The 61,300-nt window shown below is 42.4% G+C and overlaps 1 protein-coding gene across 1 annotated transcript; it reads right to left on the bottom strand.

The window, feature by feature from the left end:
* Positions 1–1,441: 1,441 nt before the first annotated feature.
* LOC135536059 (CD9 antigen-like) lies at positions 1,442–29,035 on the bottom strand. Its single transcript, XM_064962452.1, has 8 exons — positions 28,509–29,035; positions 7,938–8,040; positions 5,015–5,112; positions 4,757–4,831; positions 3,913–4,014; positions 3,655–3,744; positions 2,517–2,600; positions 1,442–2,069 (listed from the first exon to the last, which is right to left on the bottom strand). Exons 1-8 carry the CDS (start codon positions 28,572–28,574, stop codon positions 2,004–2,006), a joined length of 684 nt encoding a protein of 227 aa, XP_064818524.1. The 5' UTR covers positions 28,575–29,035; the 3' UTR covers positions 1,442–2,003.
* Positions 29,036–61,300: the final 32,265 nt, after the last annotated feature.

Genomic DNA, 61,300 nt, shown 5'->3' with positions numbered 1-61,300 from the left:
TTCACCAGGGGTATATTACTAAGGACTAGTTCACCAGGGGTATATTACTAACTAAGGACTAGTTCACCAGGGGTATATTACTAAGGACTAGTTCACCATGGGTATATTACTAAGGACTAGTTCACCAGGGGTATGTTACTAATGACTAGTTCACCAGGGATATATTACTTATGACTAGTTCACCAGTGGTATATTACTAACTAAGGACTAGTTCACCAGGGGTATATTACTAATGACTATTTCACCAGTGGTGTATTACTAACTAAGGACTAGTTCACCAGGGATATATTACTAATGACTAGTTCACCAGTGGTGTATTACTAACTAAGGACTAGTTCACCAGTGGTATATTACTAACTAAGGACTAGTTCACCAGGGGTATATTACTAATGACTAGTTCACCAGTGGTGTATTACTAACTAAGGACTAGTTCACCAGGGGTATATTACTAACTAAGGACTATTTCACCAGGGGTATATTACTAACTAAGGACTAGTTCACCAGGGGTATATTACTAAGGACTAGTTCACCAGGGGTATATTACTAACTAAGGACTAGTTCACCAGGGGTATGTTACTAAGGACTAGTTCACCAGGGGTATATTACTAACTAAGGACTAGTTCACTATGGTATATTACTAACTAATGACTAGTTCACCAGGGGTATATTACTAAGGACTAGTTCACCAAGGGTATATTACTAACTAAGGACTAGTTCACCAGGGGTATATTACTAAGGACTAGTTCACCAGGGGTATATTACTAACTAAGGACTAGTTCACCAGGGGTATATTACTAACTAATGACTAGTTCACCAGGGGTATATTACTAAGGACTAGTTCACCAGGGGTATATTACTAAGGACTAGTTCACCAGGGGTATATTACTAACTAAGGACTAGTTCACCAGGGGTATGTTACTAAGGACTAGTTCACCAGGGGTATATTACTAAGGACTAGTTCACCAGGGGTATATTACTAAGGACTAGTTCACCAGGGGTATATTACTAACTAAGGACTAGTTCACCAGGGATATATTTCTAAGGACTAGTTAACCAGGGATATCGTAGCTGGTTGGCCATTTATTGGGATGAATATTGTCCTGGAGGCAGCTCTACTAGCAGGCTCAGCCACACATTCTGATTTTAATCACACTGCTAACACTATGCTTAATCTTAAATAAGCTCATTTTAGTTTTCATACATTTTTTTACAGTTTAGCCGTTTTTTCCTTTGCGGCTGGCCCATCTAGTGGAAAGCCCTCCTCTCTTTCTCCAGGACAAAATGAATCCCAATAAACATCTTTTGTTCTGGGGTGTTTCTGAAGTGAATGACCTGACCCTATGTTTGGTATGTTGAGTTGAACATAAACCATTGAAGAGAGTTGTTCTGTTCCCTAGATCTCAGCCCCACATCCAACTCCACAGTCACTCACAGTCTAACATCCATATTAATTCATTTTATTTGGCAATTCAAAGAAATACACATCTTTGTTCATCAAAATAGTTGCAATAAAAATGTTTATAAAATCTTTACTCTGTCATAAAGTTGTTACAGTCCATGTAGCTGAACAAACAGGCAATATGAGGAGAAACCTAGTCAGGTTTTTAAAGCACATACAACAGATTAAATTCTGGCAGATTTGAAGGCGTTTTGCTTCTACAGTGATGAAACGATAGACTGATTACATTGTTACACAGCCAGAAACGTCAGCACAGCTCCACACATTCACAGGAGACTGAGGTTCCATCCAGGGTAGAGCCTGACTGGCTGGCTGGCTGGCTGGCTGGCTGGCTGGCTGGCTGGCTGGCTGGCTGGCTGGCTGGCTGGCTGGCTGGCTGGCTGGCTGGCTGGCTGGTTGGCTGGCTGGCTGGCTGGCTGGCTGGCTGGCTGGCTGCCAGCCTAAAACTGACAACTAACTCGAAAGGCAGTACAAACCTAGTGAGCATTTAACATCTATTGAGGACAGACACACAGATAAGTGCACGGAATGGCAGAGTCTGAGTCTACATGATGTCACGGGACCTCCTGATGGCACAGCACAGCAGCATGCTGAAGATCATCCCAAAGATCTGGACAGAAGAGAAATGACATATCATTAGAGGACAAGAGGAAGGAGAGGACAGAGGAGTGGAGGAGAGGAGAGAGAGGGAGAGTGGTGGAGGAGAGGAGAGAGAGGGAGAGGAGAGGAGAGTGAGGGAGAGAGGAGTGGAGGAGAGGAGAGAGAGGGAGAGGAGAGGAGAGTGAGGGAGAGAGGAGTGGAGGAGAGGAGAGAGAGGGAGAGGGGTGGAGGAGAGCAGAGAGAGAGGGAGAGGAGAGTGAGGAAGGAGAGGAGAGAGGAGTGGAGGAGAGGAAGATGAGAGAGAGGGAGAGGGGTGGAGGAGAGAGAGGAAGGAGAGGAGAGGAGAGGAGAGAGAGGAAGGAGAGGTGTGAAGGAGAGGAGTGGAGGACAGATAGAAAAGAGAGGAGTGAAGGAGAGAGAGAGACAGGAGAGGAGAGAGTTGATTGGCTGCTCTCACCATGAGGACTCCAATTCCGATGCCCACTCCTCCAATGATATGGAGTTTAGAGTTGAACATCTCGTCAATGGCCGCTGGGCAACTCTGACAGAACAACACACTGAGATTACACACTACTACAACTCTTTCACCCTGTAATATACACTTCTACCCTATAATATACACCTCTGCCCTATAATATACACTTCTACCCTATAATATACACCTCTACCCTGTAATATACACCTCTACCCTATAATATACACCTCTACCCTATAATATACACCTCTACCCTGTAATATACACCTCTACCCTGTAATATACACCTCTACCCTATAATATACACCTCTAACCTATAATATACACCTCTACCCTATAATATACACCTCTACCCTATAATACACACCTTTACCCTGTAATATACACCTCTACCCTATAATATACACACCTCTACCCTATAATATACACCTCTACCCTATAATATACACCTCTACCCTATAATATACACCTCTACCCTATAATATACACCTCTACCCTATAATATACACTTCTACCCTATAATATACACCTCTACCCTATAATATACACCTCTACCCTATAATATACACCTCTACCCTATAATATACACCTCTACCCTATAATATACACCTCTGCCCTCTAATATACACCTCTACCCTATAATATACACCTCTACCCTATAATATACACCTCTACCCTATAATACACACCTTTACCCTGTAATATACACCTCTACCCTATAATATACACACCTCTACCCTATAATATACACTTCTACCCTATAATATACACCTCTACCCTGTAATATACACTTCTACCCTGTAATACACACCTCTACCCTGTAATATACACCTCTACCCTATAATATACACACTCCTACCCTGTAATATACACCTCTACCCTATAATATACACTTCTACCCTGTAATATACACCTCTACCCTATAATATACACTTCTACCCTGTAATATACACCTCTACCCTATAATACACACCTCTACCCTATAATATACACACCTCTACCCTATAATATACACTTCTACCCTATAATATACATCTCTACCCTGTAATATACACTTCTACCCTATAATATAATAGCTTGTCACTCAAATAGTTGTTGCGGCAGGGGTTATGTTTGTTACCGTGGTAATCAGAGCCTCCAGTCCTTCCTTCTTTGGGCAGGTCTCCCTGGCGCTGTCAATTATCGTGCCTGTCAGGCCGCAGCAGTTCAGCTGCCCCAGGGAAACACAGACAACACAATTTTAGTTCCGCTGTACACTTGACAGACAGACAGACAGACAGACAGACACTGGACTGTTATGTTGGAGTTGTGTGTGTGTGTGTGTGTGTGTGTGTGTGTGTGTGTGTGTGTGTGTGTGTGTGTGTGTGTGTGTACTCACTCCAAAGTGTATGAGGCGTAATGTCTCCTTCAGGGCCTCCTGCTTGGTGTTCATGTAGTTATTGTAAGTCTGCTTGTAGAACTCTGTGATGTCTTCCACCACCTAGACAGAGACAGACGGGGGAGACAAGGGACGCCGGAGGGGAGAGACAGACATGGGGTGGGGAGAGACAGACAGGGAAGGAGGAGACAGACATGGGGTGGGGAGAGACAGACAGGGAAGGGGGAGACAGACATGGGGTGGGGAGAGACAGACAGGGAAGGGGGAGACAGACATGAGGTGGGGAGAGACAGAGAGGGAAGGGGCAGACAGACAGGAGGAGAGAAGAGAGACAGGCAGGGGGAGAGAAGAGAGATAGAGAGGGGAGGGGGAGACAGACAGGAGGAGAGAAGAGAGACAGACAGGGGGAGAGAAGAGAGACAGACAGGAGGAGAGAAGAGAGACAGAGAGGAGGGGGGAGACAGACAGGAGGAGAGAAGAGAGACAGAGAGGAGAGGGGGAGACAGACAGGGGGAGAGAAGAGAGACAGACGGGGAGAGAAGAGAGACTGAGAGGGAAGGGGGAGACAGACAGGGGGCATGGAGAGAGACAGAGAGGGGAGGGGGAGACAGACAGGAGGAGAGAAGAGAGACAGACAGGGGGAGAGAAGAGAGACAGAGAGAGGAGGTGGAGACAGACAGGAGGAGAGAAGAGAGACAGAGAGGAGAGGGGGAGACAGACAGGAGGAGAGGAGAGACATGAGAATGGAGAGATGCTAAGGTTTTGTATTGATCTGTAATAGATGGTCTGATGGTCTGTCCACAGTAAGAACAACAAACAGTGAAACAGCCTCTGAGTGTGTTACCGTATCTTTATTGGAGAGCCCCCAGATCCCTGCTGCTACCTCCACCCCAAAGATCAACAACAGGAAGAAGAAGAACTGGAGAGAGGGAGAACGAGAGACAGAAACCAGGGGGCGGGGAGAGAGACAGACAGGGGGGAGAAACCAGGGGGCGGGGAGAGAGACAGACAGGGGGTGGGGAGAGAGACAGACAGGGTGTGAGGCCTTGCAATGAAAAGTGTGTTATCATTGTATTCTATGATCACCATCATTGATCCTCACCAGTCCGAGCATACAGGGGGATTCCTTAATGGCTCCACAGCAGCCCAGGAACCCAACAACCATCATCAACGCCCCCGCAGCGATCAGAATATACACACCTGTGGACCACACACACCATACACACACACCATACACACACACCATGCACACACACCATGCACACACACACACCATGCACACACACCATGAATACACACCATACACACACACCATACACAAACACCATGCACACACACCATGCACACACCATACACACACACAATACACACACCATACACACACACCATACACACATCGCAGCCCTCTGTAACCCTGGTGACATAGCAGCCCTCTGTAACCCTGGTGACCTAGCAGCCCTCTGTAACCCTGGTGACCTAGCAGCCCTCTGTAACCCTAGGGACATAGCAGCCCTCTGTAACCCTGGTGACATAGCAGCCCTCTGTAACCCTGGTGACATAGCAGCCCTCTGTAACCCTGGTGACCTAGCAGCCCTCTGTAACCCTGGCGACCTAGCAGCCCTCTCTATCCCTGGGGACATAGCAGCCCTCTGTAACCCTGGGGACATAGCAGCCCTCTGTAACCCTGGTGACATAGCAGCCCTCTGTAACCCTGGTGATATAGCAGCCCTCTGTAACCCTAGGGGCATAGCAGCCCTCTGTAACCCTGGTGACATAGCAGCCCTCTGTAACCCTGGTGACATAGCAGCCCTCTCTAACCCTGGGGACATAGCAGCCCTCTGTAACCCTAGGGGCATAGCAGCTCTCTGTAACCCTGGTGACATAGCAGCCCTCTCTAACCCTGGTGACATAGCAGCCCTCTCTAACCCTGGTGACATAGCAGCACTCTGTAACCCTGGTGACATAGCAGCACTCTGTAACCCTGGCGACATAGCAGCCCTCTGTAACCCTGGTAACCTAGCAGCCCTCTGTAACCCTGGTGACCTAGCAGCCCTCTGTAACCCTAGGGACATAGCAGCCCTCTGTAACCCTGGTGACATAGCAGCCCTCTGTAACCCTGGTGACATAGCAGCCCTCTGTAACCCTGGTGACCTAGCAGCCCTCTGTAACCCTGGCGACCTAGCAGCCCTCTCTAACCCTGGGGACATAGCAGCCCTCTGTAACCCTGGGGACATAGCAGCCCTCTGTAACCCTGGTGATATAGCAGCCCTCTGTAACCCTGGTGACCTAGCAGCCCTCTGTAACCCTGGTGACCTAGCAGCCCTCTGTAACCCTAGGGGCATAGCAGCCCTCTGTAACCCTGATGACATAGCAGCCCTCTGTAACCCTGGTGACATAGCAGCCCTCTGTAACCCTGGTGACATAGCAGCCCTCTGTAACCCTGGTGACATAGCAGCCGTCTGTAACCCTAGGGGCATAGCAGCCCTCTGTAACCCTGATGACATAGCAGCACTCTGTAACCCTGGCGACATAGCAGCCCTCTGTAACTCTGGTGACCTAGCAGCCCTCTGTAACCCTGGTGACCTAGCAGCCCTCTGTAACCCTAGGGACATAGCAGCCCTCTGTAACCCTAGGGACATAGCAGCCCTCTGTAACCCTGGTGACATAGCAGCCCTCTGTAACCCTGGTGACCTAGCAGCCCTCTGTAACCCTGGCGACCTAGCAGCCCTCTCTAACCCTGGGGACATAGCAGCCCTCTGTAACCCTGGGGACATAATATATATATAATATATCCCATTTAGCAGACGCTTTTGTCCAAAGCGACTTACAAGTCGGCTGGGGCCACTACTTTTACATATGGGTGGCCCCAGCGGGAATCGAACCCACGACGCTTGGCGTTGCAAGCGCCATGCTCTACCGACTGAGCCACACAGGACCACATAGCAGCCCTCTGTAACCCTGGTGACATAGCAGCCCTCTGTAACCCTGGTGATATAGCAGCCCTCTGTAACCCTAGGGGCATAGCAGCCCTCTGTAACCCTGATGACATAGCAGCCCTCTGTAACCCTGGTGACATAGCAGCCCTCTGTAACCCTGGTGACATAGCAGCCCTCTGTAACCCTGGTGACATAGCAGCCGTCTGTAACCCTAGGGGCATAGCAGCCCTCTGTAACCCTGGTCCCTGACCCCTTACCCTGCCCCTGACTCTGTCCCTGACCCCTTACCCTGTCCCTGACTCTGTCCCTGACTCTGTCCCTGACCCCTTACCCTGTCCCTGACCCCTTACCCTGTCCCTGACTCTGTCCCTGCCTCTGTCCCTGACCCCTTACCCTGTCCCTAACCCCTGTCCCTGACTCTGTCCCTGACCCCTTACCCTGTCCCTGACTCTGTCCCTGACTCTGTCCCTGACCCCTTACCCTGTCCCTGACTCTGTCCCTGACCCCTGTCCCTGACTCTGTCCCTGACCCCTTACCCTGTCCCTAACCCCTGTCCCTGACTCTGTCCCTGACCCCTTACCCTGTCCCTGACTCTGTCCCTGTCCCTGACTCTGTCCCTGACCCCTGACTCTGTCCCTGACCCCTGACTCTGTCCCTGACTCTGTCCCTGACCCCTGACTCTGTCCCTGACCCCTTACCCTGTCCCTGACCCCTTACCCTGTCCCTAACCCCTGTCCCTGACTCTGTCCCTGACCCCTGACTCTGTCCTTGACCCCTGACTCTGTCCCTGACCCCTTACCCTGTCCCTGACCTCTGTCCCTGACCCCTGACTCTGTCCCTGACTCCTGACTCTGTCCCTGACCTCTTTTCCTGACCCCTGTCCCTTTGTCCCTGATTCCTGACCTTGTGTAGAGAATTAAGTGTGTGTGTGTGTGTGTGTGTGTGTGTTAGAAACCGAAAACAGCCATGATGATACCACTAGCTGAGAGGAGATATTTTATGCTGTAGGGTTTAGGGTGTAGGGGTTATGGTTAGGGGTGAGAAGTTGGATTTAAGGTATAGGGGTTAGGGGTGAGAGCTCAGTCTTACCGGTGAAGAAGACAGAAGGAGAGTCCTCTCCACTGAACAGTCCCTCAGTCCGAGAGTCAAAACGCAGCCACAGCCCTATGGCCAACACTCCTGTTCCTGCCAACTGACACATGCACACCCACACACACATACGTTAGAAACAGTGTAAAGAACAGTTCAGATTTTGGGAATGATACCCAGCAGGCACTTATCCTCGACTACCCTACCCCTCCCCCCACACTTTCTAGAAAACTGGTTTCAGGCTGCTACATCCATTATAATATAATGGTAATATAATAATATAATAGTAATATAATAGTAATATAATATAATAATATAATAGTAATATAATATAATAATATAATAGTAATATAATATAATAATATAACAGTAATATAATAGTAATATAATGTAATAATATAATAGTAATATAATATAATAATATAATAGTAATATAATATAATAATATAACAGTAATATAATAGTAATATAATGTAATAATATAACAGTAATATAATAATATAACAGTAATATAATATAATAGTAATATAATAATATAATAGTAATATAAAATAATAATATAATAGTAATATAATATATTAATAGTAATATAATATAATAATATAACAGTAATATAATAATATAACAGTAATATAATAATATAATAGTAATATAATATAATAATATAATAGTAATATAATATATTAATAGTAATATAATATAACAATATAACAGTAATATAATAAGGTATAGGTCCCTGACCCCTTATAATAATATAATAATATAACAGTAATATAATAATATAACAGTAATATAATGTAATAATATAAAGTAATATAATAATATAATAATATAATAGTAATATAATAATATAATAATATAATAGTATTAGAATAATATAATAATATAATAGTAATATAATGATATAATAATATAATATAATAATATAATAGTAATATAATAATATAATAGTAATATAATAATATAACAGTAATATAATAATAATATAATAGTAATATAATAATATAAAGTAATATAATAATATAATAATATAACAGTAATATAATAATATAGTAATATAATATAATAATATAAAGTAATATAATATTATAATAATATAATAGTACTATAATAATATAAAGTAATATAATAATATAGTAATAGCATATAATAATATAAAGTAATATAATAATATAATAATATAAAAGTAATATAATAATATAATAATATAATATAATAATATAATACTATAATAGTAATATAATAATATAATAATATAATATAATAATATAACAGTAATATAATAATATAATAGTAATATAATAATATAATAATATAATAATATAATATAATATAATATAATAATATAACAGTAATATAATAATATAACAGTAATATAATAATATAATAATATAACACTAATATAATAATATAGTAATATAATATAATAAAATAAAGTAATATAATAATATAATAATATACTATAATAATATAAAGTAATATAATAATATAATAGTAATATAATAATATAATAATATAATAGTAATATAATAATATAGTAATATAATATAATAATATAAAGTAATATAATAATATAATAATATTATAGTAATATAGTAATATAATAATATAACACTAATATAATAATATAATAGTAATATAATAATATAACACTAATATAATAATATAGTAATATAATAAAATAAAGTAATATAATAATATAAGACATATATTAATATAATAGTAATATAGTTACATAGTAATATAATAATATACTAATATAATATAATAAAATACAGTAATATAATAATATAATATAAGACATATAATAGTATAATAGTAATATAGTTACATAGTAATGTAATAATATAAGACATATAGTATATAGTTACATAGTTATATAATAATATAATAGTAATATAATACTATAATAATATAGAAGTATAATGATATAATAGTATTGTAGTAATATAGGAATATAATAGTAATATAGTAATATAAAGTAATATAATAATATAATAATATAACAGTAATATAATAATATAGTAATATAATATAATAATATAAAGTAATATAATATTATAATAATATAATAGTACTATAATAATATAAAGTAATATAATAATATAATAATATAAAAGTAATATAATAATATAATAATATAATATAATAATATAATACTATAATAGTAATATAATAATATAATAATATAATATAATAATATAAAGTAATATAATAATATAATAGTAATATAATAATATAATAATATAATATAATATAATATAATAATATAACAGTAATATAATAATATAACAGTAATATAATAATATAATAATATAACACTAATATAATAATATAGTAATATAATATAATAAAATAAAGTAATATAATAATATAATAATATACTATAATAATATAAAGTAATATAATAATATAATAGTAATATAATAATATAATAATATAATAGTAATATAATAATATAGTATAATATAATATAATAATATAAAGTAATATAATAATATAATAATATTATAGTAATATAGTAATATAATAATATAACACTAATATAATAATATAATAGTAATATAATAATATAACACTAATATAATAATATAGTAATATAATAAAATAAAGTAATATAATAATATAAGACATATAATAATATAATAGTAATATAGTTACATAGTAATATAATAATATAATAATATAATAGTAATATAATAATATACTAATATAATATAATAAAATACAGTAATATAATAATATAATATAAGACATATAATAGTATAATAGTAATATAGTTACATAGTAATGTAATAATATAATAGTAATATAGTTACATAGTAATGTAATAATATAAGACATATAGTATATAGTTACATAGTTATATAATAATATAATAGTAATATAATACTATAATAATATAGAAGTATAATGATATAATAGTATTGTAGTAATATAGGAATATAATAGTAATATAGTAATATAATAATATAATATTATAGACATACTTATATAGAAATATAATAATATAAAAGTAATTAATAATATGGAAATAATATAATATAATACTAATATAATATAGTAATATAATAATAATATAATAATATAATAGTAATATAATAATATAGCAATATAATAATATAATAGTAATATAATAATATAGCAATATAATAATATAATAGTAATATAATATAATAATATAATAGTAATATAATAATATAGAAATATAATAATGTAATAGTAATATAATATGGTAATATAATAATACAAAAGTCATATTTTAATATGGAAATATAATTATATAATAATATAGACATATATTATTATAGAAATATAATCATAATATAATAATATGGAAATATAATAATATAACAGTAATATAATAATGTAATATTATAGACATATAATAATATAGAAATATAATAATAATATAATAATAATATAGACATATAATAATATAATAGTCATATTTTCATATGGAAATATAATAATATTGCAAAATAATGTAATAGTAATATAATAATATAATACTATAGACATAATATTATGGAAATATAATAATTTACTATTATAGTAATATAATAATACAAAAGTAATATTTTAATATGGAAATATAATAATATAATAGTAATATAATAATATAATGTAGACATATGATAATACAATAATAATATAATAATGTAGATATGATAAAATAATAGTAATATAATAATATAATAGTAATATAATAATATAATAAATGGGGATATTTTGGACCCTCCTCCTGGAGCCTTATGGAAGGTTATGGCAGATAAATGGGGATATTCTGGACCCTCCTACTGGAGCCTTATGGAAGGTTATTCTGGACCCTCTATGGCATAGAGAGGGTGCTTTTAGTGAAACAGTCAAAGCTGTAGGTGCTTCAGGCCTCTCATTCAGAGAGCAGGTAACTATGCCTCTGCCCGTCTCCTTTTTTGAGGAGAAGTGTCAACATCAATTTCTCTTCTCTGACCACTGTCCTGTCAATCTGATGGGCAGGACCTCCTGTGTAAACTGGGCATCAACATAACATGTGGCCGAACCGGTTTAACCGTTATTCATGAGGAAGAGGGGGAGCAATTGATGTTAATGTCTGAGTGCTGTGACTGGTATTATGCATGGGATGTTGATGATGAAGTGCCCAATATTGCTCATGTTTTCTCAATGGCCAAAACCCATTGGGGCCACGAGGGCAGTTTCATGTCTGAAGCAGGGTTACATTGCACCTCCCATTTTTCACCATTGACAAGAGATCTCCATTATGAGAAACAATGGCTGTGTGCTAAATCACAGGATGAGTCAGTGCAGTGTGAGGGTTTATACTGTAGCAGTGATTTCTGTGCTTCAGGGGTTAATCTAACCCCTGCACGAAAAGACCTCTACCTGTTTGAGGATAACTCACCACGTGTCCCTGTCAAAATCAGATAGAGTAGAATAGCCGGATGCTGGAATTTGGATGAAATGCTTGGTTGATGCTACAGACTGCGAGATGCGGGGGACCAACTGAGAGGGGTCCCTTTCTACCAGGCGCCCATTTAGACCCTGATGGGTCAACATATTTACCCAGCACACTGACAAGTTGTTACCCACTCAGTTGGGGAACACAAACTGAGAGGGGTCCCTTTCTACCAGGCGCCCATTTAGACCCTGATGGGTCAACATATTCACCAGCACACTGACAAGTTGTTACCCACTCAGTTGGGGAACACCAACTGAGAGGGGTCCCTTTCTACCAGGCGCCCATTTAGACCCTGATGGGACAACATATTCACCAGCACACTGACAAGTTGTTACCCACTCAGTTGGGAAACACCAACTGAGAGGGGTGTGCATGGTGTTGATCAGGTTTCTTTTTCTACAAATATCATGTTGGTGAGTGAAGACTCACCCCTCCTGAGAGGGTCCCTGAATGCCTATGGGCAAGGGACAAGTATGATTTGGGAGAATGAAGGGAGCTGAGCCAATGGTAGTCACTCCTAAAGATACCAGGCGCCCATCTAGAGCACAGTATCCACTCAGTAGGGAGGCAATAGCAGGTATTACACCTGTTCATGCATCCCTGTTAGCTAATGGTGCTTTAATTCCCTGTCCAAAATCACCCTGTAACACCCCTATCTTGCATGTTAGAAAACCTTCAGGTGATTGGAGATTGGTCCAGGACTTAAGGCCTGTGAACGATGCAGTTTTTGCCCGTGCCCCGGTGGTTCCTAATGTTACCTCTCTGTTGGGGGCGGTACCACCCAGAGTGGTTCTCTGTGATTGATTTGACTAATGCATTTTTCAGTATTCCTGTGGCAACAGAATCTCAGTTCTGGTTTGCCTTCACGTTTCTCAGTGAGAGATTTACCTGGACTGTGGCTCCTATGGGTTACGTGTTATTTGTATTTATTTAACCTGGACTGTGGCTCCTATGGGTTACGTGTTATTTGTATTTATTTAACCTGGACTGTGGCTCCTATGGGTTACGTGTTATTTGTATTTATTTAACCTGGACTGTGGCTCCTATGGGTTACGTGTTATTTGTATTTATTTAACCTTTATTTAACTAGGCAAGTCAGTTCAGAACAAATTCTTATTTTCAATGACGGCCTAGGAACAGTGGGTTAACTGCCTGTTCAGGGGCAGAACGACAGATTTGTACCTTGTCAGCTCGGGGATTTGAACTTGCAACCTTCCGGTCACTAGGCTATCCTACGTGGAATCCTCCGTGATGTTTTCGGCAGCCTTAGCGCAAAATGGGGCGGCAGGGTAGCCTAGTGGTTAGAGCGTTGGACTAGTAACCAGCAGGGTAGCCTAGTGGTTAGAGCGTTGGACTAGTAACCAGCAGGGTAGCCTAGTGGTTAGTGTTGGACTAGTAACCAGCAGGGTAGCCTAGTGGTTAGAGTGTTGGACTAGTAACCAGCAGGGTAGCCTAGTGGTTAGAGCGTTGGACTAGTAACCAGCAGGGTAGCCTAGTGGTTAGAGCGTTGGACTAGTAACCAGCAGGGTAGTCTAGTGGTTAGAGCGTTGGACTAGTAACCGGAAGCCTTAGCGCAAAATTTGTAGGGTTTTATACCCCCTGAGGACAGAACTCTGATTCAGGATGTAGATGAATCAGCATTCTGGTTCAGTATGTGGATGAATCAGCACTCTGATTCAGGATGTGGATGAATCAGCACTGTGATTCAGGATGTGGATGAATCAGCACTGTGATTCAGTATGTGGATGAATCAGCACTGTGATTCAGGATGTGGATGAATCAGCACTGTGATTCAGTATGTGGATGAATCAGCACTGTGATTCAGGATGTGGATGAATCAGCACTCTGATTCAGGATGTGGATGAATCAGCACTGTGATTCAGGATGTGGATGAATCAGCACTGTGATTCAGTATGTGGATGAATCAGCACTGTGATTCAGTATGTGGATGAATCAGCACTCTGATTCAGTATGTGGATGAATCAGCACTGTGATTCAGTATGTGGATGAATCAGCACTGTGATTCAGGATGTGGATGAATCAGCATTCTGGTTCAGTATGTGGATGAATCAGCACTCTGATTCAGTATGTGGATGAATCAGCACTGTGATTCAGGATGTGGATGAATCAGCACTGTGATTCAGTATGTGCATGAATCAGCATTCTGGTTCAGTATGTGGATGAATCAGCACTCTGATTCAGTATGTGGATGAATCAGCATTCTGGTTCAGTATGTGGATGAATCAGCACTCTGATTCAGCATGTGGATGAATCAGCACTCTGATTCAGTATGTGGATGAATCAGCACTCTGATTCAGCATGTGGATGAATCAGCACTGTGATTCAGGATGTGGATGAATCAGCACTGTGATTCAGTATGTGGATGAATCAGCACTCTGATTCAGGATGTGGATGAATCAGCACTGTGATTCAGGATGTGGATGAATCAGCACTCTGATTCAGTATGTGGATGAATCAGCATTCTGGTTCAGTATGTGGATGATTTGTTGTTGTGCTCCAGCTCAATGGAATCTTGTCAAACTGATACTGCGGCTCTGTTGATATTTCTGTCCACAAAGTTTCAAAGAAGAAGTTACAGTTGGTTTCACAGACAGTGAAGTATTTATTTATTTATTTATTTATCCATTGTTTTACCAGGTAAATTGACTGAGAACACGTTCTCATTTACAGCAACGACCTGGGGAATAGTTACAGGGGAGAGGAGGGGGATGGATTAGCCAATTGTTAACTGGGGATTATTAGGTGACCGTGATGGTTTGAGGGCCAGATTGGGAATTTAGCCAGGACACCGGGGTTAACACCCCTACTCTTACAATAAGTGCCATGGGATATTTAATGACCTCAGAGAGTCAGGGGTCATGACATCTGGGTCATGACATCACTCCCAATGGCAGGCAGCTGGGTACAGAGAGGATACAGGCTATTCTCTCCGTCCCACAGCCGGTTACTCAACAACACATGATGTCATTGACTGGTATGGCAGGGTATTGTAGGGCGTGGTTACCTGACTATGCTGAGGTGGTGCAGCCGCTTGCTGACCTTATTTATTATGGCCACAAAATGGCTATGAGGGACAAAATGAAGTGGACACTAGAGGGACTGACTGCTCTGACCAGACTGGAACAACTCATGACTACTTCTCCCTGTGTGGGGCTCCCTGACCAGTCTAAACCTTTTAACTGCTTTGTTTGTGAGAAAAATGCTTTTATGTCATCTGTTTTAACACAGGAACATGGGGGAAAGCAGCGCCCAGTTGGGTATAATTCCAAACAGCTGGACAGTGTGGCCAGAAGTCTGGTTTGTTGTTTGAGAGCTGTGGCTGCAGCTACTGCAGCTGTGATGGCTTGTGCAGACATTGTTGTTATGTGTGAACTCACTGTACACGTGCCTCATGCAGTTCATGCTCTTATTTCACAGGCAAAGACGGCCCATCTAACTCCAGCTCTACTGCTGCATTATCAGAATGACGGCCCATCTAACTCCAGCTCCATTCCTCCATTATCAGAATGACGGCCCATCCATTATCAGAATGACGGCCCATCTAACTCCAGCTCCATTCCTCCATTATCAGAATGACGGCCCATCTAACACCAGCTCCACTCCTCCATTATCAGAATGACAGCCCATCTAACTCCAGCTCCACTCCTCCATTATCAGAATGACGGCCCATCTAACACCAGCTCCACTCCTCCATTATCAGAATGACGGCCCATCTAACTCCAGCTCCACTCCTCCATTATCAGAATGACGGCCCATCTAACACCAGCTCCATTATCAGAATGACAGCCCATCTAACACCAGCTCCACTCCTCCATTATCAGAATGACGGCCCATCTAACACCAGCTCCATTATCAGAATGACGGCCCATCTAACACCAACTCCACTCCTCCATTATCAGAATGACGGCCCATCTAACTCCAGCTCCATTCCTCCATTATCAGAATGACGGCCCATCTAACTCCAGCTCTACTGCTGCATTATCAGAATGACGGCCCATCTAACTCCAGCTCCATTCCTCCATTATCAGAATGACGGCCCATCTAACTCCAGCTCCATTCCTCCATTATCAGAATGACGGCCCATCTAACTCCAGCTCCATTCCTCCATTATCAGAATGACAGCCCATCTCTAACTCCAGCTCCACTCCTCCATTATCAGAATGACGGCCCATCTAACACCAGCTCCATTATCAGAATGACAGCCCATCTAACACCAGCTCCACTCCTCCATTATCAGAATGACGGCCCATCTAACACCAGCTCCACTATCAGAATGACGGCCCATCTAACACCAGCTCCATTATCAGAATGACGGCCCATCTAACACCAGCTCTACTGCTACATTATCAGAATGACGGCCCATCTAACACCAGCTCCATTATCAGAATGACGGCCCATCTAACACCAACTCCACTCCTCCATTATCAGAATGACGGCCCATCTAACACCAGCTCCATTATCAGAATGACGGCCCATCTAACACCAGCTCCATTATCAGAATGACAGCCCATCTAACACCAGCTCCATTATCAGAATGACAGCCCATCTAACACCAGCTCTACTGCTACATTATCAGAATGACAGCCCATCTAACACCAACTCCACTCCTCCATTATCAGAATGACGGCCCATCTAACACCAGCTCCATTATCAGAATGACGGCCCATCTAACACCAGCTCCATTATCAGAATGACAGCCCATCTAACACCAGCTCCATTATCAGAATGACGGCCCATCTAACTCCAGCTCCACTCCTCCATTATCAGAATGACAGCCCATCTAACTCCAGCTCCACTCCTCCATTATCAGAATGACGGCCCATCTAACACCAGCTCCATTATCAGAATGACGGCCCATCTAACACCAGCTCCATTATCAGAATGACAGCCCATCTAACCCCAGCTCCATTATCAGAATGACGGCTCATCTAACACCAGCTCCATTATCAGAATGACGGCCCATCTAACACCAGCTCCATTATCAGAATGACGGCCCATCTAACACCAGCTCCATTATCAGAATGACAGCCCATCTAATACCAGCTCCACTACTCCATTATCAGAATGACGGCCCATCTAACACCAGCTCCATTATCAGAATGACAGCCCATCTAACACCAGCTCCATTATCAGAATGACGGCCCATCTAACACCAGCTCCATTATCAGAATGACAGCCCATCTAACACCAGCTCCATTATCAGAATGACGGCTCATCTAACACCAGCTCCACTCCTCCATTATCAGAATGATGGCCCATCTAACACCAGCTCCATTATCAGAATGACGGCTCATCTAACACCAGCTCCACTCCTCCATTATCAGAATGACGGCCCATCTAACACCAGCTCCACTGCTGCATTATCAGAATGACAGCCCATCTAATACCAGCTCCACTACTCCATTATCAGAATGACGGCCCATCTAACACCAGCTCCATTATCAGAATGACAGCCCATCTAACACCAGCTCTACTGCTGCATTATCCGAATGACAGCCCATCTAATACCAGCTCCACTACTCCATTATCAGAATGACGGCCCATCTAACACCAGCTCCATTATCAGAATGACGGCCCATCTAACACCAGCTCCATTATCAGAATGACGGCCCATCTAACACCAGCTCCATTATCAGAATGACAGCCCATCTAACACCAGCTACATTATCAGAATGATGGCCCATCTAACACCAGCTCCAATACTCCATTATCAGAATGATGGCCCATCTAACACCAGCTCCATTATCAGAATGACGGCTCATCTAACACCAGCTCCACTACTCCATTATCAGAATGACGGCCCATCTAACACCAGCTCCATTATCAGAATGACGGCCCATCTAACACCAGCTCCATTATCAGAATGACGGCCCATCTAACACTAGCTACATTATCAGAATGACAGCCCATCTAATACCAGCTCCACTCCTCCATTATCAGAATGACGGCCCATCTAACACCAGCTCCATTATCAGAATGACAGCCCATCTAACACCAGTTCCACTACTCCATTATCAGAATGATGGCCCATCTAACACCAGCTCCATTATCAGAATGACAGCCCATCTAACACCAGCTCCACTCTCCATTATCAGAATGATGGCCCATCTAACACCAGCTCCACTCCTCCATTATCAGAATGACAGCCCATCTAACACCTGGCTCTACTGCTGCATTATCAGAATGACGGCCCATCTAACACAAGCTCCATATTCAGAATGGCGGCCCATCTAAATCCAGCTCCACTGCTGCATTATCAGAATGACGGCCCATCTATCAGCAGCTCTACTGCTGCATTATCAGAATGACGGCCCATCTATCAGCAGCTCTACTACTCCATTATCAGAATGACGGCCCATCTAACACCAGCTCTACTTCTGCATTATCAGAATGACAGCCCATCTAACACCAGCTCTACTTATGCATTATCAGAATGACGGCCCAACTAACACCAGCTCCACTCCTCCATTATCAGAATGACGGCCCATCTAACACAGGCCCCACTCCTCCATTATCAGAATGACGGCCCATCTAACACCAGCTCCATTATCAGAATGACGGCCCATCTAACACCAGCTCCACTGCTCCATTATCAGAATGATGGCCCATCTAATATCAGCTCCATTATCAGAATGATGGCCCATCTAACACCAGCTCCACTGCTCCATTATCAGAATGATGGCCCATCTGACACCAGCTCCACTCCTCCATTATCGGAATGACGGCCCATCTAACACCAGCTCCATTATCAGAATGACAGCCCATCTACCACCAGCTCCATTCCTCCATTATCAGAATGATGGCCCATCTAACACCAGCTCCACTGCTCCATTATCAGAATGATGGCCCATCTGACACCAGCTCCACTCCTCCATTATCAGAATGACGGCCCATCTAACACCAGCTCCATTATCAGAATGACGGCCCATCTAACACCAGCTCCATTATCAGAATGACAGCCCATCTAACACCAGCTACATTATCAGAATGATGGCCCATCTAACACCAGCTCCATTATCAGAATGACGGCTCATCTAACACCAGCTCCACTACTCCATTATCAGAATGATGGCCCATCTAACACCAGCTCCATTATCAGAATGACGGCTCATCTAACACCAGCTCCACTACTCCATTATCAGAATGACGGCCCATCTAACACCAGCTCCATTATCAGAATGACAGCCCATCTAACACCAGCTCCACTCTCCATTATCAGAATGACGGCCCATCTAACACCAGCTCTACTGCTGCATTATCAGAATGACGGCCCATCTAACACAAGCTCCATATTCAGAATGGCGGCCCATCTAAATCCAGCTCCACTGCTGCATTATCAGAATGACGGCCCATCTAACACCAGCTCCACTCCTCCATTATCAGAATGACGGCCCATCTAACACCAGCTACATTATCAGAATGACGGCCCATCTAACACCAGCTGCATTATCAGAATGACAGCCCATCTAACACCAGCTCCATTATCAGAATGACGGCCCAACTAACACCAGCTCCACTGCTCCATTATCAGAATGACGACCCATCTAATACCAGCCCCACTCCTCCATTATCAGAATGACGACCCATCTAACACCAGCTACATTATCAGAATGACGGCCCATCTAACACCAGCTCTACTGCTGCATTATCATAATGATGGCCCATCTAACACCAGCTCTACTGCTGCATTATCATAATGATGGCCCATCTAACACCAGCTCTACTGCTGCATTACCCCTTAAATGATTTAGATGCACTATTGTAAAGTGGCTGTTCCACTGATGTCAGAAGGTGAATTCACCAATTTGTAAGTCGCTCTGGATAAGCGCGTCTGCTAAATGACTTAAATGTAAATGTAAATGATCAGAATGACAGCCCATCTAACACCAGCTCCATTATCAGAATGACGGCCCATCTAACACCAGCTCCATTATCAGAATGACGGCCCATCTAACACCAGCTCCATTATCAGAATGACGGCCCATCTAACACCAGCTCCATTATCAGAATGACGGCCCATCTAACACCAGCTCCATTATCAGAATGATGGCCCATCTAACACCAGCTCCATTATCAGAATGATGGCCCATCTAACACCAGCTCCATTATCAGAATGATGGCCCATCTAACACCAGCTCCATTATCAGAATGATGGCCCATCTAACACCAGCTCCACTGCTCCATTATCAGAATGACGGCCCATCTAACACCAGCTTCACTCCTCCATTATCAGAATGACGGCCCATCTAACACCAGCTCCATTATCAGAATGACGGCCCATCTAACACCAGCTCCACTGCTCCATTATCAGAATGATGGCCCATCTAATACCAGCTCCATTATCAGAATGACGGCCCATCTAACACCAGCTCCACTGCTGCATTATCAGAATGACAGCCCATCTAACACCAGCTCCATTATCAGAATGACGGCCCAACTAACACCAGCTCCACTCCTCCATTATCAGAATGACGGCCCATCTAACACAGGCCCCACTCCTCCATTATCAGAATGACGGCCCATCTAACACCAGCTCTACTGCTGCATTATCAGAATGTTCTTCTGACAATGTGTCATGTGACCCTGAAGAGGTGCACTGTGGACGATGGAGAGCCGCACGACTGTGCTGCCCTGGTGGAGCTTGTCTCTAAACCAAGGTCGGATTTAACTGATGTCCCTTTGCTGAACGCACATGTGGAACTGTTTGTAGATGGCTGAGAAAGGAGAACCATTGGTGGCGTATGCGGTTACTACTGCCTCAACCACACTGGAAAGTGCTAAATTACCCTCCCACCTTTCTGCCCAAGCAGCAGAACTCTTTGCACTCACTAGAGCTGTCATATTAGCTAAAGGCCAGTCTGCTACCATCTATACAGATAGCAGATATGCCTTTGGTGTGGTACATGATTTGGGTACTCTGTGGAAACAGCGTGGCTTCCTGACCTCCTCTGGTCAGACCATCTCTCATTCAAAACTTGTTGATAACTTACTAGAGGCTATTTGGCTCCCTTCTGAAGTTGCTGTTTGTAAGTGCATCGCTCATGCTAACTCTTCCGACCCTGTCTCCAAAGGTAACGCTATGGCTGAGTTGGCAGCTAAGGCAGCAGCTGTCTCCGTGGAGGCCCCTGTGTTACAGATGGTTTAACTTCCTGATCATAACCTCTTCTCTCTCACTGATATCTCTGACTTGCAATCATCTGTGGTTCCTGTTGAGTTGAGGAAGTGGAAACGACTATGTACATACTGTATGACCAGGTGCAGAAAATCTGGCTGGGCCCCCCTGCTGGGCTACCAGTCTTACCGCGTTCATGTTTCCCCTACTTAGCTAAGTTGTCACATGGAAGGGATCATGTGTCAAAGGGGGGAGTTGTGATTTTGTAAATATATTTTGGTTTGCACCTTGGTTTTCTTGGTTTGCTGAACAATTTTGTGCAAAACATGTGATGTGTATGACTAACAACATGGGAAGAGGGATTCCCATGCCACTGTAGACTCATCTGACCCCTCAAGGACCATTTGAACAAATAATTAGAGAGGGGAGAGGGGAGAGGGGAGAGGTCAAGCTTGTCGTCATGTGTAAACGTATATTTTCAACCATGTGAAGGGATGATTGAGGGGGAACCAATTATCTCTTGGCTCCACAATGTCTGTGTGCCAGTCACTCCCTACTTTTCCCATCGGGGAGAGGAGGATGGCAGTTTCTGGAACCATTCTATGTTCCCTCTCTCGTTGCCCCTATCTTGACCTAGAGGCTCACTTTCCTCTCCGTGAGCATGTCCAGAATTGGTTGTATTTGGGATGGGAGTGTCTAAAATGACAATTGATGTATATATTTGGGTGGGGGTAATGTCTTGGTACCATTTTGTACCAAGAACAAGATAAGAGCTTTGTTTAGGAGACCAAACTGAACGATAATTTATAGACAATGCTGTCTGGCTAGGGGGTACTCCTCTCTGAAGTAAAGTCTTTCTTTGTGTAAGTTCCTAAGACCTGTGGTTTGTCATGTCGTCTAGGGGGGGGTGGATCTTTGATATAAAAGATCCCAGTTGCCATTATGTTGAGGACTCTCAACTTTTCATTAGAGATACTGAACTGTTGAAAGTCAAAATGCTTTGCAAAAGCTTAATTATTTTTAAAGGTGAAGATTAAGCATAACTCTGACTGGTGTGTGATTTGCTCTCTCATCATTTGGTAATTAAGGAAATATCCACGACAGGGCGGCCCCACAGAACCACTGGATTGGCTCCTCATGAGGTTCTGACAGGTAGACCAATGAGGATGATCAATTCCCTTCCCACAGAACAAGTTGACACTGATGGGCTGTGACAATGAAGTTATTGTACTGCTCTAAACAATGTTCTGAAGGCTGTTTTCCCCAGGGTGAAAGCGGCTCTACCCAGCCACTGGTGGGGATCCTGCACTACTGCAACCAGGTGACTGGTGGTGAAAGACCTGAGACCAAAGCATTGGAACCAGCAGAGGTGGACTGGACCAGGTGATGCTGATTACCCCCACCGCTGTTCGTGGAGCTGAGAGGTCTACTTGGATCCACGCCATGACCGTTCAGTCAGGAAGAAGCAGAAGGTCAATGCATCCACTGGATGAGCATCACAGTAGGAATCCCGAGGGAAACACTTGGTGGTCACTGCTTAACTGTACAGTAAAGACTGAACCGATATTAGGAAATACCTCCTGTTATGTATGTAGCTTGTTTCCACATTCAGCGATCTCCCCATTCTCACAGTATTCAGTAGAGGTCAGCATTAATGACACTATGTGCACTAGAAGGGCTCTTATCCAATGAGAACACAGGGGGTCAACCTTCACTAGGTAGAACACTGTGGGATAAATGCATTAATGACTCTATGTGCACTAGAAGGGCTCTTATCCAATGAGAACACAGGGGGTCAACCTTCACTAGGTAGAACACTGAGGGATAAATGCATTAATGACACTATGTGCACTAGAAGGGCTCTTATCCAATGAGAACACAGGGGGTCAACCTTCACTAGGTAGAACACTGAGGGATAAATGCATTAATGACACTATGTGCACTAGAAGTGTTCTTATCCAATGAGAACACAGGGGGTCAACCTTCACTAGGTAGAACACTGAGGGATAAATGCATTAATGACACTATGTGCACTAGAAGTGTTCTTATCCAATGAGAACACAGGGGGTCAACCTTCACTAGGTAGAACACTGTGGGATAAATGCATTAATGACACTATGTGCACTAGAAGGGCTCTTATCCAATGAGAACACAGGGGGTCAACCTTCACTAGGTAGAACACTGAGGGATAAATGCATTAATGACACTATGTGCACTAGAAGGGCTCTTATCCAATGAGAACACAGGGGGTCAACCCTCACTAGGTAGAACACTGTGGGATAAATGCATTAATGACACTATGTGCACTAGAAGTGTTCTTATCCAATGAGAACACAGGGGGGTCAACCCTCACTAGGTAGAACACTGGAGGGATAAATGCATTAATGACACTATGTGCACTAGAAGGGCTCTTATCCAATGAGAACACAGGGGGTCAACCCTCACTAGGTAGAACACTGGAGGGATAAAAACAAAATAACAAAATCTTTACGAGTGGGATTTTATTGTTCACATTGGTGCAGTAGAATCATCTTAGAACCTAGATCCCGTGTATCAGAACCCATTCAAATCCAACCCTGGCGAATCCCATTCAGGACCTGTCATTGTCACAACCCAAGCAATATTTCCATACTACAATTTAATGAATCCTATCTGGGAATGTCAACATCTGTCAATTATAGTGTTTTCCCAATAGGATGTAGCTGGAAGATGGGAACATGCAGCTCTGGATACCCCATTAGACTGAGGGTGGAACACACCGTTATTGATGCGGAAACTGACGATCGTTCTCCTCATCAATTTGGCTCGGCAACATTTCCTGATCATTATTGGATCTGTGGTGATCAAGCCCGTCTCTACCTACCAACACATTGGACAGGGTGCTGTATTTTAGGTAAACTAAACATATCCCTTGTGGTAATGCATGAAACCAATTCCTCTATTCCAAGCAGGTTACACAGTGCCATCCGTTTTGTCACCAAAGCCCCATACACTACCCATCACTGCGACCTGTATGCTCTCGTTGGATGGCCCTCGCTTCATACTCGTCACCAAACCCACTGGCTACAGGTTATCTACAAGTCTCTGCTAGGTAAAGCCCCGCCTTATCTCAGCTCACTGTTCACCATAGCAGCACCCACTCGTAGTACGCGCTCCAGCAGATATATCTCACTGGTCATCCCCAAAGCCAATTCGTCCTTTGGTCGCCTTTCCTTCCAGTTCTCTGCTGCCAATGACTGGAACGAACTGCAAAAATGACTGAAGCTGGAGACTCATATGTCCCTCACTAGCTTTAAGCACCAGCTGTCAGAGTAGCTCACAGATCACTGCACCTGTACATAGCCCATCTGTAAACAGCCCATATATCTACCTACCTCATCCCCATACTGTATTTATTTATTTATCTTGCTCCTTTGCACCCCAGTATCTCTACTTGCACATTCATCTTCTGCACATCTACCATTCCAATGTTTAATTGCTATATTGCAATTACTTCGCCACCATGGCCTATTTATTGCCTTACCTCCCTTATCCTACCTCATTTGCACACACACTCTATAGACTTGTTCTACTGTATTATTGATTGTATGTCTGTTTATTCCATGTGTAACTCTGTGTTGTTGTATGTGTCAAATTGCTATGCGTTATCTTGGCCAGGTCACAGTTGCAAATTAGGACATGTTCTCAACTAGCCTACGTGGTTAAATAAAGGTGAAATAAAAATAAATAAAATAAAATAAATCACTTCAAGAAGCTCATCAAACGCTCGGCTCAGGCCAAGCTACGGCTGGATCGGTCAGATGTACCAGTCTAACTTTGATGCAAAGCGAGAGGGGTAGCAATCCTGATAAGGAAAAACATTCCTTTTGTTTACTCATCCTCCATTTCAGATCCTAATGGTCGGTATGTTATTGTGGCTTGTATACTGAATTCGAAACCAATAACCTTGGTCAATTTATACGGTATATAACAAGGCAGCCAGAATTTCAAAGAAGCATTTATGCAAGTACAAGATAGAGGGGGGGCTTTGGCCTTCCTCACTTCAAACTGTATTATTGGGTTGCGAATCTGAACATTGTCTTTCTGGAGGGAAAGTTTACCTGGGGTCCGTCAGAATGAAATGCCTTCATGGCTTTTGATTGAGCCTCCTGTCAACGTTCCTCACTCCCTGCACTGGTTAGTAGTCCAGAATATGTGGGAAAAGACACTTATGACTCTAACCCAGTCATTTGTCATACTCTTATGATCTGGAAACAGATGAGGTATTTTCTTAATATACCTTACTGTTTACATTGACAACACCATTTGTCTGAATCATGCTTTCCACCCTGCATTGGATGGTGTGGTGTTTTCACAGTGGAGGGAGAAGGGGCTCACAACAATTGGTAATCTATACATAGATGGCCAGTTAGCTTCATTTCAACAATTACAGGGAAAGTTCAACATGCCAACAACACATTATTTCAGATACCTCCAAATCAGGAATTTCTTAAGGACACAAAACCCACAGTATGGCATTAAGCCAAATAGTCCTACATTAGATAGCTTGATCCTTATTGAACCCCATTCAAAAGGGTCGGTCTCTAGACTGTATGATGTGCTATAGGCCCTCATAGAGGTATCCACAGACACTATTAAAAAGGTCTGTCTCTAGACTATATGATGTACTACATGCCCCCATAGAGGTATCCACAGACACTATTAAAAGGGTCGGTCTCTAGACTGTATGATGTGCTACATGCCCCCATAGAGGTATCCACCGACACTATTAAAAGGGTCGGTCTCTAGACTGTATGATGTACTACATGCCCCCATAGAGGTATCCACCGACACTATTAAAAGGGTCGGTCTCTAGACTGTATGATGTACTACATGCCCCCATAGAGGTATCCACCGACACTATTAAAAGGGTCGGTCTCTAGACTGTATGATGTACTACATGCCCCCATAGAGGTATCCACCGACACTATTAAAAGGGTCGGTCTCTAGACTGTAAGATGTGCTACAGGCCCACATAGAGGTATCCACCGACACTATTAAAAGGGTCGGTCTCTAGACTGTAAGATGTGCTACAGACCTACATAGAGGTATCCACAGACACTATTAAAAGGGTCGGTCTCTAGACTGTATGATGTGCTACAGGCCCACATAGAGGTATCCACAGACACTAATAAAAGGGTCAGTCTCTAGACTGTATGATGTGCTACAGGCCCACATAGAGGTATCCACAGACACTATTAAAAGGGCTTGGGAACAAGAACTTGGTTCAGAAATCTCAGATGAGGACTGGGTAGAAGCTCTGAGATGAGGACTGGGTAGAAGCTCTGAGATGAGGACTGGGTAGAAGCTCTGAGATGAGGACTGGGTAGAAGCTCTCAGATGAGGACTGGGTAGAAGCTCTGAGATGAGGACTGGGTAGAAGCTCTGAGATGAGGACTGGGTAGAAGCTCTGAGATGAGGACTGGGTAAAAGCTGTCAGATGAGGACTGGGTAGAAGCTCTCAGATGAGGACTGGGTAGAAGCTCTCAGATGAGGACTGGGTAGAAGCTCTCAGATGAGGACTGGGTAGAAGCTCTGAGATGAGGACTGGGTAGAAGCTCTGAGATGAGGACTGGGTAGAAGCTCTCAGATGAGGACTGGGTAGAAGCTCTCAGATGAGGACTGGGTAGAAGCTCTCAGATGAGGACTGGGTAGAAGCTCTCAGATGAGGACTGGGTAGAAGCTCTCAGAGGAGGACTGGGTAGAAGCTCTCAGATGAGGACTGGGTAGAAGCACTCAGGAATATAAACCACAGCTCAGTGAATGCCAGACTCAACCATGCACAGTTTAAGGTGAAACACTGGTTACGTTACTCAAAAGTAAAACTGCATGAAATATTCCTGGACACCTCACCACTGTGTGAGAGGTGCAAGCAGGATGAGGAGACGTTGACCCACTTATTTTGGACATGTCCTAAGTTACAGGCTTACTGGGCTCTCATTTTTGATGACTTATCTAAAGCCTTTGATAGAGTTCTAGCCCCAGACCCATTGACCGCTCTGTTTGGTGCAGGTGATGGGAATAACCAGGAAGGGAAGGCTGTCTCTCTTTGTACTCTATGAGCCAAGAGGCTCATATTGCAATTTTGGAAATTGGAGACTGTACCTACCTTTGAAATGTCGTTACGGGATTTAGGGAATGTAATACATATGAAAAGATACGATACAATACCTCCAATAGAAGTCCAATGTTTTAAAAAATATAGCAGCCGATACTGGATAAATGGTCTAGTCCCGCTTCATAACTGGGTTGACGATCTGCTGCTACTCTGTGCTGTACTCCACTCAATATTTATTTTGGGTTTAACTACACTGCTTGTAATGACTATATGCTGTCTTCTTATACATGTACCACCTAATAGGATTTAGTTTTATTTTGTGTATGTGTGAGTTCAGTTTAGTTCTGTCCTCTAAATTGGCCATCCCATTCAACAGTACAATGAATGTCAATGTTTGTTTTGCTGTCTTTATAAAAAAATATATAATAACATAAGAGCTGAGTGATATATCACACAGTCAGACAGAGTGTATCTCAGGGATACCTTACCAACCAAGGGAAACAACCAGACACTCGTCCAGTATGATTTAGCTTCTCAGTGTTAATCATTCTCTTTTCTCACTATGGCCAACAAACAGCTGACCACCAAAATGCTGATAACATTGTAAAAGAGAAGAGAGAATGTGACAAAAGAGAGAGGGTCATTTTTTTAACTAGGCAAGGAAGTTGTGACGAAATTCTGATTTACAATGACAGCCGACCGAGGAACAGTGGGTTAACTGCCTTGTTCAGGTGCAGAACAACAGATGGGGATTCGAGCCAGCAACCTTTCAGTTACTGGCTCAATACTCTAACCAGTAGGCTACCTGCCACCCAGGCTCAGGTAAGAGTGGACTCAGTAGAGAGAATATGAGACAGAAGTTCGATACCTCAGAGCACTTACCCAGAAGAGGAAGTTGAACATGAACATCAGGTATTTGATGCATTTGATTCCTCCTACGACTCCCATGGTAAAATACAGCACAGGTTTGGTGGTGGAGAGAAATATCCCAGACAAGTCTAGTCAGAGTTAAACCTGCTGTTCCCAGAGAAGTCTAGTCAGAGTTAAACCTGCTGTTCCCAGAGAAGTCTAGTCAGAGTTAAACCTGCTGTTCCCAGAGAAGTCTAGTCAGAGTTAAACCTGCTGTTCCCAGAGAAGTCTAGTCAGAGTTAAACCTGCTGTTCCCAGACAAGTCTAGTCAGAGTTAAACCGACGGTTCCCAGAGAAGTCTAGTCAGAGTTAAACCTGCTGTTCCCAGAGAAGTCTAGTCAGAGTTAAACCGACGGTTCCCAGAGAGGTCTAGTCAGAGTTAAACCTGCTGTTCCCAGAGAGGTCTAGTCAGAGTTAAACCGACGGAAAGAAACCTGTGAAAGAACGCGAAGGAGAGAGGTCTGTGGAGGATTCCTGAGCCACACCCTCCAACCTCACTTGTTCTTTGTTAGTCAGTCAGTCAAGCAGGAAGGGAGGGGCTCGACTAAAGCTTACAACAAGCTCTACGCAGACGCAAGATTCTGAGTGTTGCAATGTTGTTTTTCCTCGTACCTGCATTCAACATACCTTTTTTACTACCTGAAAATGGAGACATATCATTCCTTCCTCAGCCATGGGGGCAGGATTTTGCTTGGTTCCTTGATCTGATCTATAGACTATACACAGTGCCTCCGGAAAGTATTCAGACCCCTTGACTTTGCTTGGTTCCTTGATCTGATCTATAGACTATACACAGTGCCTCCGGAAAGTATTCAGACCCCTTGACCTTTTCCACATTTTGTTACGGTACAGCCTTATTGTCATGGATCCTTCCAGAATGTTCATCACACACACCTGTCCCCTATTCCCACTGATTAGTACTTGTATAAGTGGTGCCCTTTGGTTTCCACTGGGCTGTTGATTATGTTACTATGTCCGTTGGTGCGTGTGAGGACCTGTGCTGTGTTTTGCCTTCGTGCCCTTGTGGATTGCGCAGATGATTATGGGTGGCGTCCCGTGTGTTAGTCATTGTGCGCTTGTGTTATTTATTCAAGGTATTCCTCACTCTTTTGTTTTGGGTTTCTACCCTGTGTTTTGTTACGTGTTTGTTTGGGCTTCGACTTAATCAATTTTAGAATAAGGCTGGAACGTACCAAAATGTGGAAAAAGTTAAGGAGTCTGAGTCTGGCTCTAACCAACTGTGCAATTTTTAAGTAAACAAAAAGATATTAGGTGAACAATAGATGAGTAAAGAAATAAAAAGGTATTAGGTGAACAATAGATAAGTAAAGAAATAAAAAGGTATTAGGGGAACAATAGATAAGTAAAGAAATAAACAGGTATTAGGTGAATAGATAAGTAAAGAAATAAAAAGGTATTAGGGGAACAATAGATAAGTAAAGAAATAAACAGGTATTAGGGGAACAATAGATAAGTAAAGAAATAAAAAGGTATTAGGTGAACAATAGATGAGTAAAGAAATAAAAAGGTATTAGGTGAATAGATAAGTAAAGAAATAAAAAGGTATTAGGGGAACAATAGATAAGTAAAGAAATAAACAGGTATTAGGGGAACAATAGATAAGTAAAGAAATAAAAAGGTATTAGGTGAACAATAGATAAGTAAAGAAATAAAAAGGTATTAGGTGAACTGTCAGGACCCGGTTACGAACCTGGGTCTCCGGAGTGAGAAACAGTCACTTAACCAACTGAGCCACGAATAGTCAGCAGAACCCAGAAGATGAGGCAGACACAGCAGTACTTAAGACGGTGTATTTAATAAAGTAAAAAGGAGAAGTCCTTCAATACAAAAATGGCAAATCCAAAAGGTGGTAGGAATAGCACAAAAAAGCCTCAAGAGATACTCAAAAACAAAAACAGAATTCCACAAGAGCATCCACCGGAATCGACAAGAATACACAGAACACTAGGGCTGGGTGCTAACATACAAACACAGAGCACAGAACTGAGGGAAACTAAGGGTTTAAATACAATCAGGGGAAAACGAGGCACAGGCGCAAATAATAATGGGGAACAAGGGAAAAAACATAAGGTCAAAAAGCACAATGGGGGCATCTAGTGACCAAAACCCGGAACAACCCTGGCCAAATCCTGACATGAACAATAGATAAGTAAAGAAATAAACAGGTATTGGGTGAACAATAGATAAGTAAAGAAATAAACAGGTATTGGGTGAACAATAGATAAGTAAAGAAATAAACAGGTATTAGGGGAACAATAGATAAGTAAAGAAATAAACAGGTATTAGGGGAACAATAGATAAGTAAAGAAATAAAAAGGTATTGGGTGAACAATAGATAAGTAAAGAAATAAACAGGTATTGGGTGAACAATAGATAAGTAAAGAAATAAACAGGTATTGGGTGAACAATAGATAAGTAAAGAAATAAACAGGTATTGGGTGAACAATAGATAAGTAAAGAAATAAACAGGTATTGGGTGAACAATAGATAAGTAAAGAAATAAAAAGGTATTACGTGAACAATAGATAAGTAAAGAAATTAACAGGTATTGGGTGAACAATAGATAAGTAAAGAAATAAACAGGTATTAGGGGAACAATAGATAAGTAAAGAAATAAAAACAACAGTAAATAAGAAAGTGAATGCAGATAGTCTGGGTATTCATTTGATGACCTGTTCAGGAGTCTGATGGGGTAAACACCGTGGAGAAGCCTTTTGGTCCTAGAATGCACTGTAGGCTATTCATCCAAGTGGTCTATGTTGCATTGATGACCAAATATAATCTCAATGACTGTTCAAACAGTCAACCAAACAACAAGAATTTACCCAAAAGGTATTTTGTTTAGAAGTAATAACTATTGTGAAATGGTAGAACCGGCTGTAGTCTATTGGACCAGACCATCACATGGAGATGAAGGCCTTGTTTCTATTGGACCAGACCATCACATGGAGATGAAGGCCTTGTTTCTATTGGACCAGACCATCACATAGAGATGAAGGCCTTGTTTCTATTGGACCAGACCATCACATAGAGATGAAGGCCTTGTTTCTATTGGACCAGACCATCACATGGAGATGAAGGCCTTGTTTCTATTGGACCAGACCATCACATGGAGATGAAGGCCTTGTTTCTATTGGACCAGACCATCACATAGAGATGAAGGCCTTGTTTCTATTGGAACAGGCCATTTCTATAGGATCAGATCATCAGACTGTGTAGAGTGTCTCCATCTAGTGGTGTAAATATGACACTGCAGGTCAGATGGACCAGTTCTGGTGACGATGAGGCGGAGGAGGAGCTTGTTGACTCCAATAGTTCTCTGTTCTGCCAGCCACATGATAATAGAGGAAGCTAAGCCTCCTGGAGATTACTACTGGACGTGCAGGTTTTTGTTCCAGCCCTGCTCTAGAAAACCTGATTTTAAGATCATTTGGATTTTTTCATTTCACATCCATTAAGACTAAAATAATCCTCAACTTGTTTTTATATCTTTCAATATGCTTTTTAAATGTTATTTTCTAAAGAATGACTGTATTTCATTGTTTTACACAGTTTTTTGTCCTGTCTCACACCCAGACTTTTGACATTCTGCTACGTATTGCTGTAAGGATCGTCGTCGGGAGAAAGAGAGGAGGACCAAGATGCTGCGTGGTAAGTGTTCATATTAAAACGGGTTGAATGAACACTGAAACAAAACACGACAAATGAACAGTCCTGAACGGTGCAACAAAACACAGAACAGAAAATAAACACCCACTACCAAAATGTGGAAAACAGGCTGCCTAAGTATGATTCTCAATCAGAGACAACGAACGACACCTGCCTCTGATTGAGAACCATACCAGGCCCAACACATAGAAATATAACAACCTAGAAAAACAAACATAGACTGCCCACCCCAACTCACGCCCTGACCATACTAACACAAAGACAAAACAAAGGAACTAAGGTCAGAACGTGACAATTGCACTTACAAAAGTCATCTTAATTAGAAAATATTGAATGCACCTGTTTAAAAAAAGAGTCAAATAAATGGAAACGATATACATATTGGATGTGTATAAGCCATTTGTAACTTTTCTTTTACACAAAATACAGTTGTCTCTAAGTATTGTGTCATTACCACCACAACAGGCAAATTACATGATAATAACCTTTTCAGAAGAGACAGTGGAGAACATGGTTACCATGGATATGAATAGAGACAGTGGAGAACATGGTTACCATGGATATGAATAGAGACAGCGGAGAACATGGTTACCATGGATATGAATAGAGACAGTGGAGAACATGGTTACCATGGATATGAATAGAGACAGGGGAGAACATGGTTACCATGGATATGAATAGAGACAGCGGAGAACATGGTTACCATGGATATGAATAGAGACAGTGGAGAACATGGTTACCATGGATATGAATAGAGACAGCGGAGAACATGGTTACCATGGATATGAATAGAGAGAGTGGAGAACATGGTTACCATGGATATGAATAGAGACAGTGGAGAACATGGTTGCCATGGATATGAATAGAGACAGCGGAGAACATGGTTACCATGGATATGAATAGAGACAGTGGAGAACATGGTTACCATGGATATGAATAGAGACAGTGGAGAACATGGTTACCATGGATATGAATAGAGACAGCTGAGAACATGATTACCATGGATATGAATAGAGACAGTGGAGAACATGGTTACCATGGATATGAATAGAGACAGTGGAGAACATGGTTGCCATGGATATGAATAGAGACAGCGGAGAACATGGTTACCATGGATATGAATAGAGACAGTGGAGAACATGGTTACCATGGATATGAATAGAGACAGTGGAGAACATGGTTACCATGGATATGAATAGAGACAGTGGAGAACATGGTTACCATGGATATGAATAGAGACAGTGGAGAACATGGTTACCATGGATATGAATAGAGACAGCGGAGAACATGGTTGCCATGGATATGAATAGAGACAGTGGAGAACATGGTTACCATGGATATGAATAGAGACAGCGAAGAACATGGTTACCATGGATATGAATAGAGACAGTGGAGAACATGGTTACCATGGATATGAATAGAGACAGTGGAGAACATGGTTGCCATGGATATGAATAGAGACAGTGGAGAACATGGTTACCATGGATGTGAATAGTGACAGTGGAGAACATGGAGGGCTAGTAGGGCTAGTTTAAACATTGGAAACAGACACTGTGGTGTTGTCATAGTAATTAGCAGGGCTAGTTTAAACATTGGAAACAGACACTGTGGTGTTGTCATAGTGATTAGCAGGGCTAGTTTAAACATTGGAAACAGACACTGTGGTGTTGTCATAGTGATTAGCAGGGCTAGTTTAAACATTGGAGACAGACACTGTGGTGTTGTCATAGTGATTAGCAGGGCTAGTTTAAACATTGGAAATAGACACTGTGGTGTTGTCATTATGATTAGCAGGGCTAGTTTAAACATTGGAGACAGACACTGTGGTGTTGTCATAGTGATTAGCAGGGCTAGTTTAAACATTGGAGACAGACACTGTGGTGTTGTCATGGTGATTAGCAGGGCTAGTTTAAACATTGGAAACAGACACTGTGGTGTTGTCATAGTGATTAGCAGGGCTAGTTTAAACATTGGAAACAGACACTGTGGTGTTGTCATAGTGATTAGCAGGGCTAGTTTAAACATTGGAAACAGACACTGTGGTGTTGTCATAGTGATTAGCAGGGCTAGTTTAAACATTGGAAATACACACTGTGGTGTTGTCATAGTGATTAGCAGGGCTAGTTTAAACATTGGAAACAGACACTGTGGTGTTGTCATAGTGATTAGCAGGGCTAGTTTAAACATTGGAAACAGACACTGTGGTGTTGTCATAGTGATTAGCAGGGCTAGTTTAAACATAGGAAACAGACACTGTGGTGTTGTCATAGTGATTAGCAGGGCTAGTTTAAACATTGGAAACAGACACTGTGGTGTTGTCATAGTGATTAGCAGTCCTCTCCATAACAACAGGTTAGCAGTAAGGTCTCCATTGAAGACCTCTCCACAACAACAGGTTAGCAGGAAGGTCTCCATTGAAGACATCTCCATAACACCAGGTTAACAGGAAGGTTTCTATTGAAGACCTCTCCATAACACCAGGTTAGCAGGAAGGTCTCTATTGAAGACCTCTCCACAACACCAGGTTAGCAGGAAGGTCTCCATTGAAGACCTCTCCATAACACCAGGTTAGCAGGAAGGTCTCTATTGAAGACCTCTCCACAACACCAGGTTAGCAGGAAGGTCTCTATTGAAGACCTCTCCATAACAACATGTTAGCAGGAAGGTCTCTATTGAAGACCTCTCCATAACAACATGTTAGCAGGAAGGTCTCTATTGAAGACCTCTCCATAACAACAGGTTAGGTAAACATGACATGGAAGATAACAATGATTAGATACGGAAACATCATGGCTGGGTGTTGTTTTCTGTTTGTTCTGTTTGGTGACAAGTTTACCAGTGTAGCATCAGCAATCACACACACACACACACACACACAAATCAAATTTGCTTTGATTTGACACACACACACACACACACACACACACACACACACACACACACACACACACACACACACACACACACACACACACACACACACACACACACACACACACACACACACACACACACACACACACACACACACACTGTTGACCTCTAGGGGTGTGTGTGTAACTGAAGCTCTGTTCTCCCTCAGGACTCTGGAGAATCAACAACAATGTCTTTGTCTCCCCGCCACCAGCCTCTCTCTCTCTCTCCCTTTTTCTCCAATCTCTCTGTTTCTATTTGCCCCTCTTTCTCTCTGTTCTCCACCCACAGAAGGAACAGAAGAACAGGAGACGTGAGAAAGTCAGAGGAAGAAATCAATACACTTTCACTTCTTTGTCATAAAGCAGAGTTTCCCAAACTAGGGCTGTTGTTCTTTTCTTCCCAGAAGGTCACACAACATGACAGCCTGATGACCTTCCTCTTTTCTTCCCAGAAGGTCACACAACATGATAGCCTGATGACCTTCCTCTTTTCTTCCCAGAAGATCACACAACATGATAGCCTGATGACCTTCCTCTTTTCTTCCCAGAAGGTCACACAACATGACAGCCTGATGACCTTCCTCTTTTCTTCCCAGAAGGTCACACAACATGATAGCCTGATGACCTTCCTCTTTTCTTCCCAGAAGGTCACACAACATGATAGCCTGATGACCTTCCTCTTTTCTTCCCAGAAGGTCACACAACATGATAGCCTGATGACCTTCCTCTTTTCTTCCCAGAAGGTCACACAACATGATAGCCTGATGACCTTCCTCTTTTCTTCCCAGAAGGTCACACAACATGATAGCCTGATGACCTTCCTCTTTTCTTCCCAGAAGGTCACACAACATGATAGCCTGATGACCTTCCTCTTTTCTTCCCAGAAGGTCACACAACATGATAGCCTGATGACCTTCCTCTTTTCTTCCCAGAAGGTCACACAACATGATAGCCTGATGACCTTCCTCTTTTCTTCCCAGAAGGTCACACAACATGATAGCCTGATGACCTTCCTCTTTTCTTCCCAGAAGATCACACTACATGACAGCCTGATGACCTTCCTCTTTTCTTCCCAGAAGATCACACTACATGACAGCCTGATGACCTTCCTCTTTTCTTCCCAGAAGGTCACACAACATGATAGCCTGATGACCTTCCTCTTTTCTTCCCAGAAGATCACACTACATGATAGCCTGATGACGGTTTTCAATACACAGAACATCAGACAACATGATAGCCTGATGACCTTCCTCTTTTCTACCCAGAAAATCACACAACATGATAGCCTGATGACCTTCCTCTTTTCTTCCCAGAAGGTCACACAACATGATAGCCTGATGACCTTCCTCTTTTCTTCCCAGAAGGTCACACTACATGATAGCCCGATGACCTTCCTCTTTTCTTCCCAGAAGGTCACACTACATGATAGCCTGATGACCTTCCTCTTTTCTTCCCAGAAGGTCACACAACATGATAGCCTGATGACCTTCCTCTTTTCTTCCCAGAAGGTCACACAACATGATAGCCTGATGACCTTCCTCTTTTCTTCCCAGAAGGTCACACAACATGATAGCCTGATGACCTTCCTCTTTTCTTCCCAGAAGATCACACAACATGATAGCCTGATGACCTTCCTCTTTTCTTCCCAGAAGATCACACAACATGATAGCCTGATGACCTTCCTCTTTTCTTCCCAGAAGGTCACACTACATGATAGCCTGATGACCTTCCTCTTTTCTTCCCAGAAGATCAGACAACATGATAGCCTGATGACCTTCCTCTTTTCTTCCCAGAAGGTCACACAACATGATAGCCTGATGACCTTCCTCTTTTCTTCCCAGAAGATCAGACAACATGATAGCCTGATGACCTTCCTCTTTTCTTCCCATAAGGTCACACAACATGATAGCCTGATGACCTTCCTCTTTTCTTCCCAGAAAATCAAACTACATGATAGCCTGATGACCTTCCTCTTTTCTTCCCATAAGGTCACACAACATGATAGCCTGATGACCTTCCTCTTTTCTTCCCAGAAGATCACACTACATGATAGCCTGATGACCTTCCTCTTTTCTTCCCAGAAGGTCACACAACATGATAGCCTGATGACCTTCCTCTTTTCTTCCCAGAAGGTCAGACAACATGATAGCCTGATGACCTTCCTCTTTTCTTCCCAGAAGGTCACACAACATGATAGCCTGATGACCTTCCTCTTTTCTTCCCAGAAGGTCACACAACATGATAGCCTGATGACCTTCCTCTTTTCTTCCCAGAAGGTCAGACAACATGATAGCCTGATGACCTTCCTCTTTTCTTCCCAGAAGGTCACACAACATGATAGCCTGATGACCTTCCTCTTTTCTTCCCAGAAGATCACACAACATGATAGCCTGATGACCTTCCTCTTTTCTTCCCAGAAGGTCACACAACATGATAGCCTGATGACCTTCCTCTTTTCTTCCCAGAAGATCAGACAACATGATAGCCTGATGACCTTCCTCTTTTCTTCCCAGAAGGTCACACAACATGATAGCCTGATGACCTTCCTCTTTTCTTCCCAGAAGATCAGACAACATGATAGCCTGATGACCTTCCTCTTTTCTTCCCAGAAGATCAGACAACATGACAGCCTGAGTCTTCTGAACTTCCCAATACCTTTCTGATGCATATCAGTCACTTCAAACCTCCTTCAGATTGAAATACTGTCAAAAGGACTGGCAGACTGATTGGTAGTATATAGACTGTCAATAGGACTGGCAGACTGATTTGTAGTAAATAGAATGTCAAAAGGACTGGCAGACTGATTTGTAGTAAATAGACTGTCAAAGGACTGGCAGACTGATTGGTAGTATATAGACTGTCAAAGGACTGGCAGACTGATTTGTAGTAAATAGAATGTCAAAAGGACTGGCAGACTGATTGGTAGTATATAGACTGTCAAAGGACTGGCAGACTGATTGGTAGTATATAGACTGTCAAAAGGACTGGCAGACTGATTTGTAGTAAATAGAATGTCAAAAGGACTGGCAGACTGATTTGTAGTAAATAGAATGTCAAAAGGACTGGCAGATTGATTTGTAGTAAATAGACTGTCAAAGGACTGGCAGACTGATTTGTAGTAAATAGACTGTCAAAAGGACTGGCAGACTGATTTGTAGTAAATAGAATGTCAAAAGGACTGGCAGACTGATTTGTAGTAAATAGACTGTCAAAGGACTGGCAGACTGATTGGTAGTATATAGACTGTCAATAGAACTGGCAGACTGATTTGTAGTAAATAGACTGTCAAACGGACTGGCAGACTGATTTGTAAATAAAAAAAAATTCCATTAAAATAACATCAAATTGATCAGAAATACAGTGGAGACTAACAGTGGAGAGTTAATATAGTAAATGACTATTGCAGCTGGAAACGGCTGATTTTTTAATGGAATATCTACATAGGCGTACAGGGGCCCATTATCAGCAACCATCACTCCTGTGTTCCAATGGCACGTTGTGTTAGCTAATCCAAGTTTATCATTTTAAAAGGCTAATTGATCATTAGAAAACCCTTTTGCAATTATGTTAGAACAGCTGAAAACTGTTGTTCTGATTAAAGAAGCAACAAAACTGGCCTTCTTTAGACTAGTTACTATGATAGTGTCCTCTCTACTCATGTATAGTCATGTTACTATGGTAACATCCTCTATACTCATGTATAGTCATGTTACTATGGTCCTCTATACTCATGTATAGTCATGTTACTATGGTAACGTCCTCTATACTCATGTATAGTCATGTTACTATGGTCCTCTATATTCATGTATGGTCATGTTACTATGGTAACATCCTCTATACTCATGTATATTCATGTTACTATGGTCCTCTATACTCATGTATAGTCATGTTACTATGGTCCTCTATACTCATGCATATTCATGTTACTATGGTAACATCCTCTATACTCATGTATAGTCATGTTACTATGGTCCTCTATATTCATGTATAGTCATGTTACTATGGTAACATCCTCTATACTCATGTATATTCATGTTACTATGGTCCTCTATACTCATGTATAGTCATGTTACTATGGTCCTCTATACTCATGTATAGTCATGTTACTATGGTCCTCTATATTCATGTATATTCATGTTACTATGGTAACGTCCTCTATACTCATGTATAGTCATGTTACTATGGTCCTCTATTCTCATGTATAGTCATGTTACTATGGTCCTCTATTCTCATGTATAGTCATGCTACTATGGTAACGTCCTCTATACTCATGTATAGTCATGTTACTATGGTCCTCTATTCTCATGTACAGTCATGTTATTATGGTAACGTCCTCTATACTCATGTATAGTCATGTTACTATGGTCCTCTATTCTCATGTACAGTCATGTCACTATGGTAACGTCCTCTATACTCATGTATAGTCATGTTACTATGGTCCTCTATTCTCATGTATAGTCATGTTACTATGGTAACGTCCTCTATACTCATGTATAGTCATGTTACTATGGTCCTCTATATTCATGTATATTCATGTTACTATGGTAATGTCCTCTATACTCATGTATAGTCATGTTACTATGGTCCTCTATTCTCATGTATAGTCACGCTACTATGGTAACGTCCTCTATACTCATGTATAGTCATGTTACTATGGTCCTCTATACTCATGTATAGTCATGTTACTATGGTAACGTCCTCTATACTCATGTATAGTCATGTTACTATGGTCCTCTATATTCATGTATGGTCATGTTACTATGGTAACATCCTCTATACTCATGTATATTCATGTTACTATGGTCCTCTATACTCATGTATAGTCATGTTACTATGGTCCTCTATACTCATGCATATTCATGTTACTATGGTAACATCCTCTATACTCATGCATAGTCATGTTACTATGGTCCTCTATATTCATGTATAGTCATGTTACTATGGTAACATCCTCTATACTCATGTATATTCATGTTACTATGGTCCTCTATACTCATGTATAGTCATGTTACTATGGTCCTCTATACTCATGTATAGTCATGTTACTATGGTCCTCTATATTCATGTATATTCATGTTACTATGGTAACGTCCTCTATACTCATGTATAGTCATGTTACTATGGTCCTCTATTCTCATGTACAGTCATGTTACTATGGTCCTCTATACTCATGTATAGTCATGTTACTATGGTCCTCTATTCTCATGTACAGTCATGTCACTATGGTAACGTCCTCTATACTCATGTATAGTCATGTTACTATGGTCCTCTATTCTCATGTATAGTCATGTTACTATGGTAACGTCCTCTATACTCATGTATAGTCATGTTACTATGGTCCTCTATATTCATGTATATTCATGTTACTATGGTAATGTCCTCTATACTCATGTATAGTCATGTTACTATGGTCCTCTATTCTCATGTATAGTCACGCTACTATGGTAACGTCCTCTATACTCATGTATAGTCATGTTACTATGGTAACATCCTCTATACTCATGTATAGTCATGTTACTATGGTCCTCTATACTTATGTATAGTCATGTTACTATGGTCCTCTATATTCATGTATAGTCATGTTACTATGGTAACGTCATCTATACTCATATATTGTCATGTTACCATGGTCCTCTATACTCATGTATAGTCATGTTACTATGGTAACGTCCTCTATACTCATGTATAGTCATGTCACTATGGTAACGTCCTCTATACTCATGTATAGTCATGTTACTATGGCCCTCTATTCTCATGTATAGTCATGCTACTATGGTAACGTCCTCTATACTCATGTATAGTCATGTTACTATGGTCCTCTATTCTCATGTACAGTCATGTTACTATGGTAACGTCCTCTATACTCATGTATAGTCATGTTACTATGGTCCTCTATTCTCATGTACAGTCATGTTACTATGGTAACGTCCTCTATACTCATGTATAGTCATGTTACTATGGTCCTCTATTCTCATGTACAGTCATGTCACTATGGTAACGTCCTCTATACTCATGTATAGTCATGTTACTATGGTCCTCTATTCTCATGTATAGTCATGTTACTATGGTAATGTCCTCTATACTCATGTATAGTCATGTTACTATGGCCCTCTATTCTCATGTATAGTCATGTTACTATGGTAACGTCCTCTATACTCATGTATAGTCATGTTACTATGGTTCTCTATTCTCATGTATAGTCATGTTACTATGGTAACGTCCTCTATACTCATGTATAGTCATGTTACTATGGTAACGTCCTCTATACTCATGTATAGTCCTGTTACTATGGTCCTCTATACTCATGTATAGTCATGTTACTATGGTCCTCTATTCTCATGTATAGTCATGTTACTATGGTAACGTCCTCTATACTCATGTATAGTCATGTTACTATGGTAACGTCCTCTATTCTCATGTATAGTCATGTTACTATGGTCCTCTATACTCATGTATAGTCATGTTACTATGGTCCTCTATTCTCATGTATAGTCATGTTACTATGGTCCTCTATTCTCATGTATAGTCATGTTACTATGGTCCTCTATTCTCATGTATAGTCATGTTACTATGGTAACGTCCTCTATACTCATGTATAGTCATGTTACTATGGTCCTCTATTCTCATGTATAGTCATGTTACTATGGTAACGTCCTCTATACTCATGTATAGTCCTGTTAGTATTATTCCTTTTTAATGCCACGTTGAAGGTTACAGCCTGATTAAATCAACAGTCATTGCAGTCAGTGGAACACCAACAGCATCCATTCCAGCCCATTGTATTAACAGAACTATAAACAGGACCGGTTGACCGATGAAGACAGTGAGGTCAGAGCCAGGAGCCCACGACCACAGCATGTAGACTTGAGGCTATAGTTACTTTAGCATCAATCCAAGATAAAGACTGCAATAGCATCGAATAGTCCCCGCGATATGCAACTGTTCAGGGAAGTCAGGAACCAATACACACAGTCAGTCAAGAAAGCAAAGGTCAGGTTTTTCAAGCAGAAATTTGCATCCTGTAGCTCTAACTCCAAAACGTTCTGGGACAGTGTAAAGTCCATGGAGAGCAAGAGCACCTCCTCCCAGCTGCCCACTGCACTGAGGCAAGGTAACACGGTCACCACAGATAAATCTGTGATAATCGAAAACTTCAACAAGCATTTCTCAACGGCCGGCCATGCCTTCCTCCTGGCTACTCCAACTTCGGCCAACAGCTCCGCCCCTCCGCAGCTACTCGACCAAGCCTCCCTAGCTTCTCCTTTACCCAAATCCAGATAGCAGATGTTCTGAAAGAGCTACAGAACCTGGACCCATACAAATAAGCTGGGCTTGACAATCTGGACCCTCTATTTCTGAAACTGTCCGTTGCCATTGTCGCAACCCCTATTACCAGTCTGTTCAACCTCTCCTTTGTATCATCTGAGATCCCCAAGGGTGGGAAAGCTGCCGCGTCATCCCCCTCTTCAAAGGGGGAGACACCCTGGAGCCAAACTGTTACAGACTTATATCCATCCTGCCCTGCCTATCTAAGGTCTTCGAAAGCCAAGTCAACAAACAGATCACTGATCATCACGAATCCCACCGTACCTTCTCCGCTGTGCAATCCAGTTTCCGAGCCGGTCACGGGTGCACCTCAGCCACGCTCAAGTTACTAAACAATATCATAACCACCATCGATAAAAGACAGTACTGTGCAGCCATCTTCATCGACCTGGCCAAGGCTTTCGACTCTGTCAAGCACCATATTCTTATCTGCACTCAGTAGCCTCGGTTGTTCTAATGACTGCCTTGCCTGGTTCACCAACTACTTTGCAGACAGAGTTCAGTGTGTCAAATCGGAGGGCATGTTGTCCGGTCCTCTGGCAGTCTCTATGGGGGTGCCACAGGGTTCAATTCTCGAGCCGACTCTTTTCTCTGTATATGTCAGTGATGTTGCTCTTGCTGCGGGCTATTCCCTGATCCACCTCTACGCAGACGACACCATTCTGTATACTTCTGTCCCCTCTTTGGACACTGTGCTAACTAACCTCCAAATGAGCTTCAATGCCATACAACACTCCTTCCGTGGCCTCCAACAGCTCTTAAACCCTAGTAAAAACCAAATGCATGCTTTTCAACCATTCGCTGCCCGCACCCTCCCGCCCGACTAACATCACCACCCTGGACGGTTCTGACCTAGAATATGTGGACAACTATAAATACCTAGGTGTCTTGCTAGACTGTAAACTCTCCTTCCAGACTCATATTTAACAGCTCCAATCCAAAACCAAATCTAGAATTGGCTTTCTATTTCGCAACAAAGCCTCCTTCACTCATGCCGCCAAACTTACCCTAGTAAAACTGACTATCATCTACAAAATAGCTTCCAATACTCTACTCAGCAAACTGGATGCAGTCTATCACAGTGCCATCCGTTTTGTCACCAAAGCCCCATATACAGTGCCTTGCGAAAGTATTCGGCCCCCTTGAACTTTGCGACCTTTTGCCACATTTCAGGCTTCAAACATAAAGATATAAAACTGTATTTTTTTGTGAAGAATCAACAACAAGTGGGACACAATCATGAAGTGGAACGACATTTATTGGATATTTCAAACTTTTTTAACAAATCAAAAACTGAAAAATTGTGCGTGCAAAATTATTCAGCACCTTTACTTTCAGTGCAGAAAACTCTCTCCAGAAGTTCAGTGAGGATCTCTGAATGATCCAGTGTTGACCTAAATGACTAATGATGATAAATACAATCCACCTGTGTGTAATCAAGTCTCCGTATAAATGCACCTGCACTGTGATAGTCTCAGAGGTCCGTTAAATGCGCAGAGAGCATCATGAAGAACAAGGAACACACCAGGCAGGTCCGAGATACTGTTGTGAAGAAGTTTAAAGCCGGATTTGGATACAAAAAGATTTCCTAAGCTATAAACATCCCAAGGAGCACTGTGCAAGCGATAATATTGAAATGGAAGGAGTATCAGACCACTGCAAATCTACCAAGACCTGGCCGTCCCTCTAAACTTTCAGCTCATACAAGGAGAAGACTGATCAGAGATGCAGCCAAGAGGCCCATGATCACTCTGGATGAACTGCAGAGATCTACAGCTGAGGTGGGAGACTCTGTCCATAGGACAACAATCAGTCGTATATTGCACAAATCTGGCCTTTATGGAAGAGTGGTAAGAAGAAAGCCATTTCTTAAAGATATCCATAAAAAGTGTCATTTAAAGTTTGCCACAAGCCACCTGGGAGACACACCAAACATGTGGAAGAAGGTGCTCTGGTCAGATGAAACCAAAATTGAACTTTTTGGCAACAATGCAAAACGTTATGTTTGGCGTAAAAGCAACACAGCTCATCACCCTGACCACACCATCCCCACTGTCAAACATGGTGGTAGCAGCATCATGGTTTGGGCCTGCTTTTCTTCAGCAGGGACAGGGAAGATGGTTAAAATTGATGGGAAGATGGATGGAGCCAAATACAGGACCATTCTGGAAGAAAACCTGATGGAGTCTGCAAAAGACCTGAGACTGGGACGGAGATTTGTCTTCCAACAAGACAATGATCCAAAACATAAAGCAAAATCTACAATGGAATGGTTCAAAAATAAACATATCCAGGTGTTAGAATGGCCAAGTCAAAGTCCAGACCTGAATCCAATCGAGAATCTGTGGAAAGAACTGAAAACTGCTGTTCACAAATGCTCTCCATCCAACCTCACTGAGCTCGAGCTGTTTTGCAAGGAGGAATGGGAAAACATTTCAGTCTCTCGATGTGCAAAACTGATAGAGACATACCTCAAGCGACTTACAGCTGTAATCGCAGCAAAGGGTGGCGCTACAAAGTATTAACTTAAGGGGGCTGAATAATTTTGCACGCCCAATTTTTCAGTTTTTGATTTGTTAAAAAAGTTTGAAATATCCAATAAATGTCGTTCCACTTCATGATTGTGTCCCACTTGTTGTTGATTCTTCACAAAAAAATACAGTTTTATATCTTTATGTTTGAAGCCTGAAATGTGGCAAAAGGTCGCAAAGTTCAAGGGGGCCGAATACTTTCGCAAGGCACTGTACCACCCACCACTGTGACCTGTATGCTCTAGTCGGCTGGCCCTCGCTACATATTCATCGCCAGACCTGATGGCTCCAGGTCATCTATAAGTCTATAATAGGTAAAGCTCTGCCTTATCTCAGCTCACTGGTCATGATAACAACACCCACCCGTAGCACACGTTCCAGCAGGTATATCTCACTGGTCATCCCCAAAGCCAACACGTCATTTGGCCGCCTTTCCTTCCAGTTCTCTGCTGCCAGTTACTGGAACGAATTGCAAAAATCGCTGAAGTTGGAGACTTTTATTTCCCCCACCAACTTTAATCATCAGCTATCTGAGCAGCTACCCGATCCCTGCAGCTGTACATAGTCCATCTGTAATTAGCCCACCCAATCTACCTACCTCATCCCCATACTGTTTTTATTTACTTTTCTGCTCTTTTGCACACCAGTATCACTACTTACACATCATCATCTGCTCATTTATCACTCCAGTGTTCATCTACTAAATTGTAATTATTCTCCTACTTTTTGCCGACCTCCTCATGCCTTTTATACACACAGTATATAGACTTTATTTTTTTCTACTGTGTCATTGGCTTGTTTATTGTTTATTCCATGTGTAACTATGTGTTGTTGTTTTTGTCGCACTGCTTTGCTTTATCTTGGCCAGGTTGCAGTTGTAAATGACAACTTGTTCTCAACTGGCCTATCTGGTTAAATAAAGGTTAAATATATATATTTTTAAATTGGTAACATTTAGGCTGGAGAAGTGTTAACTAAAATGAGGTGAGTGATATTTGGTAACAATTCGGCTGGAGAAATGTTAACTAAAATGAGGAGAGTGATATTTGGTAACAATGAGGCTGGAGAAGTGTTAACTAAAATGAGGTGAGTGCTAATGATCATCTTTATTCTAGTTTGCTGAAATATTCCCTGATCAGAACATTTTGTTAGCATGTTAAACAAGCGTACCTCTGACCTAAAGCCTGTGACTTGTCTGATAATCAATCAATGTGATTTTGTTTGACTGAATCTCTGTCTGTATATTTGGTTACTTGATCTCTGGCTGGACAGGTGGAAGAGGTAGCTCATCTATCACTGATTAGAAACATCTAGCATGCTATAATGTAGCCTAAATCCCTGATCAGAAACATTTAGCATGCTATAATGTAGCCTAAATCACTGATCAGAGACATTTAGCATGCTATAATGTAGCCTAAATCCCTGATCAGAAACATTTAGCATGCTATAATGTAGCCTAAATCACTGATCAGAAACATTTAGCATGCTATAATGTAGCCTAAATCACTGATCAGAAACATTTAGCATGCTATAATGTAGCCTAAATCACTGATCAGAAACATTTAGCATGCTATAATGTAGCCTAAATCCCTGATCAGAAACATTTAGCATGCTATAATGTAGCCTAAATCACTGATCAGAAACATTTAGCATGCTATAATGTAGCCTAAATCACTGATCAGAAACATTTAGAATGCTATAATGTAGCCTAAATCACTGATCAGAAACATTTAACATGCTATAGTATAGCCTAAATCAATCAATTATTTATTGATTGACTCACGTAGTAGCTTTATATAGCCTTATATAGAGGCTATTTTCCTACCGTCCCAGTCCCACTGAAACCCACAATTCTGACTCCTGTCTCACTTGAAAGTTCCTAACTTTATTCTGTAATCCAAAATGTGCATCATCAAAGCACGTCAAAATACCACTATAACATTTCCTCTGCTTCTCTGTGCTGTCGGTACTGCTGCCCTTATGAGAGAGTCAATACCACTATAACGTTTCCTCTGTGCTGTCTGGTACTGCTGCCCTTATGAGAGAGTCAATACCACTATAACGTTTCCTCTGTGCTGTCTGGTACTGCTGCCCTTATGAGAGAGTCAATACCACTATAACGTTTCCTCTGTGCTGTCTGATACTGCTGCCCTTATGAGAGAGTCAATACCACTATAACGTTTCCTCTGCGCTGTCTGATACTGCTGCCCTTATGAGAGAGTCAATACCACTATAACGTTTCCTCTGATACTGCTGTCTGATACTGCTGCCCTTATGAGAGAGTCAATACCACTATAACGTTTCCTCTGCGCTGTCTGATACTGCTGCCCTGATACTGCTGCCCTTATGAGAGTCAATACCACTATAACATTTCCTCTGCTTCTCTGTGCTGTCTGATACTGCTGCCCTTATGAGAGAGTCAATACCACTATAACGTTTCCTCTGCTTCTCTGTGCTGTCTGATACTGCTGCCCTTATGAGAGAGTCAATACCACTATAACGTTTCCTCTGCTTCTCTGTGCTGTCGGATACTGCTGCCCTTATGAGAGAGTCAATACCACTATAACGTTTCCTCTGTGCTGTCTGATTCTGCTGCTGCAGAGCGTCTAGAGGATGTGTGCTCAACAAGCGGTATGGCAGTAGGCCGAGATATGGAAATACATTCAGAGTTGGTCCCTGTTAATACCACTATAACCATTTCCTCTGTTCATCTCCACGTTATTCTGATATCTGCTATCCTTAATCAGCAACTCGATTTGGTCAAATAGGAGATATTCTGGAATTCGTTGGTGGTTATCTAGTAACTTCGATCATGTGACTTTTGATTGACTATCAGTTACAAAGTTTGTATGATTGGACAACACAGTAGCGTTTCCTGTGCTCTGTGTCGATACTGAGCACAGGCCTACTGCTGAAAGGCACTGAATTCATTGAGGAACATGATAACGGTTTTAAAATTGTATTTATTCCGTCAATAAACACCATCTGCAGCGTATCCTGCTGCTGACTGATACTCCAAGCAGGGGCAGTTCGTTTCCTCTGTCTCAGTCTCGGCCTGCGCAGCGAGAGGGCGGATTTAACCGTTTCAGAGAGTAGTGAATGTGCTTCTATAAAAGCAAATCCGGGAGGCATGCCCTTATGAGAGAGTCAATACCAGTGTTCAACGATTCCTCTGCTTGTCTGAGGCGCTCTGTCAACTGTCTGATAACGCCCTTAAGAGAGTCAAACCAGTGTTCAAGATTCCACTGTTGGTGAAGAGGCGCTGATACCTTCTGACCTTTGATCAGCTGGGAGCAATACCACTATAACGATTTCCTCTGTGCTGTCTGATATTGACTTTTCAAATTAGAATAAATGTCCGAGTCAATACCACTATAAGCCCACCCACAGTATTCAGCCATAACTGTTGCATTGAGTGAGACTCTGCCCAGAAGAGTCAATACCACTATAACGATTTCCTCTGCTCCTCCCGTGTGCTGTCTGTCTGTCTGTCAGATGAAGAGATGTAGACGTCAATACCACTATAAAAGCTGTTAATCTGTGCTGATTCCGGTCAGTTGGGCTTATGGAATCAATACCACTATAACCTTTCCTCTGCTGTCTGTGTGCTGTGCTGCTGGTGCCTATATGAGAGCAGTCAATACCACTAGACACAAATTGTCCTCTGCTTCTCTGTGCTGTCTGATTCTGCTGCTCTTTCATTCTTTTTTTTTTTTTCTTTAGGTTTTTTAGTCAATATACAGAATATGAACAACTTTCCTCTGAGTGCTGTCTGATTTAGTCAGGTGTTACTCAACACTGTATATGTGTGTGAGGCTGAGGAGATTCAATACCAAACTATAAATTTCAGGTCTGTGCTGTCTGATACTGCTGCCCTTATGAGAGAGTCAATACCACCTCTCTGTCTGAATGCTGCCCTTATGAGAGAGTCAGATCCACTCTCTGTTATCTCTCCGCTGTTAATTACAGGTCAGATCCACTCTCTGTTAATTCAGGCTATCAGCCTCTCTGTTAATTACAGGTCAGATCAGCTCTGTAAATTACTCAGATCAGCTCTCTGTAAATTACTGTCAGATCAGCCCTTATTACAGGTCAATCACTATAACGTTTCAGCTTCTCTGTTAATTGTCAGATCAGCTGTTAATTACTCAGCCTTATGTAAATTAGGTCAGATCACCACTATAATTTCCTCTGTGCTCTCTGATACTGCAGATCAGCCCTGTTAATTACAGGTCAGATCAGCCTCTCTGTTAATTACAGGTCTGATGCTGTCTGTTAATTACAGGTCAGATCAGCCTCTCTGTTAATTACACGAATTATAGTCAGATCAGCCACTGTTAATTACAGGTCAGACCAGCCTCTCTGTAAATGTACAGGTCATATCAGCTGCCTGTATTACAGGTCAATCACCACTCTGTATTACAGGTTCCTCTGCCTCTCTGTTAATTACAGGTCAGATCAGCCCTCTGTTAATTACAGGTCAGATCAGCCTCTCTGTTAATTACAGGTCAGATCAGCCTCTCTGTTAATTACAGGTCAGATCAGCCTCTCTGTTAATTACAGGTCAGATCAGCCTCTGTTAATTACAGGTCAGATTGGTCCCTGTTAAGATACCTTGACATGTAAACAGGTCATTTCCTGTCTTACATCTCACCTCTCTGTTATTCATGAGCTGATCTGCTATCTGTATAATCAGCAACCTCGATTTGGTCAAATAGGTCAGATATTCTGGACAGGTCAGATCAGCCTTGGTGTTATCAGGTCAGATCACTTCTGATCATGTGACTTTTGATTGACTATCAGTTACAAAGTTTGTTGATTGGACAACACAGTAGCCTCTCTGTTAATTACAGGTGTGCTCTGTGTTAATTACAGGTCAGATCAGGCCTACTGCTGAATTACAGGCAGAATTCATTGAGGAACATGATAACGGTTTAAAATTGTATTTATTCCTGTTAATTAAGGTCAAATCACCATCTGTTAATTACAGGTCAGATCTTGCTGCCTGTTAATTACAGGTCAGACTCCAATTACAGGTCAGATCAGTTCTGTTTTACAGGTCAGATCAGGCCCTCTGTTAATTACAGGTCAGATCAGCCTCTTTAATTACAGGTCAGATCAGTAGTGAATGTGCTTCTGTAAAAGGTCAAATCAGGTTAATTACAGGTCATAGCCTCTCTGTTAATTACAGGTCAGATCAGCCTAAATTACAGGTCAGATCACAAACCAGTGTCAGATTCCACTCTGTTGGTCAAGAGGCGCTGATAAACTGTCAGACCAAGAATATAATCAGCCTTCTGACCTTTGATCAACGCTGGGAGCAATATTTCGATGGTGATCAGCCAATTAAGGTGATTTTCTTTATTGTGTAGAAAATATATATTTTTGTTATTACAGACTTTTAAATTAGAATAAATGTCCGTTAATTCCGGACAGATCAGTCCTCTCTGTTAATTACAGGTCAGCCCACCCACAGTATTCAGCCATAGCCTCTCTGTTGCATTACAGGTCAGACTCACCCAGAAGGTCGATCAGTTGTTAATTACAGGTCAGATCAGATATTTGTTAATTACAGGTCAGATCAGCCTCCCTGTTAATTACAGTAGATCAGCCATGGTCAGATCTGTCTGTCAGATGAAGGTCAGATGCAGACTCTGTTAATTACTGTTATAAATCAGCTGTATAATAATGTTGTTGATTCCGGTCAGTTGGGCAGAATGGAATTACAGGTCCTCAGTCCTCTGTTAATTACAGGTCAGATCTGCTGTCTGTTAATGCTGTGCTGCTGGTGCCTATATTACAGGTCAGATCAGCCTCCCACCAGGTCAGACACAAATTGTCAGATCCAGCTTTTTTACAGGTCAGATCAGCCTCTCTCAGGTCAGATCAGCCTCTCTGTTAATTACTCTCTCTCCTCTCTCTTTAATTACAGGTCAGATCAGCCTCTCTGTTCATTACAGGTCAGATCAGCCTTTTTAATTTCAGGTTTTTTAATTGTCAATATACAGAATTGAACAACTAGTCTGATTTGATCAGTCCTGTTAATTACAGGTCAGATCAGCCTTGTTAATTACAGGTCAGATCAGCCTGTGAGGCTGTTAATTACAGGTCAGATCAGCTCTGACAATTACAAGCTCTCTGTTAATTACAGGTCAGATCAGCCTCTCTGTTAATTACAGGTCAGATCAGCCTCTCTGTTAATTACAGGTCAGATCAGCCTCTCTGTTAATTACAGGTCAGATCAGCCTCTCTGTTAATTACAGGTCAGATCAGCCTCTCTGTTAATTACAGGTCAGATCAGCCTCTCTGTTAATTACAGGTCAGATCAGCCTCTCTGTTAATTACAGGTCAGATCAGCCTCTCTGTTAATTACAGGTCAGATCAGCCTCTCTGTTAATTACAGGTCAGATCAGCCTCTCTGTTAATTACAGGTCAGATCAGCCTCTCTGTTAATTACAGGTCAGATCAGCCTCTCTGTTAATTACAGGTCAGATCAGCCTCTCTGTTAATTACAGGTCAGATCAGCCTCTCTGTTAATTACAGGTCAGATCAGCCTCTCTGTTAATTACAGGTCAGATCAGCCTCTCTGTTAATTACAGGTCAGATCAGCCTCTCTGTTAATTACAGGTCAGATCAGCCTCTCTGTTAATTACAGGTCAGATCAGCCTCTCTGTTAATTACAGGTCAGATCAGCCTCTCTGTTAATTACAGGTCAGATCAGCCTCTCTGTTCAATTACAGGTCAGATCAGCCTCTCTGTTAATTACAGGTCAGATCAGCCTCTCTGTTAATTACAGGTCAGATCAGCCTCTCTGTTAATTACAGGTCAGATCAGCCTCTCTGTTAATTACAGGTCAGATCAGCCTCTCTGTTAATTACAGGTCAGATCAGCCTCTCTGTTAATTACAGGTCAGATCAGCCTCTCTGTTAATTACAGGTCAGATCAGCCTCTCTGTTAATTACAGGTCAGATCAGCCTCTCTGTTAATTACAGGTCAGATCAGCCTCTCTGTTAATTACAGGTCAGATCAGCCTCTCTGTTAATTACAGGTCAGATCAGCCTCTCTGTTAATTACAGGTCAGATCAGCCTCTCTGTTAATTACAGGTCAGATCAGCCTCTCTGTTAATTACAGGTCAGATCAGCCTCTCTGTTAATTACAGGTCAGATCAGCCTCTCTGTTAATTACAGGTCAGATCAGCCTCTCTGTTAATTACAGGTCAGATCAGCCTCTCTGTTAATTACAGGTCAGATCAGCCTCTCTGTTAATTACAGGTCAGATCAGCCTCTCTGTTAATTACAGGTCAGATCAGCCTCTCTGTTAATTACAGGTCAGATCAGCCTCTCTGTTAATTACAGGTCAGATCAGCCTCTCTGTTAATTACAGGTCAGATCAGCCTCTCTGTTAATTACAGGTCAGATCAGCCTCTCTGTTAATTACAGGTCAGATCAGCCTCTCTGTTAATTACAGGTCAGATCAGCCTCTCTGTTAATTACAGGTCAGATCAGCCTCTCTGTTAATTACAGGTCAGATCAGCCTCTCTGTTAATTACAGGTCAGATCAGCCTCTCTGTTAATTACAGGTCAGATCAGCCTCTCTGTTAATTACAGGTCAGATCAGCCTCTCTGTTAATTACAGGTCAGATCAGCCTCTCTGTTAATTACAGGTCAGATCAGCCTCTCTGTTAATTACAGGTCAGATCAGCCTCTCTGTTAATTACAGGTCAGATCAGCCTCTCTGTTAATTACAGGTCAGATCAGCCTCTCTGTTAATTACAGGTCAGATCAGCCTCTCTGTTAATTACAGGTCAGATCAGCCTCTCTGTTAATTACAGGTCAGATCAGCCTCTCTGTTAATTACAGGTCAGATCAGCCTCTCTGTTAATTACAGGTCAGATCAGCCTCTCTCTGGCTCTTTGCTTAGTCTGAGTCCTGACACACACACACCCATACACACATGCACGGATAGAGGGTCAGAGAAGCAGGGACAGAGGGACAGTGTCCAGAACAATGGTTCCTGTTTTGTGCAGAGAGTCTGTCTTCCCACTGCACTGTGATACACATACCACACATAGCCCGTCCTTTGTGTGTGTATTACTGTAATCATGGACCAGGTTTAGCCTGCACCATTGACGATGATGATTGCGATGGCTGCCTCATATCTGTGAGCAGTGCAGGATGAATGTTGGTGTGTGTGTAACGGTGTGTGTGTGTAGGGGTGTGTGTGTAACGGTGTGTGTGTATAGGGGTGTGTGTGTGTAGGGGTGTGTGTGTGTAGGGGTGTGTGTGGAAAGGGGTGTGTGTGTGTGTAGGGGTGTGTGTATGTGTGTATGGGTGTGTGTGTGTAGGGGTGTGTGTGTGTAGGGGTGTGTGTGTATAGGGGTGTGTGTGTGTTGGGGTGTGTGTGTTTAGGGGTGTGTGTGTGTAGGGGTGTGTGTGTATAGGGGTGTGTGTGTATAGGGGTGTGTGTGTGTGTAGGGGTGTGTGTGTGTAGGGGTGTGTGGGGTGTGGTGTAGGGGTGTGTGTGTATAGGGGTGTGTGTGTAGTGGTGGTGTGTGTGTGTAGGGGTGTGTGTGTGTATAGGGGTGTGTGTGTGTAGGGGTGTGTGTGTGTGTATAGGGGTGTGTGTGTGTAGGGTGTGTGTGGAAAGGGGTGTGTGTTTGTAGGGGTGTGTGTGTGTGTAAGGGGTGTGTGTGTGTAGGGGTGTGTGTATAGGGGTGTGTGTGTGTAGGGGTGTGTGTGTGTGTGTGTAGGTGTGTGTGTGTAGGGGTGTGTGTGTGGTGGTGTGTGTGTATAGTGTATAGGTGTATGTGTGTGGTGTGTGTGTGTGTGTAGGGGTGTGTGTTTGTGTATGGGGTGTGTGTGTGTGTGTAGGGGTGTGTGTTTGTGTATAGGGGTGTGTGTGTGTAGGGGTGTGTGTGTAGTGGTGTATGTGTAGTGGTGTGTGTGTGTAGGGGTGTGTTTGTGTATAGCGGTGTGTGTGTAGGGATGTGTGTGTGTAGGGATGTGTGTTTGTGTTTAGAGGTGTGTGTGTGTGTGTAGGGGTGTGTGTGCAGCGGTGTATGTGTAGTGGTGTGTGTGTGTGTGTAGGGGTGTGTGTGTAGTGGTGTATGTGTAGTGGTGTGTGTGTAGGGATGTGTGTTTGTGTTTAGGGGTGTGTGTGCTGCTGCTCCAGTTTCAACTGTTCTGCCTTATTATTATTGGACCCTGCTGGTCATTTATGAACATTTGAACATCTTGGCCATGTTCTGTTATAATCTCTACCCGGCACAGCCAGAAGAGGACTGGCCACCCCACATAGCCTGGTTCCTCTCTAGGTTTCTTCCTAGGTTTTGGCCTTTCTAGGGAGTTTTTCCAAGCCACCGTGCTTCTACACCTGCATTGCTTGCTGTTTGGGGTTTTAGGCTGGGTTTCTGTACAGCACTTTGAGATATCAGCTGATGTACGAAGGGCTATATAAATCAATTTGATTTGATTTGTGTGTGTAGGGGTGTGTGTGCAGCGGTGTATGTGTGTGTAGTGGTGTGTGTCTGTAGTGGTGTATATGTAGTGGTGTGTGTGTGTAGGGGTGTGTGTTTCTGTATAGTGGTGTGTGTGTAGGGGTGTGTGTTTCTGTATAGTGGTGTGTGTGTAGGGGTGTGTGTGTAGTGGTGTGTGTGTGTAGGGGTGTGTGTGTAGGTGTGTGTGTGTGTAGGGGTGTGTGTGTGTAGGGGTGTGCCTATAGGGGTGTGTGTGTAGTGGTGTGTGTGTAATGGTGTGTGTGTAGGGGTGTGTGTGTGTAGTGGTGTATGTGGTGGTGTGTGTGTAGGGGTGTGTGTGTAGTGGTGTGTGTTTAGGTGTGTGTGTGTAGGTGTGTGTGTGGTGTATGTGTAGGGATGTGTGTGTGTTTAGTGGTGTGTGTGTCCAGTGGTGTGTGTGTTAGTGGACCCTGCTGTGTGTGTGTAGGGCCAGTGTGTGTGGTTCCTCTCTAGGTGGTGTGTGTGTAGGGGTGCCACCGTGTGTGTGTGTTTGTGTGTTTAGTGGGTGTGTGTGTAGTGGGTGTGTGTGTAGTGGTGTGTGTGTGTAGGGTTGTGTGTGTAGTGGTGTGTGTGTAGTGGTGTGTGTGTGTAGGGTGTGTGTGTGTGTGTAGTGGTGTGTGTGTAGGGGTGTGTGTGTAGTGGTGTGTGTGTAGTGGTGTGTGTGTGTAGTGGTGTGTGTGTAGTGGTGTGTGTGTAGGGGTGTGTGTGTAGTGGTGTGTGTGTAGTGGTGTGTGTGTGTAGGTGTGTGTGTGTAGTGGTGTGTGTGTGGTGTGTGTGTGTAGTGTGTGTGTGTAGTGGTGTGTGTGTGTAGTGGTGTGTGTGTAGGTGTGTGTGTGTAGGAGTGTGTGTGTGTGTGTGTGTAGTAGTGTGTTTAGGGGTGTGTGTGTAGGGGTGTGTGTGTGTGTAGTGGTGTGTGTGTAGGGGTGTGTGTGTGTGTAGTGGTGTGTGTGTAGTGGTGTGTGTGTAGTGGTGTGTGTGTGTAGTGTGTGTGTGTGTGTGTAGTGGTGTGTGTGTTGTGTGTGTGTGTAGGTGTGTGTGTGTGGGTGTGTGTGTGTGTGTGTGTGTGTAGGTGTGTGTGTGTGTGTGTGTGTGTGTGTAGTGTGTGTGTGTGTAGGTGTGTGTGTGTAGGAGTGTGTGTGTGTGTCTGTTGTCCCAAAACAACAACAGTGTCCAAAAGCAGTGTCTGTCCAGACAAAGACCTGTGTTGTGTGTGAGTGCCAGGACTGTGTGTGGTGTGATGTGACAGGGGAGTGTGTGTGAGAGAAGGTATTGTGTGTCAGGTGTGTGTGTTTCAAATAGTGGTGTGTGTTGTAATCTTGTTCCTCCCAAAACAACAAATTACATTTATTTATATAGCCTCCAAATCAGCATGTCAGTCTGTCCAGACAAAGACCTTGTGTTGGGCTGTGGTGAGTGCCAGGACTGAAGAGGCTGTGGTGTGATGTGACAGGGGAGGGAACCAGGCTAGGGAGTCCTCTTCTGGCTGTGCCGGGTAGAAGGGCTATTCATCACATTCTGTGCTGATGCACAATCACATTATTGAAATGTTTCAAATACAATACAAACTACTGTGTTGTAATAACATTGTTACATTATCCACACTGTGTTGTGATAAACCAGGCTTACATTATCAAATTACATTTATTTATATAGCCCTTCTAACATCAGCTGATGTCTCAAAGTGCTGTACAGAAGCCCAGCCTAAAACCCCAAACAGCAGGCAATGCAGGTGTAGAAGCAGGCGGTCCTGGCTAGGAAAACCAGGAAGAAAAAGTCCTAGGAAGAAACCAGGCTATGAGAGGAAGTCCAGGCCCTATGAGGCTATGGGGGTGGCCAGTCCTCTTCAGCTGAGCCGGGTGGAGATTATAACAGAACATGGCCAAGATGTTCAAATGTTCATAAATGACCAGCAGGGTCAAATAATAATAATCACAGTGGTTGTAGAGGGTGCAGCAGGTCAGCACCTCAGGAGTAAATGTCAGTTGGCTTTTCATAGTCGATCATTAGGAGTATCTCTACCGCTCCTGCTGTCTCTAGAGAGTTGAAAACAGCAGGTCTGGGACAGGTAGCACATCCGGTGAACAGGTCAGGATTCAATAGCCGCAGGCAGAACAGTTGAAACTGGAGCAGCAGCACGGCCAGGTGGACTGGTGACAGCAAGGAGTCATCATGCCAGGTAGTCCTGAGGCATGGTCCTAGGGCTCAGGTCCTCCGAGAGAGAGAAAGAAAGAGACAATTAGAGAGAGCATACTTAAATTCACACAGGACACCGGATAAGACAGGAGAAGTACTCCAGATATAACAAACTGACCCTAGCCCCCCGACACATAAACCACTGCAGCATAAATACTGGAGGCTGAGACACTGGAGGGGTCAGGAGACACTGTGGCCCCATCCGATGATACCCCGGACAGGGCCAAACAGGAAGGATATAACCCCACCCACTTTGCCAAAGCACAGCCCCCACACCACTAGAGGGATATCTTCAACCACCAACTTACCATCCTGAGACAAGGCTGAGTATAGCCCACAAAGATTTCCGTCATGGCACAACCCAAGGGGGGGGCGCCAACCCAGACAGGAAGATCACGTCAGTGACTCAACCCACTCAAGTGACGCACCCCTCCTAGGAACGGCATGAAAGAGCACCAGTAAGCCAGTGACTCAGCCCCTGTAATAGGGTTAGAGGCAGAGAATCCCAGTGGAGAGAGGGGAACTGGCCAGGCAGAGACAGCAATGGTGGTTCGTTGCTCCAGGGCCTTTCCGTTCACCTTCACACTTCTGGGCCAGACTACACTCAATCATATGACCCACTGAAGAGATGAATCTTCAGTAAAGACTTAAAGGTTGAGACCGAGTCTGCGTCTCTGACATGGGTAGGCGGAACATTCCATAAAAATGGAGCTCTATAGGAGAAAGCCCTGCCTCCAGCTGTTTGCTTAGAAATTCTAGGAACAATTAGGAGGCCTGCATCTTGTGACCGTAGCGTACGTGTAGGTATGTTCGGCAGGATCAAATCAGAAAGATAGGTAGGAGCAAGCCCATGTAATGCTCTGTAGGTTAGCAGTAAAACCTTGAAATCAGCCCTTGCCTTGACAGAAAGCCAGTGTAGGGAGGCTAGCACTGGAGTAATATGATCAATTTTTGGGGTTCTCGTCAGGATTCTAGCAGCCGTCTTTAGCACGAACTGAAGTTTATTTAGGTCTTTATCCGGGTAGCCGGAAAGTAGAGCATTGCAGTAGTCTAACCTAGAAGTGACAAAAGCATGGATTAATTTTTCTGCATAATTTTTGGACAGAAAGTTTCTGATTTTTGCAATGTTACGTAGATGGAAAAAAGCTGTCCTTGAAACAGTCTTGATATGTTCGTCAAAAGATAGATCAGGGTCCAGAGTAACGCCGAGGTTCTTCACAGTTTTATTTGAGACGACTGTACAACCATTAAGATTAATTGTAAGATCCAACAGAAGATCTCTTTGGTTCTTGGAACCTAGAACAAGCATCTCTGTTTTGTCAGAATATAAAAGTAGAGCATTTGCCGCCATCCACTTCCTTATGTCTGAAACACAGGCTTCCAGCGAGGGCAATTTTGGGGCTTCACCATGTTTCATTGAAATGTACAGCTGTGTGTCATCCGCAAAGCAGTGAAAGTTAACATTATGTTTCGAATGACATCCCCAAGAGGTTAAATATATAGTGAAAACAATAGTGGTCCAAAACGGAACATTGAGGAACCCTGAAATTTACAGTTGATTTGTCAGAGGACAAACCATTCACAGAGACAAACTGATATCTTTCCGACAGATAAGATCTAAACCAGGCCAGAACTGGTAGACCAATTTGGGTTTCCAATCTCTCCAAAAGAATGTGGTGATTGATGGTGTCAAAAGTTTCACTAAGGTCTTGCAGCACGAGGACAGATGCAGAGCCTCGGTCTGATGCCATTAAAAGGTAATTTACCACCTTCACAAGTGCAGTCTTAGTGCTATGATTGGGTCTAAAACCTGACCGAAGCATTTCGTATACATTTAGTATACATACAATTTTTTAGAGGAATGGAAGATTCGATATAGGCCGATAGTTTTTTATATTTTCTGGGTCAGGATTTGGCTTTTTCAAGAGAGGCTTTATTACTGCCACTTTTAGTGAGTTTGGTGCACATCCGATGGATAGAGAGCCGTTTATTATGTTCAACATAGGAGGGCCAAGCACAGGAAGCAGCTCTTTCAGTAGTTTAGTTGGAATAGGGTCCAGTATGCAGCTTGAAGGTTTAGAGGCCATGACTATTTTCATCATTGTGTCAAGAGATATAGTACTAAAACACTTGAGTGTCTCTCTTGATCCTAGGTCCTGGCAGAGTTGTGCAGACTCAGGACAACTGAGCTTTGGAGGAATACGCAGATTTAAAGAGGAGTCTGTAATTTGCTTTCTAAGGTTCATGATCTTTTCCTCAAAGAAGTTCATGAATTTATTACTGCTGAAGTGAAAGCCATCCTCACTTGGGGAATGTTGCTTTTCAGTTAGCTTTGCGACAATATCAAAAATAAATTTTGGATTGTACTTATTTTACTCAATTAAGTTGGTAAAATGGGATTTGATTCTGGATAAGCGTCTGCTAAATGACTTAAATGTAAATGTAACGATCGAGCAGCAGTGAGGGCTCTTCGGTACTGCACGGTACTGTCTTTCCAAGCTAGTCGGCAGACTTCCAGGTTGGTGTGGCGCCAATTCCGTTCCAATTTTCTGGAAGCTTGCTTCAGAGCTCGGGTATTTTCTGTATACCAGGGAGCTAGTTTCTTATGACAAATGATTTTTGTTTTTAGGGGTGCAGCTGCATCTAGGCTTATTGCGCAAGGTTAAATTGAGTTCCTCAGTTAGGTGCTTAACTGATTTTTGTCCTCTGACGTCCTTGGGTAGGGAAAGGGAGTCTGGAAGGGCATCAAGGAATCTGGGTTGTCTGAGAATTTATAGCACGACTTTTTACGCTCCTTGGTTGGGGTCTGAGCAAATTATTTGTTGCGATTACAAACATAATAAAATGGTGGTCCGATAGTCCAGGATTATGAGGAAAGACATTAAGATCCACAACATTTATTCCGAGACAAAACTAGGTTCAGAGTATGACTGTGACAGTGTGTGGGTCCAGAGACATGTTGGACAAAACCCACTGAGTCGATGATGGTTCCGAAAGCCGTTTCGAGTGGGTCTGTGGACTTTTCCATGTGAATATTAAAATCATCAAAAATGTGAATATTCTCTGCTATGACTACAAGGTCCAATAGGAATTCAGGGAACTCAGTGAGGAACGCTGTATATGTGTCACGCCTTGGTCTTAGTGTTTTGTGTTTTAGTTTATTAGTTGGTCAGGCCAGGGTGTGACATGGGTTTATGTTATTGTGTTGTCATATTGGGGTTTTTGTAGGCATTGGGATTGTGGTTGTTTAGGGGTGTGTTTAGTTTAGGTTTGGCTGCCTGAGGCGGTTCTCAATCAGAGTCAGGTGATTCTTGTTGTCTCTGATAGGGAACCGTATTTAGGTAGCCTGGGTTTCACTGTGTATTTCGTGGGTGATTGTTCCTGTCTCTGTGTAGTTTCACCAGATAGGCTGTACTTAGGTTTCACGTTCCGTTTGTTGTTTTTTTGTATTTATTAGTTATTTCATGTATCGTTCCGTTTTTCTTCATTAAAAAACATGAGTAACCAACACGCTGCATTTCGGTCCGACTTTCTTGCGACAAACGAATAATGCCGTTACAATATGGCCCAGGAGGCCTGTAAACAGTAGCTATACAAAGTGATTGAGTTGGCTGCATAGATTTCATGACTAGAAGCTCAAAAGACGAAAACATCATTTTTTTTTGTAAATTGAAATTTGCTATCGTAAATGTTAGCAACACCTCCGCCTTGCGGGATGCACGGGGATTTGGTCACTAGTGTAGCCAGGAGGTGAGGCCTCATGTAACACAGTAAATTCATCAGGCTTAAGCCATGTTTCAGGCAGGCCAATCACATCAAGATTATGATCAGTGATTAGTTCATTGACTATAACTGCCTTGGAAGTGAGGGATCTAACATTAAGTAGCCCTATTTTGAGGTATCACAATCTCTTTCAATAATGGCAGGAATGGAGGAGGTCTTTATTCCAGTGAGATTGCTGAGGCGAACACCGCCATGTTTAGTTTTGCCCAACCTAGGTCGAGGCACAGGCACAGTCTCAATGGGGATAGCTGAGCTGACTACACTGACTGTGCTAGTGGCAGACTCCACTATGCTGGCAGGCTGGCTAACAGCCTGCTGCCTGGCCTGCACCCTATTTCATTGTGGAGCTAGAGGAGTTAGAGCCCTGTCTATGTTGGTAGATAAGATGAGAGCACCCCTCCAGCTAGGATGGAGTCCGTCACTCCTCAGCAGGCCAGGCTTGGTCCTGTTTGTGGGTGAGTCCCAGAAAGAGGGCCAATTATCTACAAATTCTATATTTTGGGAGAAAACAGTTTTCAACCAGCGATTGAGTTGTGAGACTCTGCTGTAGAGCTCATCACTCCCCTTAACTGGGAGGGGGCCAGAGACTCTGCTGTAGAGCTCATCACTCCCCCTAACTGGGAGGGGCCAGAGACTCTGCTGTAGAGCTCATCACTCCCCCTAACTGGGAGGGGCCAGAGACTCTGCTGTAGAGCTCATCACTCCCCCTAACTGGGAGGGGCCAGAGACTCTGCTGTAGAGCTCATCACTCCCCCTAACTGGGAGGGGCCAGAGACTCTGCTGTAGAGCTCATCACTCCCCCTAACTGGGAG

This window comes from Oncorhynchus masou, unplaced genomic scaffold (assembly GCF_036934945.1).
Source record: "Oncorhynchus masou masou isolate Uvic2021 unplaced genomic scaffold, UVic_Omas_1.1 unplaced_scaffold_551, whole genome shotgun sequence".
NCBI lineage: Eukaryota > Metazoa > Chordata > Actinopteri > Salmoniformes > Salmonidae > Oncorhynchus > Oncorhynchus masou.
The sequence above is the reverse complement of the archived record's forward strand: the minus strand, read 5'-3'. Positions and strand labels throughout refer to the sequence as shown.

Bases quoted from the DNA above. Each gene is read 5' to 3' on its own strand.
- LOC135536059 (XM_064962452.1), bottom strand. From the start codon at position 28,574: ATGGGAGTCGTAGGAGGAATCAAATGCATCAAATACCTGATGTTCATG. The intron at 2,601-3,654 runs GTAACAAACATA...TTGTTCTGTCAG, and splicing joins TGGAGGCTCTGATTACCACG to AGTTGCCCAGCGGCCATTGA. The intron at 2,070-2,516 runs GTGAGAGCAGCC...TCTTCTGTCCAG, and splicing joins TCGGAATTGGAGTCCTCATG to ATCTTTGGGATGATCTTCAG.